Source organism: Macrobrachium nipponense, chromosome 23 (assembly GCF_015104395.2).
Source record: "Macrobrachium nipponense isolate FS-2020 chromosome 23, ASM1510439v2, whole genome shotgun sequence".
Taxonomy (NCBI): Eukaryota; Metazoa; Arthropoda; class Malacostraca; order Decapoda; family Palaemonidae; genus Macrobrachium; species Macrobrachium nipponense.
Genome location: NC_061090.1, coordinates 46,028,579 through 46,081,078, shown reverse-complemented (window position 1 = coordinate 46,081,078; position 52,500 = coordinate 46,028,579). Strand labels below are relative to the sequence as shown.

Genomic DNA, 52,500 nt, shown 5'->3' with positions numbered 1-52,500 from the left:
AAGGAATACATCAAATCAGGTGTTGACTGAAGGAAACAGGCCAATCTTACATAGTTTTTTATTCCAACGTTTCGTAATACATTTATTACATCTTCTGGGAATCTGTCAATTAATTAAAATAATAATATTATAAAACAATCTTTAATTGTTTTTAATTAATTGACAGATTCCCAGAAGATGTATAAATGTTATTACGAAACGTTGGAATAAAAAACTATGTAGATTGGCCTGTTTCCTTCAGTCAACACCTGATTTGATGTATTCCTTGGTCGTCACCTGCCTGCCCCTTGGTTGTGTATACTGGACTTCTAATTTGGGACTGTTGCTGCCGACCTGCCTCTTCACAGATGGATCTTCGCAGTTTCTTTTACGTCTTCCTTTTCCTAATCCAAGTCAGATCGAGGGGATTCACTCATTTCCATCAACTCGTACGTCGTCGTTATGGAGCGGAATTACTGGCAAAATGTCGAACCCTGGAGAAAACTTATAAAAAAACTGGAAAAAGCGAAGCTGGACCTTGATTTTCTTCAATACTGCCAAGTAATAATATTGTTCCGATTTTGTTAAATTCAGACTTTACAAATCTACCTTGTACAATTCACATTTTTATAAAGATGCCACAAATTGTTTGTTGAATATGGAAATCAGTAATAAACAGAAAACCATCGAGAAACAGAACGACCTTGTTACAGGGTTGAAGCGAGAGGTGTTTGATTCTCTTTCTTTCATGATGGTGTAATTTTTAAGAAAACTTTTTAATAAACTCTTGACGATTTTATTTCTGTAGTACAGGAGAGACACTTTAGAAAACTGAGAGGTTTGGGTATTATAATTCCAAGATTTGCTAAAGAGAGAGTAACTGTTTTCAACTTCTCAAAACATGTATTGTCAAAACGTGAGGAGTTCTTGCTATCTTTGGGGTTGGAGTTCTGCCTACCTAACTATAGACCAAATTATACCAAATTCTTTCTTCCAATAGAGTCGATCTTTCACAGGCTATCAGCATTACCTTTCCAGTAAATAAAAGTGACCTTCAGAACAACTCTTCGAACTATCTCAGGTGCCTTTAGAAAATTGAAAAACACGGTGGACTCCGTTTTTCAGAAAGGAAGATCATGAAACACTTAACAATTGGCAAGTAAAGAAAGCCTCATAATCACCAGACTAGACAAAGGAAAAGGGACAGTCATATTGGAAAAAACTGACTATACAAATAAAATGCATAATATTTTAAGTGATCAAACTAAATTAACTGAAATTGGAGTACCTGACTTTTATCATATTATCAAAATGAAGACAAAATAAACAGGTTTTTACGAACACTAAAAGCTGAGAAAATCATTGATGAAACACATATCAAGATTTGTTTGTGACTGATCATCATATGGAATTCTATATGGGCTGCCCAAAATACATAAGCCCAATACTCCTTTGAGGCCCATTCTGGCATCATACAATACGCCTAATTATAAATTAGCTAAATTTTTGGTACCCTTACTTGAACCACTAACAAAAAAATAATTTTACTCTGAATAACTCGTACCATTTTAAAGACAAAATTTTATCACAAGACTCAGGTTTATTAATGGCCAGTTTAGATGTGGAATCTCTATTCACAATGTCCCCGTGGAGGAGACAATTGACATCATATTAGATAAATTATTTCCTGAGCCCGATTCTGTTTTTAGCAATTTTAACCGGTCTCATTTTAAAACATTTTTAGAATTAGCAGTGCGGGACACTGCCTTTGTTTTTTGATGGTAAACTTTTAAACAAACAGACGGTGTAGCCATGGGCTCTCCTTTGGGCCCGACATTCGCTAACATCTTCATGTCCTCCCTCCAGGAGGAGCGCATGCTTGATGATTGTCCTCTTAGGTTTCACCCTATTTTTTACGTGAGGTATGTGGATGACACATTCGCATTATTCAAGAGAAACTCTGATATTGACTCTTTCTTAGCGTATGTTAACTCCCAACATAACAATATTAAGTTTACGGTCGAAAGAGAGGAAATAGTCAACTGGCTTATTTAGATGTACTCGTTACACGAGAGAATGGCTCTTTTAACACTTCTGTTTTTAGGAAGAAAACTTTTACGGGTCTAGGATCTAATTATTACAGCTCATGTTTTTATAATTTTAAGCTTAATTCATTGTCAACTCTTATACATAGGGCATATCACATCAAACTGGCATTCCTTCAATCAGGAAATAAATTACCTATTGGAATATTTTAAAAATAATTGCTTCCCTCAAAAGCTATTTTATAAGAGGCTTCGGAGTTTTCTTAATAAGCAGTTTTTTAACAATACGAAAACATTTATCACGGTACCAAAGTTAGTCATTTATGCAAAATTTCCATTTTTACATGATGACTCCTTCAGAAAAAAGTTTACTCAGATTATGGAAAAACACTATGGTGCAGTTAGTATTAAACTAATACCAAAAAATCCATTACAATTGGGTCTTTCTTTAAATATAAAGATCGATTGAGTCCCTTCTTGACCTCAAATGTAGTATATAAATATACTTGCCCAAAGTGTAACTCTGGGACTTACGTGGGATCTACGAAGAGGTTACTGAAGGTCAGAATCGATTCTCATCGTGGAATAAGCTTCCGAACAGGAAGTAGGCTCTCCAACCCTGAACATTCAAATATCAGGAACCATGCAAACAAAAATCTGCAAAACACATATCGAAAGAGACGATTTTTGCATTATATGGGCAAAAACACCAAACCCCCAAGAATTACCCATTTTTAGAGTCATTACTCCATTAAGCAGCTGGTTCCCCAGTTGAATACCCAACCCTCCTCCTCCAACTGTACCTTAGTTAACGTGTCTCCTTTTTTGTTGTCTCCTATCATTCAGTCCTTTCTCTCTCTTAACTTAAGGTTGGTTGGCGGTTCCAGCTTTTAAATAATAATTTTCTGTAATTGTATATTTTAGTAAATTTTAGTCTTTTTACAATTTTTTTAATTTTTTAGTAAATTTAAGATTGTTTTATAATATTATTTTAATTAATTGACAGATTCCCAGAAGATGTAATAAATGTTATTACGAAACGTTGGAATAAAAAACTATGTAGATTGGCCTGTTTCCTTCAGTCAACACCTGATTTGATATATATATATATAGATATATATATTATATAGATATCTATATATAGTATTATATAGATGTATATATATATATCTATAGATATATATGTATATATATAGTATAATATATATATATATATATATATATATATATATATATATATATGTATATATATATATATAGATATAATAGATATATAGATATATATATATATATATATAGATATATATATATATATATATTATATATATATATATATATATATATATATATATATATATATATAGATATATACTATATATATCCCATATATATATATATAGATATATATATATCTATATATATCTATCTATATATATCATATATATATATATATATATATATATATATATATATATATATATATATATATATATATATATATATATATATATATATTGCTACGTCTATAGAACGCCTCGCCTTCCCAGCAGAGTTTTAGTTATGTTTAATTATAAAAGTAGCAGCCATGCCGTCTCCTGAAGCTACTGTTGTTGGAGAGTGGGGATGTCGTAGAATGATATTTCCGGTCTGACGGAAGCTTAGGGTAAGAGAGGCAGGTCACAAGAGTAGCTAGGCTTCGAGATGGATTTTAGGGACTTCTACAATAAGACCTATTTTCCTTCCCATTTGCTGGCGTTGTGTTTACCACCTTTCAGGCAATGCTCGAGGCGGTTTTTGGAAGCCCCGTGATTCGAAGCAAGCAGTATCGCTCTCAGTCGGCTGCGAGACGTGATCTCGGACAGAGGTCAAATTGCCAGCCTCCCAAAATTAGGCCTACCCACGACGCACTGGTGGACACGAACAGACCTGAACAGAGGTCAGACCGCATTCTTCTACAAGGATACACTGAATATTGCATAAAGGTACGTCTGAAAGTGTAAACTTCAACCCCAGCACCTTTTACTACCATACGACTCTTGCTAAATTCATTTTCAATTCTCATTTTTACCCCTTCTACATCAGAAGCCCTTTGTCCTCATCGGGCCACGTGCTCCCCTTTGTGACTTGTTAAAGACCAAGTTTTCGTGCATACCTCAGTGAACCATTCGAGTTTACCTTCCCCAATGGTAGAGAATTAATTAGCCTTAATCAAAGCAAGAAGTCATTTTTCCTTTTATCTCGTTTAATCTGGGATTCTTTTCCAGATTCCATGAGTCACGTGCCGTCTCTCTGCCGCAAGTGTGCATTACCCAAGTGAATGAAAAATCAGCTTGAATTGAATGAGACTATAAGCCCCAACGTGGGGGCCAATATCATTTAACTTTTCTCCAGGCCAGCACGGGCCCTTTTTGTAAATAAATAGTTTTTAAAGTAACGAGCTGAGTTTTTCTGGCGACCTTCCCTCTAAAGAAAGAAATCAATAATAACATCGTTTACGGTAAGTTCAAGCAATTCCCTCTTGAAATCCCTCAATTATTTCCGTTTACGTATCTAGCTTCTCTCAAGGCCCTATATACGTAACATTGTCGACCTCGCCGAAGATCGAATCCGGGCTTGTTTAAAAAAGCTTGTAAATCGCGTTATCCGTTGTAAAACGTAAACTGTAAATTATTTTACAAAGCGTAAATCAAGTACACTTGCAGGGAAAGAAGACACACTGACTCACGTAAGGTATTCCATTCATTAATTATGTTATTCTATAACCAATGTTAGCTTAAGGTACGTTTAAGTATTTTTATTGTAGAAGTGTTTAAAAGAGCGTAGGTAGAAATCTTATTATTGTAACGGCGAACGCGCCAGAGCTTTATTTTAGCGGCGAGCAAACAATTTGCCCCGCGAATTCTCTGTTACTTTGTGCTGTCCTCGTCGGACGAGACAGAGCACGTGTGTAGAATAGATGCCAGAAAGAACCAGATCAAAACTAGGAAGTGCTTTGCCAGGGTTTATTGCTGTGTTTGAAAGCCTAGCTAGTTAGGAGTGTTTTTACTCATAGTTTACGGCAAAAGAAGTGTAACAATTCTTTTGTCTGTGATATGTGTAGGGTATTCATTTTTAACTTAGTTTTCATTCCAAGTGTTGGTAACCGCTACCTCTCAGCGGTTTCAACCAACCTTCGTCTCATTCACAGCGGCAGCCATGTTTGTTTCCTCTTTCCACATTATCTAAACAATTTAAGCAAAGTAACGTAAGTCACGAAGTTTTAACGTAAATAATATCAATGTCTGTACTAGTATCTATCGTCCTGCCAGAGAAATTAACGTAATTCGCCTTGAATAAGAAAGTAGAATTTTGGGTTGTAAATTGCCTTCGCATTTACAGAGAATCAGCTGATTCGCCATCAATGCTAGCACACCGTGGTGCTAACCCGCTCTTCTCGCCTCTGTTTCACCTCGCATCGCTCACTCGCGCGCTGAGCGAAAATTTCATTTCACTTAACGTAACCTCATTTACAATTGTTTGCTAACATCGTTTTCAAATCCTTACCGTAATTTTTCACTTGTCCTTACGTAAAGTTAACGTAAATCTCAAGTAGAGTAAATCACAAGAATTGTTAACGTAAAACGCGTCTTTGTGAAATTCATATTGAAACGCAAATCATTTCATAAGCGCAAGCCGCTAACATTAACGTAAAAAAATCGTTCAACACCACGAGCGCGTTATCATTTTCATAAACGTATCCAAAAGCAATTCTTTCATTAAAAACGTTAACGTAAGTAAATCATTTAACGCAAGTTGCGTCATATTAAACTAACATTAGTAGTTCAATTCAAATATAAGGGAGTTCATTCATATATCATTTTTCACCCTCTCCGAGAGAGAGAGAGAGAGAGAGAGAGAGAGAAAACCAGAACACAGTATTCACGAAGCCAAGAGTACTACATCTTACCATTAATTATAGCATGCAGAATTAACATTATTTTAGTCTCTTGTGTCTTTCATTTACACAGCGTGATACGTACGCGCCTGTGTCCATTGCAGTTTGCAAGCATTTATTTATTTCATTTACCGAGTACTTCAGCGAGGGACTGAGCATTCCTAAAATTTCCATTACCTGTCGTTGCCCGAGTGGTCTTTTCATTTTCTTTTATCACAAAAGACTTGCGTATACCGCAAGCACAATTCGCACAGTGTGCCACGCCAATTCTTACTTCCAGACAGGGAAGTCGTTACCAGTTTAGGACTGGCCAACCACCAGTGCACGTCAAGGTCTTACCATTTTACAGTGCCACTAATTCTTGACACTGTCCATCGACTGGCTGCTGAAGTACTCCCCACCTTTACTTTCTCTCCTCACTATTACCCTCTGCCATGAGCAGTGCCATTTCACTTCAGTATATTTAAGTATACTGCATGTAGTGTCCGGGACACACCAGTGCTCCAGCCTCCATAAGTGCCATTGCACCTGTACAGGCCGTACAGGTAGCCATTAAACCTGCGTGTCCGTCCTTACGGAACGCCCAAGTAACTAGTGTGTCCATGTACAAGGGTCAGTGATCCTTCGGAACACTCAACAAAGGGAACGCCTCCCCGAAGCGCCGCAATACCAGCCCTAAGTGCTGACAAACCTGCGTGTCCGTCCTTACGGAACGCCCAATTCATTAATGTCCATGTACGAGGATCAGTGATCCTTCGGACCAACCCAAGGAACGCCTCCTCATAAGTGCCGCGCACCTGTACCGACGTACAGGTAGCCCTATACCTGCGTGTCCGTCCTACGGAACGCTCATTCATTATAGAGTATCCCCCCCCTCACCTTTTGGATCACTGAACCAAGGAACGCCTCCTCATAAGTGCCGTGCACCTGTATTGGACCTACAGGTAGCCCATTCCAGCGTCTCCCAACTTAGGAACGCCCTTAAGTGTGACGTACGCCGTACACTCCATTGATTGTTTCATTCCACTTTAGAAGGTGCCAATCCAGAGTGCCACCAACTTACGGGACACTTCCCAAGTGCCACAGAGCACCCAGTCTTCTCAGACTTTTTCATTACCCACATCGCAGAACACATTTCCAAGTGAGTGCTACTTTCCACAGTAGCACTCCCCATTCCATTCAATACCCTTTCCTGGCCTTTATTCTCATTTTCATCAGAGCCTCTACTGCAGCCTAAGGGAAATGTCTTCCCTGCTTCCCCGCGACTTCTTTGCCAGAGAGCTAGAGAAGCTCGGAGCCCTCATAACTCTGGGCAAGGAGGCTGGTTACACTGGACCAGCACTAGACCAGTGGATAAAGGCGCAGCAGGCTGCCGCGCGCCCTGCAAGAAAAGGAAGAAAGGGAAAACCAGAGAAAGCCGGAGAAGCAGAGAGAAAGAAAGAGAGAACCGAAAGGAAGGCAAGGGAAGAGGAGCGAAAGCATGAGCTCGCTCTCAAGGAGAAGGAACTCTACATCAAGCGGGAGAAGGCCCGTAAGGAGAGTATCCTAGCTCAAGCCACTCTGCCAGCTTCCAGCCCTGCACCCACTGTCTCTCTTAGTCCCGCCGTCTCTTGGTCAGCCTGACATCCTTTCGATTTGCGAGCCTGGTCCTGATCCAGTGCCGGAGATAGAAATTCCTGCCGCATCCCCTGCCAGCCTTTACCTTTTTACCGCCTACCCCCTCCCTTTTGGAAGAGGTAAGCCCACCAGTTAACCCCGAAATTGCTTCCGAGGGTGATTCAACGGAGGTTCCCTTAACCTCCCCACGTCACATCACTGCCAGAGAGGACTCTTCACCTGTGCCAGAGCACACTGCCAGCCTTGGTGACTCCGCAGATTCGCAACCTGTGGGGCCATCTCGGCCTTATCATCCAGTGCCACGGAAGAGGTTCTGGAACAAGTTCTGCTGAGACTGTGGCCGCAAGGGTCACATGTCTGCCAACTACGGAGGGTGCGCGAACCACAATATTCCTGCCGTCGCAATGGCCATTACTAATCCTTCTTCTCTAGGACCCCCAGCTAAGGGCCCTATAACCGTCGCACCCCTCCAAAGTCATTATCAGCCAAGCCATGTCAGCCTACGACGACTCTGGCGCTCAAGTCTCCCTGATACGGGAGACAGAATTCCCCGAGGGGCTAACGTTGATAGACGTCGATTTGATCACCATTGAAGGTATCAATCACATTAAAAACTGATCCTTCCAACCGTCCAATTGAGTGGTCACCAGACCTCACTTCTCCAAAGAATGTACTCTTGCAGTTGCAAGCTACATCCCCACCCGGAGGTTACGACCTCCCTCCTAGGGCAGACATGAAGTCTCCCTCACAATTCAAAAAGCCTAGGGGTCCTAACCCCAGTCAATTCACTCCAAAGCAAGGAGTCACCGAAAATTCTACTTCCTCTAGGAAGTACATCCACCAACAGTCTCCACCGTTACCAAGGAGGGAGACTTGACCATTCACAGTTCCGCTGCAAAACCTGTAACGTAATAGGGCACTCTACTAATTGGCCTAGGTGCCCTAGCAAACTACCCAGCGCGGACACTGTCCATTTTCCACCAAGGCCTAGCCTTCAACAAGAGACAGGAGCCTCTGTCTCCCATTTCCAAGGGCACGCTGAGAGGTATTGCACCTCCGGTACCCGTCACAGGTCCAGTCGACCTCAACTCTCTGCCAGTGCCACTTGGCAGCACTGAGCAGTGCCAAGCTCCGTCCAGAATGGACGTAGAGCCACCCCCGAACTTGACCTCTGCGCCTGGCCCCGAGCTAGCGCCGGCGCCTAACCTTATCAAGGTATCCTCCTACAGGAGATCCTCCAACAGGCATGGAGCTTACCACAGCCCATGGCCAATCACTAGTTCCTTCTTCTTCATCCTTACCTCTGTCGCCCGAGGATGAACCTCCGGCTAGACCTTACCTTTGTACCTCCTCTGGAAAACCAGGAACTGCCCGACCAGGAGTCAGCCTGGAGTTTTCCCCTCACGACGGTTGCCGCAGCAGCCGGAGTGAGGGCCTCCCCTGCAGTAGGTTCCACCTCTACGACGGTTGCTGCAGAGACCGAAGTAGGGTGTTCTCCTGAAATCCTTCAGGCTACCGCTGCCTCAGCTCCTGCCGGCGTTTCTGGCCTTTCCCCAGAGTCGGTGCCTCCGTCTACTCCTAGGACTGGTATAGCCAGGTCCTGGAGGAATAAGAAGAAGAAGAAGGGACGTCATTAACATACTAACAAAAGAGCCACATGCTCTCCTTGACACCTGTGCCTGAGGTACAGTGTCACATTCATTTGCAGAATGATCCTGGCACCTACCCAGAGAAGGTAGCCAGCCCGATCTCTGCCAGTAGCACTAACCCTCTAACCCCTAGCCACTGTAATACTAACCCTCACTTAAATATAATTACCTCATTGCATTTCCCTCCTGGTAAATTAACCACTCATCATCCCCACGCATCATTACCTCTCATTATGTATTTTAACAGTTCCGTCGCTGAACTACTGCTGTGCGTACCACACTCTGGAATGATTGCGTCTTCATTTAACTGTATTGAGTAGGTTAGGCTAATGATTTAGTACCAGGGCATTAGGTTAGTAGCAAGTAGAATTTTCAAGTAACCTTATCTAGGGGTAGAGTAGACTGTCGTCACAAGACAACCTGTAGTTATTTATTAGGCTAGACTACATCACTATATTAAGTTAGTACACTTAGCATCTTTGCCTATAAGTTAGGTAGGCCATTGTAGTCAGCCGTATCGCTGCTCAAAAAACTTCAAGTTAGAGTAGGAGAGCTGGGTTGTCGAGGCGATCAACTTATTTAAGCCAAGACCTTCACGACCGAAAGGGAGTGAATGCCTTCTTAACAGGGGGGGGAGCTGCTACGTCTATAGAACGCCTCGCCTTCCCAGCAGAGTTTTAGTTATGTTTAATTATAAAAGTAGCAGCCATGCCGTCTCCTGAAGCTACTGTTGTTGGGAGAGTGGGGATGTCGTAGGAATGATATTTCCGGTCTGACGGAAGCTTAGGGTAAGAGAGGCAGGTCACAAGAGTAGCTAGGCTTCGAGATGGATTTTAGGGACTTCTACAATAAGACCTATTTTTCCTTCCCAATTTGCTGGCGTTGTGTTTACCACCTTTCAGGCAATGCTCGAGGCTGGTTTTTTGGAAGCCCCGTGATTCGAAAGCAAGCAGTATCGCTCTCAGTCGGCTGCGAGACGTGATCTCGGACAGAGGTCAAATTGCCAGCCTCCCAAAATTAGGCCTACCCATGACGCACTGGTGGACACGAACCCCAGACCTGAACAGAGGTCAGACCGCATTCTTCTACAAGGATACACTGAATATTGCATAAAGGTACGTCTGAAAGTGTAAACTTCAACCCAGCACCTTTTACTACCATACGACTCTTGCTAAATTCATTTTTCAATTCGCATTTTTTACCCCTTCTACATCAGAAGCCCTTTGTCCTCCATCGGGCCACGTGCTTCCCATTTGTGACTTGTTAAAGACCAAGTTTTTCGTGCATACCTCGTGAACCATTCGAGGTTTACCTTCCCCAATGGTAGAGAATTAATTAGCCTTAATCAAAGCAAGAAGTCATTTTTCCTTTTATCTCGTTTAATCTGGGATTCTTTTCCAGATTCCATGAGTCACGTGCCGTCTCTCTGCCGCAAGTGTGCATTAACCCAAGTGAATGAAAATCAGCTTGAATTGAATGAGACTATAAGCCCCAACGTGGGGGCCAATATCATTTAACTTTTCTCCAGGCCAGCACGGGCCTTTTTGTAAATAAATAGTTTTAAAGTAACGAGCTGAGTTTTCTGGCGACCTTCCCTCTAAAGAAAGAAATCAATAATAATCAGTTTACGGTAAGTTCAAGCAATTCCCTCTTGAATCCCTCAATTATTTCCGTTTACGTATCTAGCTTCTCTCAGGCCCTATATACGTAACAATATATATACTATATAGATATATATATATATATATATATATATATATATATATATATCTATATAGATATATATATATATGATATATATATATATAGATATATATAAATATATAGATATATATATAGATATATATATACATAGATACATATATAGATATATATATATATATAGTATTATATATTATATATATATATAATATATATATATATTCTATATAGTATATATAGATATACTATAGATATATATCTATCTATATATATAGTATTAATATCTATAGATATATATATATATATATATATATAGATCTATATATATATATATATATATATATATATATATATCTATAGATATATCTATATATATATAGATATATATATCTACATATATATATATATCTATATATTATATATCCTATCTATATATATATATATATATATTTTTTTTTTTCTATATATATATATATATATAAGGATATAATATATATATATATCTATATATAGTATATATATATATATATATATATAGATATATCGATATCTTATTATATATTATATATATATATCTAAGATATATATATATATATATCTATATAGTATATATCTATTATATATATATATATATATCTATATCTATATATATCTAGATATATATATATAGATAGTATATATCATATATATATTCTATTCATCTATATATATATATATAAGATTATACTATATATATAGAATATAAATATATAATTATATATATCTATATATGTATATATATCTAGATATATATATATATATATATAGATATACTATATATATATATAGATATATACATATATATATATATATTTCTAATATATATATATATATAGATATATCGTATATATATATATATATCATAGACTATATACTATATATCTCGTCCTATATATATCATATATATATGCTATATATATATAGATATATATAGTATATATATATATATTATATATCTATATATATATATCTATAATATATATAGACTATCTATATATATATATATATCTATATATATAGTATATAATATATATAGATATCTATATAATATCTATATAGATATATATATATATCTATATATATATATATATATAGCATATATATATATATATATATATATATATATATATATATATTTATATATATCTATATATATGATATATATATATATATATATATATATATATATATATATATATCATATATGATACATATATATATATGTATATATCTATAGATATATATTATCATATGAATATCTACTATATATACTATATATACTATATATCATATATATATATATATATATATATCTATCTATATATATATATATATATATATATATATATATATATATATAGATACCTATATATATATATATATATCTATATCTATCATATGTATATCTATATACATATATATATATATCTATATATATCATATATATCTATATCTGATATCATATATATCTATATAATATATATACTATATATATATACTATAAATATATATATATATATATATATATATATATATATACACATCGAGCTACAATGTCCTTTAATATCTAATTCGCTCTACCTCGGAATTAATATATTTTCATATATTGCTTAACCGAGGGGGAGGGGAATTTTTTTTCCACGATAATAGATTTGCCTGGTCCCGGGCGCAAACCCAAGAAGACATTCAAATCCAGGAACGTCAGTGAAACTTTTACCTACCCCACCACCGCGAGAGGGTAATAAGTTTATGTCGTCTCTCACCCTCAAATACCTTTCGCGCTCAGGTAATTCGTTGGTTTGGAGACAACATCAACCCACCTCGACTGCGGTAGCGTTGTAGTGCTTTTGACAACACATAGCATTTATATAAGTCATTTCACATTACCGTGATTCATATACATACATCGAGCTACAATGTCCTTTAATATCTAATTCGCTCTACCTCGGAATTAATATATTTTCATATATGCTTAACTGAAGGGGAATTTTTTTTCATGCTAATAGATTTGCCTGGTCCCGGGTGCGAACCCAAGAAGACATTCAAATCCAGGAACGTCAGTGAAGCTTTTACCTACCCCACCACCGCGAGGGTATAAAAAGTTTATGTCATCTCTCAACCTCAAATACCTTACGCGCTCAGGTAATTCGTTGGTTTGGAGACAACATCAACCCACCTCGACTGCGGTAGTGTTGTAGTGCTTTTGACAACACGTAGCATTTATATAAGTCATTTCACATTACCGTGATTCATATACATACATCGAGCTATAATGTTCTTTAATATCTAATTCGCTCTTCCTTGGAATTAATATATTTTCATATATGCTTAACCGAAGGGGAATTTTTTTCACGACAATAGATTTGCCTGGTCCCGGGCGCGAACCCAAGAAGACATTCAAATCCATATATGCCATAGTATATATATATATATATATATATATATATATATATAGATATATATATATATATATATATATATATATATATATATATATATATATATACACATATATATATATATATATATATATATATATATATATATATATATATATATATATATGTATATATATATATATATATATATATATATATATATATATATATATATATATATATATATATATATATATATAGATATATATATATATATATATATCTATATATATATATATATATGTATATATACATATATATGTGTGTGTATATATGTATATATTGTTCAGGATTATGAGCCAGAACCAAGGAAAGGTAAGACCTCTTTGTAACCACACTCATTCATCCTTGCCTATATACAAGTTCCCCTGTGAACTGAAAACCTCCATTCTCTTGAAAAACCCTCTTTGCTCCCAATGGCTACTCTGGATTTACTCTCCACAGGGGTCCTTGGATGAGGGCACAGCCTACCCAGGCAAGACTTCAAAAGAACGGGGCCACAACAGCTCTCAAGACTTTCTCAAGCCCTGCAGACTCGACTTCACCCCTTCTACTCCCCTGGCTCCTCTAGGGGATCCCACAAGTGTTCTTATGCCTCCTTAGTGCACAGAAATATCAGAGATAAGAAGACTACTAAACCCAGGATTTCCAGGTACTGTGAGACGTAAATTTAGTGCAATTAGGGAATTGTTTTGCCTCTTGTCTGTAGTTCATTTCTATTCTTCCAAGGAAACTTTTCCCACATCTTTGTTCAACTTCTCACTCCCCCAATTTTGGTTCAATGTTGTGAGTAATTCCCTTGTGGTGCTAGTAAACATCCCTTAGTTAATTCAAGCAATGTAATAGCCTTTTCTGTGTAAACTCCCAGTCATTTCATGCCCGTTGAGTGGGCTGCAATAGTTTTAGCTAAGAGCAAGTAGTGTGCAATGTTCCCTATGTGTTCATCACCTTAGTACTGACGCTAGAATGCAATCTCTTTGCAGAAAAACACTGTGCCTGATTGTGGGAGAAATTGGGAACCCTTTGGAATAAGGGTTGCATTGAAATAACCTGTTTTGTGCAAATTCTGTATCTCCGTGTCTGGTTCATTTCCCAGCCACGTGTTTCCGGTGGATCAACAATCAACCACCTCATTAGTTCCTGGACCTACCGTAACATAATGTAAATATAGTTAATTTAAAACTAAAGTCTATAGTTTATGTGAATTCCTCCTTTTTAAGTAATATTGGCTCTCTGTCATAGATTTTTTGTTTGTAATCACTCTCATCCCTCCAGTAAAGACCATTCTTAAGAGTGTTACACTGCATTTTCAAGGAAGAAACGAGCAGGTCATAACAAAACACACACACACACACAAATATATATTATAGTATATCTATATATATATATATATATAAGATATATTATTATATATATTTATATATATATATATATATATATATATATATATATGTAATGATCACATTTAATATACATATATATTACATATATGTAAATAAGCCCATGACCCAAGGGGTCACTGGCGAGAACAAGGAGTGTGATAAGAGCTAATAAACAAGACGCAAGCTAGACGCTGCCGCGTTGTGTCTGCGACACCCTGGTTTGCATTTCTCTGTAGTAATCAAAAACATTGTCTTGTAAAACAGGTCACAGTGCCTTTGTCTGAGAACATGGTCCCCTATAACCCGCAGAGACAACACGTGACTTCCTAGTCACATGTTCATCTGTCTGTATGTTATTTATACTGAGCTAAGCTTTGCTCTACTATCTTTTGTAAAGACTTTGTAACTTAGATCTCTACTTCCACTCATCGAGACAAGTTCTCTGAAATCACTTCTTCCTCTATTCAAGAGATGTAGTTTCACAAATATATATGTTAAGTTTGACAACTATGAGTTTGAAGTCTTCACCTCTATACTCAAAGAAGATACTAACGAAACTTAGAAACTCTCTCTGCATCGATGTCATTCCGACGAGAATGGGAAGTAGACAAACAGATACTTGCGTATAACATCGCAGGTTATAACATCCAACGGGACGCCTTTCTATATATAGGCGTATCCCGTATATTCTGGTGGCAGCACGACGTCTCTACGTCAACTGAAGCTTAATGAATCATAGAAAATGTAATATATCAGAAGTCAACAGAGGAAAGAGGATCTTCAAGCAACTTAGAGGCAACAAAGCATCCTACGAACACTAAGAAATGTCCTTCATCGAGATGCATTCAAGAGGCTATAGCATCGTTTAGTGAATTTTTTTCATCACATATCTTCAAGAAACAAACCAGACGTGTCTGCAGCAACGGGAACCGAAACATTCAATAATCAAACAATGCATGATCAGAAGGCGAGTTGAGATATCGGTCAACAGCGGAGCAGGATGGGAAAAAGCGAGGCCGTGACATCATCAAAACACTAATTGCTGACCAGCTGAATGAATATCAGTATAGTTTGCATAATTCCACTTGGGTTACGGGAAGGAATATGGCCGTGAAAGATTTTATTAGGCTCACATATTTAACCTGCATAACAGTTATGTTGCCCGAAGCTTTGGTACGGTGTTTTGACAAGAAGCTAGCGCCCGTCAATACGGAACTAGACATATATAAACAAATTAAAAAACATATGTCTAAGTGCACTGATCTCAACCCCTTGCTTACTCAAGTTTTTGCAAAGAATGAAAGTAAACCACAGCAAGTAAATATAGTCAATAATAACACAGCAGGGGAAACTTGTTACAATTGTAAGCGCACAGGGCATATGATTGGAGACTGTTGAACGCGTTATTGTTCGGTTCATAACAGCTCCAGTCATTCTTACAATCCTTGCTTCTCACGTAACCAACAACAGAATGCCAAAAACATGCAAACCGTTGCCAATGATAATAAGAAGAAGAATCCTCATTACTATAAAAAGAAACAGGCAAACAGTAACGCTGTTCAAAATCACAAACAAATCGTGCTTCAGGAAATTCTGTTCCCAGGCCGTCGAACCCAAACTCAAAGTCAGTCAAATTTTCCGAGTGTGCAAAGCAAAGCAAATACCACGTAATTAACTCCAGCGGGGTAGAGAATGATGTTGGGTCATTTGTATCAACATCTTTTGAATCAAATAACAAATTTAATCATCTACAAGATCAATGCAAGACACAGAATTTTCCTATGAACCACACGAACGAATCCAAAAAACCAGTGCAGGTCCCTGTAGACTTCCACCATATACATGCTATCATCAGTAAAGATGAATTACGTCCTACATTGCATGCCGTAAATTTAGAGCACCGACCCTTCACACTGTTTTTTTAATCTGGTAGTCCACGTAATATCATGGATCTGCGGACTCATCACATGTTGTTTTCGAACTTCCCTATTGAGAAGTCCGGAGTGAGGCTCTCGGGTATTGGAAATAATGAATTAAGTGTAGTAGGAGTAACTCATATTCAGTACAAGGTGGGTAAGCGCACGTTTACCGATACTTTTATCGTTGTACAAAACATTGATATGTATCCAGCGGTAATTATAGGATACCCATCTATGGGCATTCAAAACATTACCTTAGCCCCTGCCAAACACGGCATGTTTGTTCAAGCGACCCAACAGAATTCTCGCACACCCGTAATAGCAGCTTGCACGCAAACTCTCGAGCCGAACGTACCTTCGAATATATTAGTGCGTGTAAAGAAGACTTTGCCGGGATCCGAAATGTTAATCCTTTCCGACACTCTGAAAATTAACGGATTGTCCGTAACACAAGCAATATACACTTGATTCACAGCAACAAGTTAACATTGAAGTCTGCAATCATTTGAATACCACTTTAGTGATTCACAAAAATCAACACATTGTGGATGTGGAAGTTTATAAATATCGTATTCTTACCGTTGTTGAAATTAATCATGCTCAATCAGTTGTGGATGAATCCCTCTTACAATCTATTAAAGGTAAAATCAATAAAGATATTCAAGAAGAGGAGATTCAGCAGAAATTTTGTTATCTTTTAACTAAATATCATGATGTTTTCTCCACTACCGAGGGATCCTTGGGAAAAACGGATGTCACTGAACACCAAATGCGGTTAAAAGACAAGCATAAAGTCATCTATGTACCTTCGTACTGACTCCCTATGAAATTCCAGAATGAGATCAATGATGAAGTAGGTGAAATGTTAGAAGAAGGAGTCATTAGGAAATCAAACAGCCCTTATAATTTCCCCTTAATCGTCATACCGAAAAAAGATCGAACCTGGTATATCTGTGTAGATTTCCGTCGCTTAAATGAGGAAACGATTCCCGATCAATTCCCAGTGCCATGTACTGATGATATTTTATCCTTTTTAGGACAGAACAAATATTTCACCAGTTTGGACTTACTTAAAGGCTTTCACCAGATACCTTTAGAAAAAGAGTATCCCATACACCGCCTTCAGCACAGCTAGGGGACATTATGAATTTTTACGTATGCGTTTTGGTTTACGTTGCGCCCCAATTACATTCGCCAGAATGATTAATATAGTGTTCTGAGACTTGTTAGGGGATACCCTACATGCCTATATGGATGACCTTGTAATCTTTTCTAATACCTTAGAAGAACATTTACGTAAACTAGAGCTAGTGCAACAGAGACTAAGGCAGCATAATTTAAGAGTAAAGATAACTAAGTGTGAATTTTTCAAAACAGAACTAGTCTATTTAGGTTTTACAGTGTCTAGTCAAAGTCTTAAGGTAGTCCATGATAAGGTGTCGGCTATTCGTAACTTTCCGGTACCTACTAACGTCAAGGGGATACAGCAATTTTTAGGCTGTAGTGGGTATTACCGCCGTTTTATACGCAATTACTCCATTATAGCCGCTCCTCTAACCGATCTTATGAAGAAGGGTGTAGATTTTATATGGTCTGAAAAGAATCAACAGGCATTCGATACCTTGAAAGAGGAATTATGCAGTTCACCTATCTTAAAATTTCCTGACTTCAGTAAGGAATTCTTTATTGCAACTGACGCCTCAGACCAAGGGGTAGGAGGGGTACTGCTTCAGCAATATGACAAACAGTTCTTCTCTATAGCTTTTTATTCAAGTAAACTGAGACCTTCTGAAAGTAAATATGCAGTAATAGATAAGGAAGGGATAGATATTGTTAACTCACTATTGCATTTTAAGTTCATAATATACGGCTATCCTGTCAAGGGTGGCAGATGATCATTCAAGACTTTGGCGCAAGGATAGGATACCTACCTGGGAAAGCAAATATCATTGCTGACACATTATCACGCAACCCCGCACCATCTTGTATGGAGCCATTAGCTGAACTAGTAGATATATCAACATCCGTGCCTATTGTTAAAACTGTATCTGAACAGGAAGACACGGGTTGGAGCGCTGAACTAGTACAGACTGAACAAAGAAAAGATCAGCAGTTAAAGAAAATAATAGATGCTTTGAACAGGAATCCTAAGGAAAAGGAATATGTGAAGTATACACAGCAGAATTATGTAATTAAGGATAATATTCTGTGTAGGTCCGTGACAAGGGAAACCCGCAACACCCCGCAGGTGACTAACGGCCAGGTAGTGGTACCAATCTCACTTATACCGACCGTCTTAAACTTGTTGCATTCCAATCCATTACATGGTCATCCAGGGTTCTCTATCATGTCACAGAAAGCCAAATCATTATTTTATTGGTATACGATGCTTAAAGATATAAAAAAACACATAGCTAATTGTCAAATTTGTCATAAAAACAAAGGGCACACTAAGACACCTGTCAGCCTGGGTGCCTATCCGGTGCCCAACCAACCCTTTGAAAGAGTACACTTAGATTTTTTAACAGGGTTTTACGAGTCAGACCGAGGAAATAAGCATCTCTTGGTGATAATAGATGCCTTGACTCAATATACAGAATTGATAGCACTAAAAACTAAAACTGCAATTGAATGCGCTAGGAAATTTTACGAGTGCTACATTTGTAAACATGGAATTCCACATATGATAATCTCTGACTCGGGTGGAGAATTCAATAATCGTTGTGTGAATTCCTATGCATTTTGAAAATCAATACCATGATCTACCACCCAGAGTCTAATGGATTAGTTGAGAGGGTAAATAGGAAGGTGTTAAACGTATTACGAGTTACACTCGGGGGAATGGACCCCTGGGATATTGCCATACCTGCGGTTCTAAGTACTCTTAACCATTCATATCATGTATCTATCAAAATGTCGCCGCACGAGGCAATGTACGGTACCCCAGCTAGGACACCTTTCCATGTATTTACGTCTACAACCCATTTATCAAATCCCCTACGGGATGTTATGGAAGCAAGTGTAAGTCGATATAATATACTTCGTAAGAATTTAGAAGAACCACAAATCATAATGAAAAGAAATCATGATAAAATAGCTAAGCCAACTAAAACATATACCGTAGGCGACCAAGTCTACATACAAGTATATATAGGCAAGGGATTGAACAACAAATTAACACCTAAGTTTGAAGGCCCGTTAAGCATTTTAGAAATATTAACGGCCAACAGATTTAAAGTTCAAAACATATCCCAACCTACTGATGTGAGAATAATACTGTTGGCTCATTTTCGCAGTTAAGAAAAGGGGTAGAAAGAAAGAGAGAGAAATTTATGTATGCCTATATATGAAACATAACTAATAAAAAGTATCTGTGAAACTTGCATGATAAAAGTATGTATATATAATATTTGTATGAAGACATTTTTTCTGTTTTGTATAAAAGTAGATAATTTAAACATGAGTAATTACATATATTTCACTAATTGCAGGTTTCCAACATGAAGCTTATATTGTTCGGAGTGGTACTGTTCGTTCAGACATTCTTGTCGTGTGGGAAGAGTGCTAAAACAAAAAATATACATTTTACACAAGGCTCTATAATTGAAAGAACAGAGGACGTTTTCATTACAGCAAGCAATATAGTTCTAGAAGTTGATTTGCGAGCGATTTTCCTGCCTGAAGATGATGTCATTAACCTAAAAAGCAACTTGTCGCGGTTTGCTGAATCATTGAATCAGTTACATCAACGTCATTGATGTAACTGCCGTTCTTGACCACTCGCAGCCGGACCAGGCATTCCTTCTGTATGCTCCCTCGCTCTGCACAAGTATGACGTCCTCCAGCAAAAGTTTCCCGGCATCTTCAAACCAGAGCTGTGTCAGGTGGCTGGAACCCTGGCCAAACACAGAATCTACCACCACATCACTACGGGACCTCCCATGCATGCCAAGTTCTGCCGTCTGCCACCCAAGAGGCTATAGGATGCCAAACGCGTGTTCGCCGACATGGAACGGATGGGAATCTGCAGAAGGGCTTAGAGTCCATGGGTGTCTCCCCTCCATATGGTGAAGAAGTCCGACGGTACTTGGAGGCCCTGTGGAGACTATCACCACCTGAACCTTGTGCCGACGCCGGACCACTACCCTCTGCTGAATAAGCAGGACCTCACCAGAGCCCTTCACAGGACCAAGATCTTCACAAAGATGGATTACTCAAGTCCTACTTCAAAGTTCCTGTACATCCCAATGCCATTCCTAAGACGGCTATCATCACGCCATTTGGGACGACATTCTGGCCTTCTCCAAATCTCCAGAAGAACGCATGAACCATGTATGGGCAGTCCTGAAACGCCTCCAGGAGAATGGATTGGTCGTTCGTTTCAACAAATGCACCTTCGGAGCAGATCTCCCCGACTGCTGTTCGCCCCATGGCCTTGAAAGTGGCTGCTGTGAAGGAGTTCCCAACACCAGCAACATTCAAATCCCTGCAGGAGTTCATCAACATGGTGAACTACTGCTGCCAATGCACGTTGAACATCGCCCACATCAAGCCTCCCTTAATGGAGGTCCTAAGGGAAAGCCAAAAAAGTTGAAGTGGGAGGCCCCCAAACAACAGGCCTTCGAGCTAACAAAGGCATCCACCACCAAAGCTGCCACATTGGTATACCAAGATCCAGATGCACCCCTGAGACTCACCACCGAGGCCAGCAACGTCGCCTGTGGAGCCATGTGAACTGTTCCCCTCAACCACTCGCTTTCTTCAGCTGAAAGCTCAAATTACCAGAGATCCACAACAGTACGTTCAATAGGGACCTGCTGGCCATCTACCAAGCCTTGTGGCACTTCAGGTACCTCCTAGAAGGCACTCCATTCACCATCATGACAGACCACCAGCTGCTCAACGCCACCTGGCAGCCATTGCTGAGTTTGGCTGGACCATCAACTATGTCCCGGGCAAGAGGAACCCCCTGGCTGATGCCCTATCAAGAATTGATATCAACTTCATCCACCTTGGGATCAACTACAAAGATCTGGCACAAGAACAGGCCACCGATCCTAAAGTACCAACCTACTGCAGGGCGCTTACCACACTGAATGGGAAGTTGTTCCTGTAGGCCAATCCGGCTCGATGCTCCTCTGCAACACCAGCATGGGCCACACTCAACCACTGATTCCAGCTTCATGAAGAAGACAGATGTTCGATGTGATTCACAGACTGTCTCATCCATCAGGATGAACGGTATCAGGAAGGTTGTACGAGAGTGGGCCAAGATGTGTGTGGCTTGCTAGACAAGCAAAATCAGTCGACACATGGAATCATGCATGAGGGATTTCCAGAAACTCAGGCGACATCCCAATCAATGTCATGGGCCATTTGCCTCAATCGGGGGATGCCAGATACCTCCTGACTATCATCAACCGATCCAGTAGGTGGCCCGAGGCGACTCCTATGACAGAAGCCACTACTAACGCCTGTACGGAGGCCCTTATCTCAAGCTGGATCAGCCGCTTTGGCGTACCAGACGACATCACCATGGACCGAAGTCCTGCCTTCCTGTCTGACCTGTGGTCCTCCTTGGCTTGCCTGATGGGAACGACACTCCACAGCACCAATGCATACCCCCACAGCCAACGGCATGGTGGAAAGGACCCACTGCTCATTAAAGGCCACCCTGATGGCACACTGCACGAACGAGAACTGGAAGTTGCAGTTACCCTGGGTCCTGCTGGGCCTATGCACCGCACCAAAAATAAACGGTGAGGCATCACCAGCAGAGAAAGTCTACGGCGAGGCAATAGCTGTACCTGGCGAATTCTTCCCCACAGATGCGGCTGAATCGGATACGATTCCAAGACTGCAAGAAATCGCAGGAAAGTTCATGCCCTACCTGAAAACCTTCTCCAATGGGACCAAAGATTTTAAGCACAAAGGCCTGGACACCTGCGAACATGTCTTCGTGAGGAACGACGGCCACTGCCCCTCCCTGACAAGACCCTACTGGCAGCCCTACCCCATCATCAGCCAAACAGACAAAGACTACCTCGTCATGACACATGGCCGTGAAGACTGGGTCTCGATTGACAAATTAAAACCCACCTTCCTGATGGACAATGTCAACACCAGGTGCCCCAGAGTAACTCCACAAAGCAAGGCTGCTCGCGAAGCCCCCGGCAAGACCAAACGCGGCCGTGGACCCCCATGGACGACAGTCGAATCCTCCAGGCTCTGCACCAGGGGAGGCATCCTGCCACCCAAAATGCTGAAGGACTCAGCAGTCAATAACGTCCCACAACTGATCTCAAGGACACGGGATTGACTCCTGCCTCTGCGACAATACCGTAACTAGAAGTTCCTCATTTCATTTAATTTAATCTTCCAATCATTATTCATAATAATTGTCTTGGGGGGGTGGGGGTGAGTACTTGTAATGTCAACGTCTTTTCAATGGTTTTATTTTCACTTCAACGACTTGTCAAGTTCTAATGTATATCACTCAACGTAGAATTCTGTAGCCTTTCTGCCAATATATATATCATGTGTACACACAGACTACGTCTGTGCATATTATATATGTCTGTAAAGAATCACAAATTGTTGATTTCTGCATTCAGACCTCTGTCGACCCGACCCAGGTACTACATGTCCATCCACACCTGTCATTGTATACCCCGCGCTAGGGCAATAAAGCATCAGTACCCAGTTACTTGTCTATCTTGTCCTCACATGCTAAATTATTTGATGAATTTGAACAAGTAAGCATATATTACAAACACAAGAAGATATAAAGAAGAAAGAGAATAACAGACCAAGGTCAGTAGGGAGTAATAATATTTTATAATGAATACAGTAAATTAATTAAATTGAAACAATTGATACTTTTACAAGAAATATACACATCATAACAATTGACAAAAGATCAGTAAAACGATAGCAAAATGAAATGAATCATTAATGTAAACAATGGACTCCAATTTTTATTCTCTCTCTCTCTCTCTCTCTCTCTCTCTCTCTCTCTCTCTCTCTCTCTCTCTCTCTCTCTCTCTCTCTCCAAATATCTGGTCATTGCACTTACTAATCAAAACTTTTGTTGCCTCAAAACCGCCAGACACTTGAATCTTCATTACCGATAAAACACGACTAATTACTCTAAAGGCAACAGTGATCCCTTAAAAACTTTTTAATCATGCAAGAAATCAGACTAAGTTCATTAAAATAAATAGAATAAAATTGAAGGAAGACAACGCAATTACCACTCTATATTTCTCCTTAAATAAATAAAAAAAATAATGGTGGTCACTATAAATGAAACACTTATAAAAATTTCAAATACAAAAGATTTATTTTTAAATCCAAATTTTGAAGTGAAATTCGTAATCTAAGGGAAATTCACTATTACTTGAAAACAACACAAAATTTGATTTATTCTCGTAATAATTATTAAGAAAATTAAATCAAAATTAATTTATCATGAAACTGAATTAATCAAGAAATTAAATTATTCAAGTAAAATTCAAACTATTAAGCAACAATCAAAATTTGAAAAGAATCCTATGTAAATGCAAGCTATTCACAAGTGTTAAATAAAAATAATTATGCACTACTAAATCATTAAAAACATCTAAGTTAATCAAACAAATTGCGAATGCAAAACAAAACAGGCAAACAAATTGCGAATGCAAAACAAAACAGCCAATGCATAAGAGTATTAAATTCACCACCAACATGTGAAAAAATAAGAAATGGTAACACAGAATATAAATAAAAACGATATAAAAAATTGGAAAAATGCACAAAAAATCGCCAACACCAAATAATGAAAGAATTGGAAGAAATTCAGTATTTTAAGCACTTTTTAAGTTTAAGTTTAAGTTTAAATGCACTTGAAACTTGTATAACACATTACCTTGGGATACCACTTATATTTCTTCTGAAGCCTCCAAAATTCACTAAATTATTCCAATAAGGCGCTGTTACATGAAACACTGTATGTTCAGATTCCACTATGCTATTAAGAAATTAAATAAATCTATGAGTTACGAGTGACCATACAAAATCTTTATGTTAATGTAAAAATCAAATTAAAATTCTTTTACACGGGAAGAGAGAGACGGGCCATCTCTTATGACTCCCAAGAACACAACATGCGAACAATCTCTGATATCCAAAAATTGCTCTCATTGTATTGAAACATCGGAGTGTACCTCATCTAAAATAGCTGTAATGTTAACCAGGCATTTTGAATAGCAAAAGCAACAACATAAGATGCCTCCCACTATGATACTAATTATCCCGGTGTTGAATGCAACGATTTGCAATGGGATAAATAATCTACAACTACATTGTTCTTGCCACTAGTGCACTGCACTCTTAAATTATACTGTTGCAAGTACAAAGACCACCTTGTTAAAATTTTATTATAATTTTTCATCCGCTGTATAAATAATAGGGGATTGTGATCTGACAACACTAAAATTTCTTCATTCCTAGGTCTGTTACATACACTTCAAACTTTTTCAATGCTGTGATTAAGGGTAGAGTTTCCTTTTCAATCGTTGAATATATTTTCTAATGTTTTTCCAGTACACATGAAACACACAGGATGTAAGAGATTATTTTCCTCTCCTTGAAGCAGAACAGCTCCAATTCCACATTCAGAGGCATCAACTTGTATCACAAATTTCTTATTGAAGTCTGGAGCTTAAAGTACTGGTCTTGAAGTTACGATGGCTTTTTACTTTCTCAAAGGATTCTTGACATTCTGGAGTCCAAACAAACTTAGCTTTGAGACTAGTTAAGTCTGTCGAGGTAGGTACTATGGCTGGGAAGTTTGGATAGAAATGACAATAGAATCCAGTCATGCCCAAAAATCTCTGTAGCTGTTACCCAGTAGTAGGTGGGTAGCCTTACAGACTTCTACATTAGCATTTACTGGAGTGAGAAGTCCTTCCCAAACTTCAAACCCAAGATACTGAATAGTTGCCTCTCCAAACTCATTTTTCTCTAAGTTGGCTGTTAGTCATGTTTCTCGCATTTTCTTGAAAACTTTCCTCAGACTCTTCAGATGTTCTTCCCACGTTGTAGAGTAAATGACTATGTCATCAAGGTATACACCTACTCCTTCTACAGATCCTAGCAGTTGATCCATCACTCGTTAAAGATTTAATGTTGTAGGTGCATTCATTAGACCAAACGGCAGAGCAGTATACTGATACAGTCTAAAAGGAGTAATAAAAGCTGACAGCAACTTAGCATTCTTATCTAAGGGAATTTGATAATATCCTTTCAACATATCTATCTTGGAAACAAACTTGGCTTGTCCTATATTATCCAGTAACTAATCTATAAGAGGCAAAGGATAATTGTCAGCCACACTGATGGAATTCAGTTTCCTATAATCTGTGAGATTGCTAACTACACTTTGGTGTAATTAGTTGTATAACTACATACTGTATTTATGCGCGTAACAATGTATTTATTATAATTGTACCTTTTACTCAAACTGTTGAGTACTGTAATTATTACTGTTTACCTTTTACTGAAATCTACAATGTATATTTAGTTTCTGTTAAGCTGCCGTACAGTTAAGTTTACATAATATATGAAACAACGAATTCTGTGTTCTTTCTTGCTCTGCCATGAAACAGAAATCCAACATGGCGCAGTGATTGGTTTGTTTATGCTGTCTACTGACGTTCAAGAAGTACAGTGTTAAATCTTTAGTACCCGTACACAATGGAGAAGCAAATCGAACAACTGGCAGCACTTGTGGTAAGGCAAGCAGAGATGGCCCATCATGCCCAAGAAGCAGCTACGAAAAGGGAAGATCGTTTAACCGCAATTCTAGAGGGTTTTGCTGGTACCTCGGGGCATCATAGGAATCAGTCTCAGGCAAGGGCAGTTCCTGCACCACACTTGTTGTCCTCTGTATCTCTTAAAGAGTTTGGTTTGCGGCATCACAAGTATGAGGGACATGCAGTGTTGACAAGAATGTCATCTCTCTCTCTTGCTGAGCAGCGGTCAGCATTGATTTCCGTGCTAGATGATGATTGAACCCGCACTCTGAGATATGGTCTCTCACTGGATGATGGAGCAGACTTGAAGACTATATTGGATGCCATGGAGTTGCACTTGCGCAACCAAAGGAATGTCATCGTGGACCGACGTGACTTTCATACAAGAGTCCAGGAGTTGCACGAGACCTTCGATGATTTTTTGTGCGGCATTAAAGAGATTGCTTCTTTCTGTGATTTTTGTGAAACCTGCATGGACAGCAGACTACGAGACAGGATCGTCGTTGGAACCAGAGATGAAGAGGCTTTGAAACGTATGTTCGAAGAAAAGAAGCTCACTTTGCAGATGGCTATTGATATTTGCAGAGCATCGGAAAATGCATATGCCAGTCGTGCTGTTATTCGGGGCAGTGAAAAGTATAATGTTTCAAGAGTGTCCCAATACAAGCAAGGTCAGAAGGCAGCCCATTTAAAGCAGCAGTGTTTTAGGTGCGGAGGTGAGCGCCATCGTGATAAGATGGCATGCAAGGCTCTAAACAGGGACTGCAAACAATGTGGTAAGAAAGGTCACTTTGCAGTGGTGTGCAGGTCAAAGGGACAGTCACTGTCTCCTCAGAAGAAGAAAACTAATAATAAAAGCGCGTTCAAGCCTTCAAAGCAGAATCTACATCATGTCATTGGAGATGTTTACAGCAACTGTGCATCATCACATCCAACCCCTCAGATTTGCATCAGTACCACTCACCCCAAAGGATCAAGTTCAGTTATGTGGACACCTGACTCTGGAGTGGAGACAACTGTGATAGGACTTGAGAATGCTAAATCTCTTGGAATTCATGAGAGTTCACTTGAGCCGATAATTATGGGTGGTCTCATTGCAGCAGATCGTCAACCTCTCACTAACATGGGTACTTTTGAGGCTTTTTTAACTTTGGGGAATCGTAGTACGGCAACAGTTGTATCAGTCGTCAAGGAAGTGAAAGGTACACTTCTGAGCTGGTTTCATTGTGTAGCACTGGGAATATTACCAGAAAGCTTTCCAGCGCAAATACAGCATGTTACATGTTCAGTGTCACAACCACATACAGCATCGAGAACCAGGAAGGTTTTGGAGCCACAAGTGACTTCTAACACACAGGATGTTGTGCAGTCTGTAAGTACCAGCAGTTTGGTGTCTGTACCAGTGGCATTGCCAAGATGGCCACACGGCAGAGACCCTACAGAAGAAGAGCGTGCAGAACATGCAGCTTCCATCCTTTCTGCTTATCCTCATGTATTTGATGCTTCAGCTACTCTAAGGGAAATGCAGGGAGGTCCTATGAGGATTCAGCTGTCAGCAGATGCACATCCTTTTGCAGAGACCGCACCACGCACCATTCCGTATTGTTGGAGATCAGATATTAAAGCTCAGCTAGATGACTTGCTTGCTAAGGATATAATTGGTGAGGTTGATTACCCCACCAAATGGTGTCATCCGATGGTCCCTATTGCAAAGAAGATGGGCGGTGTGCGGTTGTGTGTGGACCTTACAAGACTTAACCGCTATGTGCGCAGACCTACATATCCAGTTCGATCCCCTCATGATGCTATATCGTCAATGGATGCTGGAGCCAGGTGGTTCACTACTTTGGATGCGAAGATGGGATACTTCCAAATAAAAATTGCTGAAGAAGATCAGGATCTTACTTGCTTCATCACACCTTGGGGACGTTACAAATTCAAACGAGCTGTGATGGGGCTTATATCATCTGGAGATAAGTACAATCGTCGAGGAGATCAAGCTTTGGGAGATATTCCACGTACTGTCAAAATTGTTGATGATATTTTGGTGTATGATTCTAGTTACCGTGACCACTTAGCCCATGTGATCACACTTGTGCAAAAATGTGACAAATTTGGAATGACCTTAAATCCTGACAAAATTTTCTTTGCTCAACCTAATGTTGAATTTTGTGGTTACAGTATAAATCATGAAGGTTATAGTGTGGATTCTTGGAAGGTGAGAGCTATAGCTGAATTTCCAAAGCCACAAAATATCACTGATCTCAGGTCATTCATGGGTTCAACCAATCAGCTTGGGAGCTTTTCTTCTGCGATTGCAGCTGCTGCACAGCCACTCAGGGACCTGCTTAAACCTCGGAATGAGTGGTGCTGGACCCCTCAGCATGATGTGGCTTTCGAGAAAACTAAAGAAGCACTCATAGCTCCTCCTGTTTGAGCTCATTTTGATGCATCTTTACCTACTATGCTTCAAACTGATGCATCCAAGTTGCATGGTATGGGGTTTGTTTTGCTGCAACAACATGGAGAGGCTTGGAAGCTCATCCAGTGTGGATCCAGGTTTTTAACGGATGCGGAAACTAGGTATGCCGTAATTGAGATTGAGATGGCTGCTGTACTTTGGGCAGTGAGAAAATGCAGTGTTTACTTGGCTGGTTTGCCTTATTTTGACCTGGTAGTAGACCATTGACCACTTGTTCCTATTCTCAATTCAAAACTTCTTGGAGAAATAGAAAATCCTCAACTGCAGCTTATGAGAATGAAACTCTGCAGATTTACTTTTGCTGCACGGTGGCAAAGTGGGAAATGTCACAGCATGCCGGATGCACTCTCTCGTTCACCAGTTCAGAGCCTTGTTGAGGACAATGATGTGCTGGATGATGCAGATCCATTGCATGCTGCTGTTGTACTGTCTTTATTAGCTACTTGTGAGGAGGGCATAAGGTTAGCACCTCAACAGGACCAGACGCTGGATAAGATTCGTGATGCTTCTGCACATGATGGTGAATATCTGTCGTTAAGAGATGTAATAATGAAAGGATTTCCAGATCATAAGCATAGCTTACCGGAAAAGTTGCGAGCATACTGGGGGATTCGGGACATGCTGGCCGTGGATGATGGTTTGATAGTTTATGGACCTAGACTTCTCATACCTCGCAGCCTGTGTAGCGAAACTTTGCAGTGTCTACATGATGCTCACCAAGGAGTGGACCGCACCAAGCGTCGAGCACGCCAGACTATATACTGGCCAGGGATTGACAGGGACGTTGAGAATACAGTGAAGTCTTGTTCTCGTTGCCGAGAGCTGTTACCAGGTCAGCAGAATGAGCCTTTGATGCAGGAAGACTTGCCAAGTCAAGTATTTGAGTCCGTGTCTGCTGATTATTTTCATATCTCAGGCAAGACATTTCTTGTGTACATTGATCGCCTATCAGGTTGGCCGTATGTATCTTCGTGCAATGGATCAACTTCTGCAGCTCAACTAGTTAGTTTGTTGAGGCCAATATTTTCAGACACAGGAGTGCCTGTAGTACTGAAAACGGATGGAGGACCGCAGTTCGCTTCATCAACATTGCGGCGTTTCCTTGCTCGATGGTCATGCCGAAGCTACTGTGAAGATTATCAAGAAGTTGATTTTGACGACCACAGGAAATGGCAAGCTGGATGAGGATGAGTTTGCACGAGGGCTTCTTGAGCTCAGGAATACTCCACGGGCAGATAGTAGATCTCCAGCGCAAATCTTGTTTGGACATCCTTTGCGTTCCAGGATTCCGGCTCATCATCGTTCATTTGCAAAGGAATGGCAACATACAGCTGACGAATGTGACATAAAGGCTCAGTACCTTCGGCAGCAGGCAAAGGAACGGTATGATGCCACTGCTAGACCAGTCTCTAAGCTGAACCTTGGTATGTACGTGGATCTGCAAGACCCTAAGACAAAACGATGGGATAAACCAGGAGTTGTGGTCGGAATTGGCACGAGGAGGGATTACCTCGTGAAGACTGGGAGTGTGCGCATCTATTGGAGAAATCGGAGGTTCCTACGTCCTCATCACCCTTTTTTGCCAGGAGACATTATTTCTCAGCCTATCTCGGTGTTGGGTGGCGAAGCTTCAGGATATGGAGATCGTAGATCACCTGCAACATCACCTAAGCCTGATACTCAGTTATCAGTTGCCTTACCAGTACGACGTAGTGGACGTCAGACACGGGCACCAGAGCGTTTAGAAATAAGATGGGACTCTAAATCATATACTAAATAAGGACCTTAAGATGCCAGGTATCCTTGTATTGCACCTGCCATCTTGGGGGGAGGTGTGAGATTGCTAACTACACTTTGGTGTAATTAGTTGTATAACTACATACTGTATTTATGCGCGTAACAATGTATTTATTATAATTGTACCTTTTACTCAAACTGTTGAGTACTATAATTATTACTGTTTACCTTTTACTGAAATCTACAATGTATATTTAGTTTCTGTTAAGCTGCCGTACAGTTAAGTTTACATAATATATGAAACAACGAATTCTGTGTTCTTTCTTGCCCTGCCATGAAACAGAAATCCAACATAATCAAAACACATCCTAAATGAACCATCTGGTTTCTTCAGTAGAGACTTGAACCTGGTTCTGCTAATCCATGTTGCAGCATATATTCAAGTTCTTTCTTCAAAACATCTCTATGATAAGGTGATAAGCTATAAGCTCTCTGCTTAAATGGTTTTCATCTTCTTGAATCTTGATCTCATGCTTAGTCAGATCAGTATGCATAGGTACATTAAAAAAATTTCTGGGAAACTTCTAATCACTGCACTTAATTCACCACCGTGCTCAACACTCAGATATTTTAGTTAATCATCCAAATTTTCTAAAGTTGAAGAATTATTCACCTTGCTTTCAGTCCCAATTTGTAGCCATCATCGTCTTCTGTAGATGAAGTTGTTTGTGTTATTGACAATTTCAATTTTAGTTTCTGAGAAGTAAGGTTTCAAGAGATTCACATGTAAGTTCCTTTGTCACCTTCTTCTTTCTTGTGTTTCAATCACATAAGTTCTTGTAAGGACCTTGAAATTTATTGGTGAGTGGAAATCTCACAACTGGTAGGAAAACTAACACTTGTTGACCAAAACTGAAACTTCTTAGCTTAGTCTTCTTATCATATTTCCTTTTCATTTTCTCTTGACTTACTTTCATTTTCTCTAAAGAGAATTTTCTAATGTCTTTCAACCTTTTCCTCAAGTTCTTCATATACTCTCCTTAGATTTCCTCCTGATTTTTTCCCAATTTTCTGCAAGAATCTTCAGTGGTCCTCTCACTTCTCTTCCAAAAATCATCTCATTAGGTGAACATCCCATGCTTTCTTGATATTCTTAACTTCAATAACATTAAGGGTAAACCAACATCCCATTCTCTTCCTGACTCAGAAAAATACTTTGTCAGCATACTTTTGAATGTCTGGTGGAACATTTCCAAGGCTCCTTGAGTCTCTGGATTATAAGAGGTTGATAACTGTTGTTTCACTCCCAACAAATTCATCACATCCTGGAATAAAATGGAAGTAAAATTCATTCCTCTATCACTTTGTACAATTTCCGATCTTCCAAACTTTGAGAAAAACTCCACTAGTTTCTCAGCAACTATCTCAGCAGATATGTTTCTAACAGGGATCGCCTCAGAATATCTTGTCACAGGACACTTCAATGTTAACAAAAACTCATTTCCCTTTTTCGTCTTCAGCAGCGGTCCAACCATATTTATAATCACCTTGCTAAAAGGTTCTCCTCTAACTTCTATAGGTTGTAAAGGGGTGGGGGCTTTCCTCCAGTCTTCTTGATTCTCATATGTCCAGACTCCCGAGCTACTGCTACCGCTTGCTTCCTCAATGGACATGGAATCAAAATTTGACAATATTCACCCCATTCAGCAGTAATTATTGGATGACAATCTTGGAGGTAGGGGGCGACCCCATGCCCTTGTGACACTTGTTGTGGGGCGTCATCGAGTGTAGAGTCCTTCGGTTTTGCTGACTGACAGGATGCCTCCCCTGGCAGTAGCCTGGGGGGTTCTACTGTACGCCGGGGCGACAAAGACTGCGAGAGAGAGAGCTGCATTGTGTGTGGTGGTGGAGTGAGACAGGCCGTGGGGATCCCCAGGTGCGGCAGCAGCGTAGGTTGGGCTGAAGAAGTCCCCAGTGCAGCAGCGGCGTCCCGCGGGCAGAGTGGAACCACAGGTGAGCAGCGGCGTCAGCAGGTCAAGGAAACCCACAGGTAGCGGCGTCGGCAGGCAGGGGAGGCCCACAGGTGTGGCAGCGGTGTCGGTGGGCCGAGGAGGACTACAGGCAGCGACGTCAGAAAGGGTGAGCAGGTCCACAGGCGTGGCATTGACGTCAGGAAGGTCGAGCGAGCCCCAGGAATAAGAGGAGCGTCGAGGGTTTGAAGAGGCCCACAGGCAGCGACGTCAGGGGGCTGAGCAGGCGCACATGTGCGGTAGCAACGTTGGGTCGGTAAAGCAGGTCCCTCGGTGTAGCAATGGCATCGGCAGGCAGGGGAGGCCCACAGGCAGCGACGTCGGGGGGGCCGAGCAGGCCCACATGTGCGGCAGCGACATCGGGTGGGTAAAGCACGTCCCTGGGTGTAGCAGCGGCGTCGGCAGGCAGGGGATTTCGTCTGGGGACTTGCAGGTGCGGCAATGGCGCCGGAGGAAGAACCGAGGAGGCCCGCAGGTTCGGCAGGTCGAGAAGATATCTGGCGTCCCCCGGGTGAGGCAAAGGAGGCCGCGACGTCGGATGGATGTTTCTGAACCGCCGCCTGAATTTTGTGTTGGCTGACCAGCACCCAGCTACCCATCCTCGAAATGAACGCCAAAACACGCTGCAAAGCAGTGCAGTGATTAGTCCATTAATGGTGTTGGTGTCGTCCTCGCAATGGAGTTTTCAGAGACCTAAGCCATGGCACCGTCTTGAGTCCGTTAAAGGTTCTCTGAAGGTGAGCGGCTGTAATTAGTCCGTTAAAGGCCATGCCTAAACCGCTGTGTCACCAACTCCGGGAGGTCACCAGTTGTGAGGACCAGAGATTAAGACAGGTAACTGGGATACTGATGATTTATTTACAGACAAACTGGGTTGACATAGACAGGTGCGGATGGATAAGTAGTGCAGTCTCGCACCGCGAACAGAAATGACTCTGAGACAGTAAATTTGTTTTCTTACAGACATACATTTAGATATATTAAGGCGTACAAATAATGGAATTGCATGTGTTATACATCGGTGGAAAGGCTGCGGAACGCTCTATTGGATGGAAATAAGAACAACGCGACTTGAAGATTGGATACAATGAAAATAGGGAAAAAGCATTGTCCTTACAATGGTAACAGAATATATATAAAAAATGTACCAAAAAATAAGACAAATGCTCAAAAAATCACTAACACCAAAATAGCAAAATTGGAACAAATTCATCTGGAATAATCTAAGTACTTTCTGTATTTTAAGTACTTTTTAAGTTATTCCAAAAACCCTGTATGTTCAGATTTCACTATGCTATTAAGAAATTAAATAAATCTATAAGTTACAAGTGTTCATACAAAATCTTGACTTTAATGTAAAAATCAAATTAAAATTCTCTCGCACAGGGAGATAAAGAGAGAGAGAGTGAGGGGCCATCTCTTATGACTCCCAAGAACACAACAAACGCGAACAGTCTCTGATATCCAAAAATTGCTCTCGTTGTATGGAAACTTCGGAGTGTACCTTCTCTAAAATGGCAGTAACATTAACCAGGCGTTTTGGGGCCAGGTTTCTTTTCTAAATCTTTATAATTCTCTTTTAAAATTAAAGGAATAATTATTTAAAACATAACTGCAAGCATCGAGTGTCGTCATTTCCGTCACAAACACTTCCCCCAACAAATTCTCTTTTGACACACATCAAGAGATATAAAGTTAATTTATCAGTAATATTAAACAGTTTCATAACAAAAAAATCTCTAATTACTTAAATGAAATGAAAGGTATCATATACGAAAGTCAAACGTTTCAGAGAAAGGTCTTACAAAAGATGATGCAATCATCTCGTGATTTATCGACAAAGACGAACAAGTTCAATAGTATCATGTGCAGCATAAGGTTGTTTAAAAAAAATTAAAACCATGCGGCCCCAAATGACGAATCTCAAATTCTCAAGTTCGTTCTTGCGAACAAGGAAATTTCTCTCCCTGTTCACATTCTACGTTATTCTTAACTTTAAATAAATTATGCTTTTGTGAATTCTGAACACACATTATCTGAGCATATTAACTCTAAGCAAACTAGTATTGAATCCGAAAATATTGGAAACGCTTTTACAATATTTCATTCAATTACTGAAGGGAAAGATATGTGTTGTGAAATACACACATACACACACAAACACACACACACACACACACACACACACACACACACATATATATATATATATATATATATATATATATATATATATATATATATATATATATATATATATATATATATATATATAAAAGGTAGTTGAAAATGTTTCTAAAAAAAATTTGTAATTGTAGTGTGGCCACAGATAAAAATGTGGATATGAATGACCTTCCATGCTTGCAGCTGTTATCAGGCGTAAAGACAGTGCAAGAGGAACTGTGATGCCTAAACCGAAATTGCATTCAATGGCGTAGCTAGCGTTTCATCAGGGTGGGGGGTGGGGGACCAGGTGGGACCAAGCTATTTTATGGGGGAGCCAATGAAAATGGCATAAAACTTATATAAAAACTATATAATTAGTAAAAGATACTACCTTCTCAAATGTATATATCCATGTAATAAAGCAAAATAATAACATTAATAACGAGTAAACATGCATTCGAAATTATGGAGTTCAATTACCTATTTCTCAACTCTTACCATATGCAAATGTAAAGTAAATTTTGCTCACAACTTCGTTCAAAACTGTATATATATATATATATATATATATATATATATATATATATATATATATATATATATATATATATATATATATATATATATATATATATATATATATATATATATATATATATATATATATATATATATATATATATATATGTATATATATATATATATATATATATATATATATATATATATATATATATATATATATATATATATATATATATATAGCAGATGAAAGAGGGGGAATGGCTAATAATATGCTTAAAGTGCCAATATAATGTAAATGAAGTCATATATCTCTTCTTGCTTATAGACAAGCGGTGGTGCAGTACAAGTTCACTTGAAGAAAGGTATTTGTTGACCAAGCAATTTGACTCAGAGATCATTCGCCCGGTCGTGAGGCATGTACGTTTGTTTGTAGGCGTGTTGCAGGCCTACTAGCTCGGGGCACTTGTGAAAGACGCATTCTTTGAGTTGAACGAGAATAGATCAAGCGGTTACTTCGAGTGTCGGGAGAAAACGCCCATCGTAAAGGTAGGACATATTCTATAAAAAAAAACTTAGAAAAACTGTTACCTTTTGAAAAGAGAGAGAAGTGTGAAATACTCTCTTTACGTGAATACTTTGAAAAGAGTGATGTGGGGGATATGTTTTCATACCTGTTATCTTTATTACAGATGGGTCCAATACCATGGTTGATTAGAAACGGGATTCTCTAACCTGACTAATACAAGACTTAGTGACATTTTGGGTTTGGGAGTGAAACCTTAGTCAGGAGGGTAGAATGTTATCTTACTGGTTTCTTTATTGTCAGATTTGGGTTTTTATGCCATTATGACTTGTTAATCATTTTGTTCTATGTTATAATGAACTGCTTTGGGAAATAAATAGTATATTTTTTGTATTTACGCAGTCTTAATAAGCCTAGTGACATGGTTGCAGACAGGGCACCGTTGGCAACAGGTAAGAGTTCCCAGTTTGTGTAGTTTAGGGAATAAGGGGGGGGTTACAGTGGTGGCAGCTTAAAAGGCTTTTTCTATATTTTATAAGCTGTACGTACGCTCCGAAGAGACTGGTGACCAGTTAGAAATAGGGGGTCTCTTCCTTTTTTTTTTGGTAGGAAAAGGGGTTATTAATCATGTCACAGGCAACTCGGGGTCCTTTTTGCTGATTCAATGTGTTCGACAGAGAGAAGCTGTCCCTCAGACTTCCTCTCCCAAGCCAAGTCAGTTTCGATTTCTTGAGGTTACGGAATAAAGGTGTTTTAAAAAACGTGAAGAGGAAAAGTTAAATTTTTGACATAGTAAAGTGTTTCGCAGTTCGCGCATATTTGTGGTGTGTATACGAATTCAGTTCCCGGTCATATGAAGACGTGAGTGTATTTTCGAGTTTTTTCTTTCTTATTTTGTTTCTTTTTATATTTTGGGTATTTTTTTTTACCCTTTTGTTGTTGTTCATGTTCCTTGTAATTGTTTGTGGCGAACTTACCTGAGTGAATTTTTGCTGCGAGTCATGCCGTAGAGAGAGAGAGAGAGAGAGAGAGAGAGAGAGAGAGAGAGAGAGAGAGAGAGGGAACTGGGGACGGGGCCCGCTTACCTTTTGTTATCCATTATTGGGGGAAAATGTGTGTTGATTTTTCTTGATTGGGTTTAGTGTATATAAATACATTGATGTTATTGAGATCGGGGAAGCTTATTAAACAAAACAGCCTTCGGAAACAGGATAAAATGGCGGATACTAAACCTACGACGCTACTACATCACGTGTCGAACATTATTGCTGGCATCAGCCCATTCAAAGGGATTGTAGATGGCTTACTGTCACAACCTGTAAATATATTCATGGAAGGCGTCAATAACTATTTAGCGGGAAAGAATATAGTAGACGATGTAGAGGCATTTAGAGAGGCGAAAGCTTTGCTAGATTTCAATAAGGGACACCTCAGTCATAGGTCAAGGAGTTTCCAATTTACAAAATGTTGTACCTGGACAGACTTGCAAGCATTTTTGAAAACAGCATATGGCTCAAAGAAACGCGGAGATATGGTGAGAGACTTTTGAGGTCTTTATATACTGTGGAAAGACACTAATAGCCTTGTAGAACATAGTTCAAAGCTGTTTGACGCAGTGGCAGATTGGGTAGGAAAATTGAAAACATCTAAATGGGTTACATGGGATAATCTCCCTCTAAATAATGTTCATAAACTGATCTATTTTTCCCTGCTCTTACACGAGGTACCCGATGCAATAGTGGATAGCTTTGATGAAAAGATTGAGCCTACCTCAGACGAAGAATTACTTTATACCCAAATAGATTAACACAGGTCTAAATGTCCCACCGTAGATAGCACAATTTTTAACGAGACAGGCCCGAGTGATAGAGTACAGAGAGACACGGAACTTTCTCCTCATCGTCAGTGCGCAAAAGTTGAGTATAACAAAAGATCGATCGATCAAAAGCAACAGCAGTTGCGTTGTTTCAACTGCAATAAACCAGGACATCCAAAGAAATTGTGTAGGGTTAAATATTGGGGAATGTGTAAAAGTACTGATCATGCGAGGCCTACACCTCAAGGTTCTGGTAATTATAATGTGAGAAATTCCCAGGCAGGTCAAACCAGAGGGCAAAGGGATCGGCGAAATTTTTGGAAGCCCGATCAACAAAAAGAGTACAGGTGATGTGGATCTCCTGGTGTTTATAGACACAGGGGCCTCAATAAATCTAATGGACTATAATTTGTATCAATCCATGTTTTCCAATTACCCTTTGCAGCCCTCAACGGAGACAGTGTGTGATATGCAAGCCCATAGATTAAATACCCTGGGTTGGGTTCAAATACAGTTTACTCTCGGTGACAGAGTGTTAACAGAACCTTTTTTGGTAATAAAAGGAATTGCGTTAGGTAATAAAATCTTGTTGGGTCATCCTGCTTGTAGGAGACACAAGATTTCGATCCATGCGGGTGCTAATGGGATAACAGTCGGAAAGCTGGGTTATTTCATACCATATGAGGACGTGAATAGAATGGAGGACATGGAGGTTATTGAAAGAGGAGAGGTACTTGGTGGTATTAACCCTTTAACCGTTTAGTACGTATATATACGTAGCACGCCAACGCTACGAGCCGTTTAGTACGTATATATACGATTGATTTTTCCCACCTTTCTTTCAAGGTAAATCCTCTATAATGTATTCTCTCTAGGTCCGAGGAAGTGTTGTTGACCTTATCCAAACAAAAACACTTCCTCCCGAACCCCTTTTTATCATAATTTTCCTGATTTTGTATATCTAAAGCGGGAATTCGCCAATCACTTGGCTGAGTCGCTATGTAGCGAGAGAACACGCTGCTGGCTGGTCGTTCATTTACACGGAATTTTGGTCTTTCAACGCAGGGGGTAAAAGGGCTATAATCCTTTCTAAGCCAACTTAGAAACAATGAAATGCGATAAGTACGTACTTGTAGTTTATTGACATTTTTCCCACTGAAATATAAAAAAATGAACTGGAACGTTACAAAACAAAAGGTTAGATGTAGAATGCACAAACTTTCATTCATGAAACAATACTCTAAATGAAAGTTATGTACAAAATTCTTACACAACAAACATTGTTGAAAATTCATTCGACAGTGAGAATGATGAAAACGAAAACAGGGCTAGCAAGGTGAAGACAATAAAGTAAGATATGTGAATGATTGTCAGTAATTTCCTGTCCTAAGATTTTAGTCGTGTAGAGAGAGAGAGAGAGAGAGAGAGAGAGAGAGATAACTGTTTTCTTTGTATTCATATATATATATATATATATATATATATATATAATACATATATGAATATGTATATAATATATTATATAGTATATATACATATATATATATATATAGATATATATATATATATGAATATGTATATATAATATATATATATATATATATATATATATATACATATTCATATATATATATATATATATATATATATATATATAATATATATATATAGATATATTATGAATATGTATGAGTGCTATGTATGTAATTACATTTATAGTGCACACAGAAACACTTCCCGACTTACAATCTCAATACAGATAATCTGCATCCCACAATTGGGGGTTCTTTAATCTGGTCATAAAATCCTACTTATCCCTCCCCCGGGCCGTCCAGAAGAAAGAGGTTCCGGGACAAGACCATCGCTTGAGGAAAAATAACAGTATTTTTTTTTTTTCATCGCCTAGTTTCATTTTTTTCATCGGTGAATCTGGGCTAGACATTGGGAGTTCGTATGATTTATTTAGGTGATTAGAAACTAGATTATCTTCACCCTACCTTTTTATCAAAGCAGTTTACTAATATATTGATTTCAAATTCTTCAAGATTTCTTGTTCATTTTACGTCTTCGCGGTTAGATACGTAGAACCTAGCATGGAAAGGTGTGGCAGCGTGTTTCCGCCACATCTTCCCGACATTCGAACTTGGGCAAGGTTTTATGAATAAAACCTGGGAAAAGTAGCAGCGTCTAAAACGTACATGTCCATGGTAATTTTGGTTTGACAATGATACGGATTACTGGCGAATACAGAAATTTGTACGGCAGCACCGTAGTTGATATTGAATGAAATGATCGGTTGTTGTTGTTTACAGCTCCAGTTACCTCCCACCCGTGACGAATTTGATGCGCTTGGTATTAGGGTCTGGAATTATAACGAGTCCTTTTGAAAGATTCCAGTTCCTTCTATCATTGACGATGGTCAGTTCGGAATTCCATTGTCGACAGTCAAAAGTCACGGGGACAATAAAAGTCGTTTACCTGTACAAAAGAGAGATCACTAAATCCACCATTGCCCATGAAACAAGGAACTGGAATCGGTGAAAAGGACTCTGGATAATCCAAGGCACCACTCTCTAACTAATGCTCGAGTGGTTCCACCCACCAAACTCGATGCAGGTGGAAGGAAAGGAGAGATGAAAACAACAACTGATCATTACCTTGGACATGCTTTTCTCTCTCTCTCTCTCTCTCTCTCTCTCTCTCTCTCTCTCTCTCTCTCTCTCTCTCTTTGATTATATATATATATATATATATATTATTAATTAATTATTTTTATTTTATTGACATTTATTGTAAGTGTGAAATAAATAAATCATAGACTCAGCTGAAAGATTGTAATTTTACTCTGTGCTCAGTACATGTAACGTTTATGTGGCTTCATCCTAAATAATTGTTTCTTATTGTTTCTTATTTATATTTTTAAATCGGTGAAATATATAATTCCCACAGGATTTTCCACTTCTTCATATTAGTAATATAACTTCTTGAGCTTACCTTTCTCTTGAATAATATATATATATAAAATTAATTATAATAATTATATTATAATTAATAAATATTAATAATATATATAGAATATATTAAATATTTATATATATATATATATATATAGATAATATATAATATACATATATAGTATAATATATATGTATATAATATATATATATATAATTAATATATATTATATATTATATATTATATATATATATATATATATATTAATAATAATATATATATTATAATATATTTTATAATATATATATAATCTCACTTTTTTTCTATGTACAAAACGGACATGCATCGTGGATGATGCAAAAATTAATAACAAACCTAGCTTTAGCTTCAGCCCAAAGACTGGATTATACGGACTACAAAATGCGAGATCTTTTGGAATCAACTTTATTACATACCATTATTATGGCTTGTCAAAGAAAAATCTGATGATATGTAAGAGCAATAACTGGAAGGGCAATTGTTGTATCCTATTATTTATAAATTCTAGAGCGTCAAATGAAGAAAGGGTTTTATGTACAACGAATAAACCTCCTTACACGAAAAAATGCACGTGTGTCTGTTCTAAGAGAATGTTTTTTTCCAATGGCCCCACGTTGATAATCCTAAAGCCAAGAGATAAATTATTATTACTGACAGTTTTGTTAGCGTCAATGTTTGCTGCCCGCACTCTTGGCTGACAGCTGGGGCACCAAAGCTGCTTCCCATAGCAAACGGTTATTGGGTTAAGAAAGAACTTTCTCTTATAGCAATATTAAAAGGCAACAAAATGAATGTTGGCGATGTCTAAGCTGTTATTGATTGGTTTTGGTTACGAGCAGTGGGTTATATATTTTGCAATTATTATTGCAATAAAACATTTTTAGAAGATAACGTGGAATTTTGCTATTGATGGGTAAAAATGAAGCCTATTGCTTATGTTGACGGTATGTAAGTAAAGTAATGATTAAGGAAAATTTATAGTTGTTTGTATTAAAGATAAAACTGATGACTTATTGTGCTTATTGTACGTAGCTGGTCATCATCATATCTTAATGTCGGTTACCACTAGAACTTAAAAAAGAAAAAAATAATAAATCGATTAAATTACATCATCACAGACGAAGGATTATATGTTCAATTGACCATCGATCGCTAAGGTTCAGTGACCGAAATGAATCACCTATATACATAAAACCTTGAGACTACCATTGGGCCATGAGTAGGTACCTAGCGTAGTTTTAGCATTCCCGTTTACATCAAAGTTATGGAATATATTCTGTAAATACCTATGAGCCAATCACAATAGTTTAACTCTCAAAACAGCTAAGTAATCAAGTTACGACTCCTTACGAAACTTGCACGTAACTTCACATTGACGTCACCAGGCAGCAGCGCCCTTCCCTGAAGGCCTACGTGGATTACGAATTAATGTAAGGATGCTTCAAACGTCACTTATACGAGTATAGATTCAACCAACGCCCTTACCAACATGAGCCGTAGGCACTCTTTTTCCTGGTAAACGTCGTCTTCATGAAATGAAATATTCAAGTCACCACACTTACTACCTAATCCATGCCAAATATGATACATAGTACGTTAGCTTTTACGTGTGTATTACATTCACTTATATCTGTGGTTCTCAATCTTTTTCTGCAGAGCCGGTCTTATAGATTATTCTAAAAGAATGACCAGAAGGAAGATATCTGCTAGAATACATCTAGATATCCGACTATTTGCCCGCTTTGACAGAGATCTTCCAATAGAAGTATCTTCATCAAGGGACAATGCATACTTGAAGGAAAAGTTCCCTCTTTCTGCAGAGCCGGTCTTCTAGATTATTCTCACAGAATGACCAGAAGGAAGACATCAGCTGGAATAGATCTAGATATCCAACTATTTGCCCGCTTTGACGGAGATCTTCCATTAGAAGTATCTTCATCAAGGGACAGAGCATTCTTGAAGGAAGAGTTCCCTCTTTCTGCAGATCCGGTCTTCTAGATTATTCCCACAGAATGACCAGAAGGAAGACATCTACTAGACTAGATCTAGATATCCGACTATTTGCCCTCTTTGACAAAGATCTTCCATTAGAAGTATCTTCATCAAGGGACAGAGCATACTCGAAGGAAGAGTTCCCTCTTTCTGCAGAGCCGGTCTTCTAGATTATTCTCACAGAATTACCATAAGGAAGACATATGCTAGAATAGATCTAGATATCTGACTATTTGCCCGCTTTGACAGATATCTTCCATTAGAAGTATCTTCATCAAGGGACAATGCATACTTGAAGGAAAAGTTCCCTCTTTCTGCAGAGCCGGTCTTCTAGATTATTCTCACAGAATGACCAGAAGGAAGACATCAGCTGGAATAGATCTAGATATCCAACTATTTGCCCGCTTTGACGGAGATATTCATTAGAAGTATCTTCATCAAGGGACAGAGCATACTTGAAGGAAGAGTTCCCTCTTTCTGGTGAGCCGGTCTTCTAGATTATTCCCACAGAATGACCAGAAGGAAGACATCTACTAGAATAGATCTAGATATTTGACTATTTGCCCGCTTTGACAAAGATCTTCCATTAGAAGTATCTTCATCAAGGGACAGAGCTACTCGAAGGAAGAGTCTCTTTCTGCAGAGCCGGTCTTCTAGATTATCCTCACAAAATGACCAGAAGGAAGACATCTGCTAGAATAGATCTAGATATCCGACTATTTGCCCGCTTTGACAGAGATATGCCATTAGAAGTATCTTCATCAAGGGACAGAGCATACTCGAGGGAAAAGTTCCCTCTTTCTGCAGATCCGGTCTTCTAGATCATTCTCACAGAATGACCAGAAGGAAGACATTGCTAGAATAGATCTAGATACCCGACTATTTGCCCGCTTTGACAGAGATCTTCCATTTGAAGCATCTTCATCAAGGGACAGAGCATACTCAAAGGAATAGTTCCATATTTCTGCAGAGCCAGTCTTCTAGATTATGCCCACAGAATGACCAGAAGGAAGACATCTGCTAGAATAGATCTGGATATCCGGCTATTTGCCCTCTTTGACAGAGATCTTCCATTAGAAGTATCTTCATCAAAGGACAGAGCATACTCGAAGGAAGAATTCCCTCTTTTTGCAGAGCCGGTCTTTCAGATTATTCCCACAGAATGACCAGAAGGAAGACATCTGCTAGAATACATCTAGATATCCTACTATTTGCACCCGCTTTGACCAGAGATCTTCCATTGAGAAGTATCTTCATCAATGGACAGAGTATACTTGAAGGAAGAGTTCCCTCTTTCTGCAGAGCCGGTCTTCTAGATTATTCCCACCGAACGACCAGAAGGAAGACATCTGCTAGAATAGATCTAGATATCCAACAATTTGCCCGCTTTGACAGAGATCTTCCATTAGAAGTATCTTCATCAAGGGACAGAGCATACTTGAAGGAAGAGTTCCCTCTTTCTGCAGAGCCGGTCTTCTAGATTATTCCCACAGAATGACCAGAAGGTAGACATTGCTAGAATAGATCTAGATATCCGAATACTTGCCCGCTTTGACAGAAATCTTCCATTAGAAGTATCTTCATCAAGGGACAGAGCATACTTGAAGGAAGAGTTCCCTCTTTCTGCAGAGCCGGTCTTCTAGATTATTCTCACAGAATGACCAGAAGGAAGACATCTGCTAGAATACATCTAGATATCCTACTATTTGCCCGCTTTGACAGAGAGCTTCCCATTAGAAGTATCTTTCATCAAAGGGACAGAGCATACTTGAAGGAAGAGTTCCCTCTTTCTGCAGAGCCGGTCTTCTAGATTATTCTCACAGAATGACCAGAAGGTAGACATCTGCTAAAATAGATTTGGATATCCGACTATTTGCCCGCTTAGACAGAGATCTTCCATTAGAAGTATCTTCATCGAGGGACAGAGCATACTCGAAGGAAGAGTTCCCTCTTTCTGCAGAGCCGGTCTTCTAGATTATTCTCACAGAATGACCAGAAGGAAGATATCTGCTAGAATAAATCTAGATATCCGACTATTTGCCCGCTTTGACAGAGATCTTCCATTAGAAGTATCTTCATCAAGGGACAGAGCATACTTGAAGGAAAAGTTCCCTCTTTCTGCAGAGCCGGTCTTCTAGATTATTCTCACAGAATGACCAGAAGGAAGACATCAGCTAGAATAGATCTAGATATCCAACTATTTGCCCGCTTTCACAGAGATCTTCCATTAGAAGTATCTTCATCAAGTGACAGAGCATACTCGAAGGAAGAGTTCCCTCTTTCTGCAGAGCCGGTCTTCTAGATTATTCCCACAGAATGACCAGAAGGAAAACATCTACTAGAATACATCTAGATATCCTACTATTTGCTTGCTTTGACAGAGATCTTCCATTAGAAGTATCTTCATCAATGGACAGAGCATACTTGAAGGAAGAGTTCCCTCTTTCTGCAGAGCCGGTCTTCTAGATTATTCCCACCGTATGACCAGAAGGAAGATATCTGCTAGAATAGATCTAGATATCCAACAATTTGCCCGCATTGAAAGAGATCTTCCATTAGAAGTATCTTCTCAAGGGACAGAGCATACTTGAAGGAAGAATTTCCTCTTTCTGCAGAGCTTGTCTTCTAGATTATTCCCACTGAATGACCAGAAGGTACACATTGCTAGAATAGATCTAGATATCCGAATACTTGCCCGCTTTGACAGAAATCCCTCCATTAGAAGATCTTCATCAAGGACAGAGCATACTCCAAGGAAGAGTTCCCTTTTTCTGAGAGCCGGTCTTTCTAGATTATTCTCACAGAATGACCAGAAGGAAGACATCTGCTAGAATAAATCTAGATATCCTACTATTTGCCCGCTTTGACAGAGATCTTCCATTAGAAGTATCTTCATCGAGGGACAGAGCATACTTGAAAGAAGAGTTCCCTCTTTCTGCAGAGCAGGTCATCTAGATTATTCTCACAGAATGACCAGAAGGAAGACATCTTCTTGAATACATCTAGATATCCTACTATTTGCCCGCTTTGACAGAGATCTTCCATTAGAAGTATCTTCATCAAGGGACAGAGCATACTTGAAGAAAGAGTTCCCTCTTTCTGCAGAGCCGGTCTTCTAGATTATTCTCACACAATGACCAGAAGGTAGACATCTGCTAGAATAGATTAGGATATCCTATTTGCCCGCTTTGACAGAGATCTTCCATTAGAAGTATCTTCATCAAGGGACAGAGCATACTGTAAGGAAGAGTTCCCTTTTTCTGCAGAGCCGATCTTCTAGATTATTCTCAAAGAATGACCAGAAGGAATACATCAGCTAGAAGAGATTTAGATATCCGGACTATTTGCCCGCCTTTGACAGAGTTCTGTTCCGATTTAGAAGGTAATCTTCATCACGGGACACGAACATTATTTGATAAGGGAAAAGTTCCCTCTTTTCTTTACAGGAGCCGGGTTCTTCTAGATTATTCTCACAGAATGAGCAGAAGGAAGAGATCATCTAGAATAGATCAGGATATCCACCTATTTGCCCGCTTTGACAGAGATCTTCCATTAGAAGTATCTTCATTAAGGGACAGAGCATACTCGAAGGAAGAGTTCCCTCTTTCTGCAGAGCCGGTCTTATAGATTATTCTCACACAATGACCAGAAGGAAGACATCCACTAGAATAGATCTAGATATTTGACTATTTGCCCGCTTTGACAAAGATCTTCCATTAGAAGTATCTTCATCAAGGGACAGAGCATACTCCAAGGAAGAGTTCCCTCTTTCTGCAGAGCCGGTCTTCTAGATTATTATCACAGAATGACCAGAAGGAAGACATCTCCTAGAACAGATCTAGATATCCGACTATTTGCCCGCTTTGACAGAGATATTCCATTAGAAGCATCTTCATCAAGGGACAGAGCATACTTGAAGGAAGAGTTCCCTCTTTCTGCAGAGCCGGTCTTCTAGATTATTCTCACAGAATGACCAGAAGGAAAATATCTGCTAGAATAGATCTAGATATTCGACTATTTGCCCGCTTTGACAGAGATATTCCATTAGAAGTATCTTCATCAAGGGACATAGCATACTCGAAGGAAAAGTTCCCTCTTTCTGCAGATCCGGTCTTCTAGATCATTCTCACAGAATGACCAGAAGGAAGACATTGCTAGAATATATCTAGATATCCGAATACTTGCCCGCTCTTACAGAAATCTTCCATTAGAAGTATCTTCATCAAGGGACAGAGCATACTCAAAGGAATAGTTCCATATTTCTGCAGAGCCAGTCTTCTAGATTATTCCCACAGAATGACCAGAAGGAAGACATCTGCTAGAATAGATCTAGATATCCGACTATTTGCCCGCTTTGACAGAGATCTTCCATTAGAAGTATCTTCATCAAGGGACAGAGCACACTCGAAGGAAGAATTCCCTCTTTTTGCAGAGCCTGTCTTCTAGATTATTCTCACAGAATGACCAGAAGGAAGACATCTGCTAGAATACATCTAGATATCCTACTATTTGCCCGCTTTGACAGAGATCTTCCATTAGAAGTATCTTCATCAATGGACAGAGCATACTTGAAGGAAGAGTTCCCTCTTTCTGCAGAGCCGGTCTTCTAGATTATTCCCACCAAATGACCAGAAGGAAGATATCTGCTAGAATAGACCTAGATATCCGACAATTTGCCCGCTTTGACAGAGATCTTCCATTAGAAGTGTCTTCATCAAGGGACAGAGCATACTTGAAGGAAGTTTCCCTCTTTTCTGCAGAGCCGGTCTTCTAGATTTATCCACGAATGACCGAAGTAGACATGCTAGAATAGATCTAGATTTCCGAATACTTGACCGCTCTTACAGAAATCTTCCATTAGAAGTATCTTCATCAAGGGACAGAGCATTCTTGAAGGAAGAGTTCCCTCTTTCTGCAGAGCCGGTCTTCTAGATTATTCTCACAGAATGACCAGAAGGAAGACATCTGCTAGAATAGATCTAGATATCCTACTATTTGCCCGCTTTGACAGAGATCTTCCATTAAAAGTATATTCATCAAGGGACAGAGTATACTTGAAGGAAGAGTTCCCTCTTTCTGCAGAGCCGGTCTTCTAGATTATTCTCACAGAATGACCTGAAGATAGACATCTGCTAGAATAGATTTGGATATCCGACTATTTGCCCGCTTTGACAGAGATCTTCCATTAGAAGTATCTTCATCAAGGGACAGAGCATACTTGAAGGAAGAGTTCCCTTTTTCTGCAGAGCCGGTCTTCTAGATTATTCTCAAAGAATGACCAGAAGGAAGACATCAGCTAGAAGAGATCTAGATATCCGACTATTTGCCCGCTTTGACAGAGTTCTTCCATTAGAAGCATCTTCATCAAGGGACAGAGCATACTCGAAGGAAGAGTTCCCTCTTTCTGCAGAGCAGGTCTTCTAGATTATTCTCACAGAATGACCAGAAGGAAGATATCTGCTAGAATAGATCTAGATATCCGACTATTTGCCCGCTTTGACAGAGATCTTCCATTAGAAGTATCTTCATCAAGGGACAGAGCATACTTGAAGGAAAAGTTCCCTCTTTCTGCAGAGGCGGTCTTCTAGATTATTCTCACATAACGACCAGAAGGAAGACATCAGCTAGAATAAATCTAGATATCCAACTATTTGCCCGCTTTGACAGAGATCTTCCATTAGAAGTATCTTCATCAAGGGACAGAGCATACTCGAAGGAAGAGTTCCCTTTTTCTGCAGAGCTGGTCTTCTAGATTATTCCTACAGTATTACCATAAAGAAGACATCTACTAGAATAGATCTATATATCCGACTATTTGCCCGCTTTGACAAAGATCTTCCATTAGAAGTATCTTCATCAAGGGACAGAGCATACTCGAAGGAAGAGTTCCCTCTTTCTGCAGAGCCGGTCTTCTAGATTATTCTCACAGAATGACCAGAAGGAAGACATCTGCTAGAATAGATCTAGATATCCGACTATTTGCCCGCTTTGACAGAGATATTCCATTAGAAGCATCTTCATCAAGGGACAGAGCATACTTGAAGGAAGAGTTCCCTCTTTCTGCAGAGCCGGTACTTTCTAGATATTCTCACAGAATGACCAGAAGGAAGACATCTGCTAGAATAGATCTAGATTATCCGACTATTTGCCCGCTTTGACAGAGATATTCCATTAGAAGCATCTTCATCAAGGGACAGAGCATACTTGAAGGAAGAGTTCCCTCTTTCTGCAGAGCCGGTCTTCTAGATTATTCTCACAGAATGACCAGAACGAAAATATCTGCTAGAATAGATCTAGATATCCGACTATTTGCCACTTTGACAGAGATATTCCATTAGAAGCATCTTCATCAAGGGACAGAGCATACTTGAAGGAAGAGTTCCCTCTTTCTGCAGATCCGGTCTTCTAGATCATTATCACAGAATGACCAGAAGGAAGACATTGCTAAAATAGATCTAGATACCCGACTATTTGCCCGCTTTGACAGAGATCTTCCATTTGAAGCATCTTCATCAAGGGACAGAGCATACTCAAAGGAAATGTTCCATATTCTGCAGAACCAGTCTTCTAGATTATTTCTCACGAATGACCAGAAGGAAGACATCTGCTAGAATAGATCTAGATATCCAATTATTTGCCCGCTTTGACAGAGATATTCCATTAGAAGCATCTTCATCAGGGACAGAGCATACTTGAAGGAAGAGTTCCCTCTTTCTGGTGAGCCGGTTTTCTAGATTATTCTCACAGAATGACCAGAAGGAAGACATCTGCTAGAATAGATCTAGATATCCGACTATTTGCCCGCTTTGACAGAGATATTCCATTAGAAGCATCTTCATCAAGGGACAGAGCATACTCGAAGGAAGAGTTCCCTCTTTCTGCAGATCCGGTCTTCTAGATCATTCTCACAGAATGACCAGAAGGAAGACATTGCTAAAATAGATCTAGATATCCGACTATTTGCCCGCTTTGACAGAGATCTTCCATTTTAAGCATCTTCATCAAGGGACAGAGCATACTCATAGGAATAGTTCCATATTTCTGCAGAGCCAGTCTTCTAGATTATTCTCACAGAATGACCAGAAGGAAGACATCTGCTAGAATAGATCTAGATATCCGACTATTTGCCCACTTTGACAGAGATCTTTCATTAGAAGTATCTTCATCAAGGGACAGAGCATACTGGAAGGAAGAGTTCCCTCTTTCTGCAGAGCCGGTCTTCTAGATTATTCTCACAGAATGACCAGACGGAAGACATCTGCTAGAATAGATCTAGATATCCGACTATTTGCCCGCTTTGACAGAGATCTTCCATTAGAAGTATCTTCATCAAGGGACAGAGCATACTCGAAGGAAGAATTCCCTCTTTTTGCAGAGCCGGTCTTCTAGATTATTCCCACAGTATGACCAGAAGGAAGACATCTGCTAGAATACATCTAGATATCCTACTATTTGCCCGCTTTGATAGAGATCTTCCATTAGAAGTATTTTCATCAAGGGACAGAGCATACTTGAAGGAAGAGTTCCCTCTTTCTGCAGAGCCGGTCTTCTAGATTATTCCCACCGAATGACCAGAAGGAAGACATCTGCTAGAATAGATCTAGATATCCGACAATTTGCCCACTTTGACAGAGATCTTCCATTAGAAGTATCTTCATCAAGGGACAGAGCATACTTGAAGGAAGAGTTCCCTCTTTCTGCAGAGCCGGTCTTCTAGATTATTCCCACCGAATGACCAGAAGGTAGACATTGCTAGAATAGATCTAGATATCCGAATACTTGCCCGCTTTGACAGAAATCTTCCATTAGAAGTATCTTCATCAAGGGACAGAGCATACTTGAAGGAAGAGTTCCCTTTCTGCAGAGCCGGTCTTCTAGATTATTCTCACAGAATGACCAGAAGGAAGACATCTGCTAGAATACATCTAGATATCCTACTATTTGCCCGCTTTGACAGAGATCTTCCATTAGAAGTATCTTCATCAAGGGACAGAGCATACTTGAAGGAAGAGTTCCCTCTTTCTGCAGAGCCGGTCTTCTAGATTATTCCCACAGAATGACCAGAAGGAAGACACCTGCTAGAATAGATCTAGATATCCGACTATTTGCCCGCTTTGACAGAGATCTTCCATTTGAAGCATCTTCATCATGGGACAGTGCATACTTGAAGGAAGAGTTCCCTCTTTCTGCAGAGCTGGTATTGTAGATTATTCTCACAGAATGACCAGAAGGAAGACATCTGCTAGAATTTGTCTAGATATCCGACTATTTGCCCGCTTTGACAGAGATCTTCAATAAGAAGTCTTCATCAAGGGACAGAGCATACTTGAAGGAAGAGTTCCCTCTTTCTGCAGAGTCGGTCTTCTAGATTATTTCCACAGAATGACCAGACGGAAGATATCTGCTAGAATTTGTCTAGATATCCGACTATTTGCCCGCTTTGACAGAAATCTTCCATTAGAAGTATCTTCATCAAGGGACAGAGCATACTTGAAGGAAGAGTTACCTCTTTCTGCAGAGCCGGTCTTCTAGATTATTCCCACAGAATGACCAGAAGGAAGACATCTGCTAGAATAGATCTAGATATCCGACTATTTGTCCGCTTTGACAGAGATCTTCCATTAGAAGTATCTTCATCACGGGACAGAGCATACTTGAAGGAAGAGTTCCCTCTTTCTGCAGAGCCGGTCTTCTAGATTATTCCCACAGAATGACCAGAAGGAATACATCTGCTAGAATACATCTAGATATCCGACTATTTGCCCGCTTTGACAGAGATCTTCCATTAGAAGTATCTTCATCAAGGGACAGAGCATACTTGAAGGAAGAGTTCCCTCTTTCTGCAGAGCCGGTCTTCTAGAGTTTTCTCACAGAATGACCAGAAGGAAGACATCTGCTAGAATAGATCTAGATATCCGACTATTTGCCCGCTTTGACAGAGATCTTCCATTAGAAGTATCTTCATCAAGGGACAGAGCAAGGAAGAGTTCTTTCTTTCTGCAGAGCCGGTCTTCTAGATTATTCCCACAGAATGACCAGAAGGAAGACATCTGCTAAAATAGATCTAGATATCTGACTATTTGCCCGCTTTGACAGAGATCTTCCATTAGAAGTATCTTCATCAAGGAACAGAGCATACTCGAAGGAAGAGTTCCCCCTTTCTGCAGAGCCGGTCTTCTAGATTATTCCCAACAGAAATCATCTTCTGGTGTTACCTACTTTGATATCCTTCTGGTGGCCTTCTGGTGACCTTCTGGTGGTCTTCTGTTGCCCTTTCTGGTGGCCTTCTGGTGGCCTTCTGGGGGCCTTCTGGTGGCCTTCTGGTGGCCTTCTGGCGTCCTTCTGGTTGGCTTTCAGTCGCCTTTGGTGGCCGGAGTCCTCTGGTCGCTTCTTGGCATTTTGGTAGGCATTCTGGCCGGTCCTTCTGGTGGGTCCTTCTGGCGGGGGTCCTTGCTGGCCGTCCTTCTGGTGGCTTTCTGGCGTCCTTCTGGTGGCCTGGCGTCCTTCTGGTGGCCTTCTGGCGTCCTTCTGGTAGCTTCTGGCGTCCTTCTGGTGGCCTTCTGGCGTCCTTCTGGCGTCCTTCTGGCTGCCTTCCAAACAGCTGATGACTCTCAAATTTGGAGCTCGTCCTCCTACCTCCAAACAGCTGTTAGCTCTATCCTGAGAGCTTGTCCTCCTTCCTCCGAACAGCTGTTAGCCCTCATCCTGAGAGCTCGTCCTCCTTCCTCCAAGAGCCTG

At 39.5% G+C, this 52,500-nt stretch overlaps 2 protein-coding genes across 2 annotated transcripts; both read left to right on the top strand.

Moving 5' to 3' along the window:
• Positions 1-22,341: 22,341 nt before the first annotated feature.
• LOC135197756 (uncharacterized) lies at positions 22,342-23,022 on the top strand. Its single transcript, XM_064224843.1, has one exon. The coding sequence runs from the start codon at positions 22,342-22,344 to the stop codon at positions 23,020-23,022; it is 681 nt and encodes a 226-aa protein (XP_064080913.1).
• A 6,290-nt stretch (positions 23,023-29,312) lies between these two features.
• Positions 29,313-30,164, top strand: LOC135197751 (uncharacterized protein K02A2.6-like). Its single transcript, XM_064224831.1, has one exon. The coding sequence runs from the start codon at positions 29,313-29,315 to the stop codon at positions 30,162-30,164; it is 852 nt and encodes a 283-aa protein (XP_064080901.1).
• The last annotated feature ends 22,336 nt before the right edge of the window (positions 30,165-52,500 follow it).

What these genes read in the sequence shown, in the direction of transcription:
- LOC135197756 (XM_064224843.1), top strand. Translation starts at nt 22,342, where the DNA reads ATGGTGGAAAGGACCCACTGCTCATTAAAGGCCACCCTGATGGCACAC.
- LOC135197751 (XM_064224831.1), top strand. Translation starts at nt 29,313, where the DNA reads ATGCCGGATGCACTCTCTCGTTCACCAGTTCAGAGCCTTGTTGAGGAC.